At 32.3% G+C, this 52,360-nt stretch overlaps 4 protein-coding genes and 1 long non-coding RNA gene across 18 annotated transcripts; 4 read left to right on the top strand and 1 right to left on the bottom strand.

Moving 5' to 3' along the window:
- The first annotated feature begins 4,387 nt into the window (after positions 1-4,387).
- On the top strand, positions 4,388-8,870 carry LOC117929681 (protein MAK16 homolog A-like). The gene is made up of 9 exons (XM_034850055.1): positions 4,388-4,849; positions 4,944-5,053; positions 5,285-5,403; positions 5,507-5,604; positions 6,448-6,535; positions 6,667-6,801; positions 6,896-7,004; positions 7,636-7,778; positions 8,463-8,870. The coding sequence occupies exons 1-9, from the start codon at positions 4,788-4,790 to the stop codon at positions 8,505-8,507; spliced, it is 909 nt and encodes a 302-aa protein (XP_034705946.1). The 5' UTR covers positions 4,388-4,787; the 3' UTR covers positions 8,508-8,870.
- A 530-nt stretch (positions 8,871-9,400) lies between these two features.
- Positions 9,401-52,094, top strand: LOC117929678 (cysteine synthase-like). 4 transcript variants are annotated; one of them, XM_034850044.1, is made up of 11 exons: positions 46,104-46,315; positions 47,078-47,133; positions 47,220-47,329; positions 47,468-47,525; positions 48,062-48,325; positions 48,405-48,542; positions 48,644-48,695; positions 50,209-50,288; positions 51,356-51,415; positions 51,547-51,627; positions 51,817-52,094. In XM_034850044.1, exons 2-11 carry the CDS (start codon positions 47,095-47,097, stop codon positions 51,904-51,906), a joined length of 972 nt encoding a protein of 323 aa, XP_034705935.1. In that variant the 5' UTR covers positions 46,104-46,315; positions 47,078-47,094; the 3' UTR covers positions 51,907-52,094. The 4 variants fall into 4 exon arrangements, with proteins under 4 accessions (XP_034705938.1, XP_034705935.1, XP_034705936.1 ...); XM_034850045.1 differs by having other exon boundaries at positions 46,104-46,341; XM_034850046.1 differs by lacking the exon at positions 46,104-46,315 and adding an exon at positions 46,328-46,415.
- Positions 11,531-24,616, top strand: LOC117929683 (serine/threonine-protein kinase EDR1-like). 7 transcript variants are annotated; one of them, XR_004653796.1, is made up of 6 exons: positions 11,531-11,616; positions 12,624-12,698; positions 15,943-16,011; positions 16,784-16,884; positions 23,496-23,762; positions 24,024-24,616. XR_004653796.1 is itself a non-coding variant. In XM_034850059.1 (5 exons), the coding sequence occupies exons 2-5, from the start codon at positions 12,654-12,656 to the stop codon at positions 24,136-24,138; spliced, it is 330 nt and encodes a 109-aa protein (XP_034705950.1). In that variant the 5' UTR covers positions 11,531-11,616; positions 12,624-12,653; the 3' UTR covers positions 24,139-24,616. The 7 variants fall into 7 exon arrangements, 3 of the variants coding, with proteins under 3 accessions (XP_034705950.1, XP_034705951.1, XP_034705948.1); XR_004653795.1 differs by having other exon boundaries at positions 23,960-24,616; XM_034850059.1 differs by lacking the exon at positions 23,496-23,762.
- LOC117929684 lies at positions 17,736-23,333 on the top strand. Its single transcript, XR_004653799.1, has 2 exons — positions 17,736-19,710; positions 19,894-23,333. It is a non-coding gene; the product is annotated as an uncharacterized LOC117929684 (long non-coding RNA).
- Positions 29,587-40,356, bottom strand: LOC117929682. 5 transcript variants are annotated; one of them, XR_004653793.1, is made up of 8 exons: positions 40,312-40,356; positions 38,972-39,218; positions 38,400-38,488; positions 36,405-36,515; positions 33,108-33,327; positions 31,362-31,477; positions 29,828-29,993; positions 29,587-29,747 (listed from the first exon to the last, which is right to left on the bottom strand). XR_004653793.1 is itself a non-coding variant. In XM_034850056.1 (5 exons), exons 2-5 carry the CDS (start codon positions 39,162-39,164, stop codon positions 33,094-33,096), a joined length of 627 nt encoding a protein of 208 aa, XP_034705947.1. In that variant the 5' UTR covers positions 39,165-39,218; positions 40,312-40,356; the 3' UTR covers positions 32,822-33,093. The 5 variants fall into 5 exon arrangements, 1 of the variants encoding a protein (XP_034705947.1); XR_004653794.1 differs by having other exon boundaries at positions 29,587-29,993; positions 33,063-33,327; XR_004653791.1 differs by having other exon boundaries at positions 29,587-29,993.
- Positions 52,095-52,360: the final 266 nt, after the last annotated feature.

Raw genomic sequence — 52,360 nt, 5'->3', positions numbered from 1 at the left:
TATATATGAGTTGTATTTTGGATATTATTATTATTTTCTATGTTGTTATTTTGGACAAATAGTCATTATATATATATATATATCTATTACTTGTTATATTTTGAATTTAGTAATTGTTGGTTAACATAAGTTCCATAGTATTGCTACTATTTTGGATTTATTTTGGAAGGTGTGGATTCAATTGACATTTAATTGACTCATCATTTAATTGACTCATTTTGATTAATATTGGTTTACAAAGCCAAAATATTAATTATGATGTATGCATGTAATAAAATTTAAAATTCTCTCTTAAAATCTTATAAAAAAGAAAATAAAAATTATTTTAAAATTATAAAATTTTTTATAAATAAATTATAAAAGAGCAAATAAAGATTATTTTAAAATTATTATTATTTTTTAAATAAAGTTGTTTTATGAATAAACAATTTTTATGTATAAGGATATCGTTTCTTAAAGTAACTTTTTACATGATACAAATTATTCGTAAAAAAATAATAGAATGATTAACTTTAATAAACAAATAAAATCAACGTTTAAGGAAGTTGTATTTCAAGTAGCACCCATTTAATGCAAAATTTTAAATAGCGACAAATTTCCAAAATTTTAAATTAAAGACCTATAGTTTTGATTTTTTGAGGACTTGAGAAATAATGAGTAAATAAATATAATACTTAGTGGATGTTTGGTAAACCAACTTAATAACTTAAAGTGACACAATAATTTAATTTTAGTCATTAAGTAAATTAAGTATATTTGATAAAATAACTTTATGATATGATTTAAAGTAAAAAAACAACTTTAAATAATAAGTGAAAACAACTAATTTATTCCTAAGTCTACATCTTTGGGGGTGTTTAATAAAACTTAATACTTATTAATTAATAATTTAAGTTGATTTTAAGTTAAATTATATTTAAGTTGTATGCTTAAACTGATTTAAAATAAGAATTAAGTAATAAATTTGTTTGATAAAATTATCATAAAGTTTATTTTTAATTATTAAATTGACATATTTATTCTCATAAATTATAATTAGGGTGAAGGAGATCGAATACTAATAGAGGTTGTAGAGTAACAAAAGAGATCGTTGAAGTAATTAGAAAAAATGAGAATAAAAATGTAGACTTAAGAATAAGTTAATTGTTTTTACTTATTACTTAAAATTGTTTTTAACTTTAAGTTATAAAGCTATTTTACTAAACTTAGGGGGTGTTTGGTAAAACTTAATACTTATTAGTTAGTAACTCAAGTTGAATTTAAGTTGAATTATACTTAAGTTATTGACTTAAAACGTGTTATTGGATTCTTATTTTAAGTATTATGGTTGTGTAATAAAAATAACTTAAAATTTATTTAAATAATCAAATTGACATATTTATTCTCATAAATTATAATTAAGACAAAGGATGTTGAGTAACAATGAAGGTTGTAGGGTAGCAAAATAAATCATAGATGTAATTAAAACAAACGATGATAAAAATGTAAAATAAAAATGTGAACTTAAGAATAAGTTAATTGTTTTTACTTATTACTTAAAGTTGTTTTTGACTTTAAGTCATACCATTAAATTATTTTATCAGACATACTTAATTTACTTAATGACTTAAATTAAATTATCAAGTCACTTTAAGTTATTAAGTTAATTTTGCAAATACTTACTACTTAATTTACTTAAAGACTTAAATTAAGTTACTTTAAATTGGTTTACTAAACACCCACTTCATTTTATATTTTTACTTACCCTAAATACTTTCATGATCTCCTTTATTATTTCACAACCTTCATCGTTACTCAACCTCATTTTCCCTAATTATAATTTATGAGAATAAATTTATTATTTTGATGGTTTAGAATAAGTTTTAAGTTTATTTTATCAAACAATCTTAATACTTGAATCAAGAATCAACGTGCGTATTTTTATTTTTGGTGTCGGTGTCTTTATACAGTGGGGAGTCTTGTAACGTTATTTGTGTCTTTATGATTAACATTTATTACCGCTTCAATGTGTATTAACGTGTAAAGTAAAGTCAATCAATTGGTTAACAGGAACAACCAATCACTGACGCCATGCAATGATTATTTGCCTTGAATGACGTATACATACAAAAATATGGATTGAAATCTAATAGCAAGGATATACAAAAAAATTTGGTGTGAAATATAGATTGAAATCCACAAGTATACTTGAGTTCTGTTTACAAATCAATTCACCAATGTTATGTTTGGTTTCTATCAAATACTAAGAAAAAAAATATACAAAGAAAAATGATTTTCTCATATTTTATTGTCCCTATAAAAGATATCAAAGAAAATTAAAATTAGTTAAAGATTTATGTATTTTAAAATTATTTAATCTTTATATCAATGAGTTAAAATAAGTAAAATAAATTTAAATTAACAAATAAAAATAATTTATTAATTTTTAATCTATTTTTTTTATTTTTCTTCACTTTTTATTTCCTTCTATTTTTTCTTTATATTTTATTTTCCTTACATTTTCTTTCAAATTTTTCGAAAACCAAACATAACCTAAGGATTGAGTTATCAACTATAGTTTTCTTCTAAATTTAACTATGATTGAGTTTTACTTGCAAATCATAATGTTTACTATAATTAATTTTCATCTATAAAGAACTTAACAGAAGTTGAATCATGAATAAAAATATTTATCGAAATCAAAAGATTTTACTGAACGATATTTTACATCCAAAAAATTTAAACATATCAATAATATCAAAACCATCATAATTTTCCATACATGAGGTATGTTACTTACCACTATTCCTAGCCATATAGATAATTTTCATATAGACAAAATTCATAACTAACGATGAAAAACAAAATTTGTTTATCTCTTGACTTGGTCATCAATGTGAAGTGAGCTTTTAAATACATATATATATATATATATATATATATATATATATATATATATATATATATGGTAAAGATGGTTGTAAAGAGAAAATGAAGAAGAAGATCCTAGGGTGAATTTGAGAGAGAAAATCGTTAATGTATCTTATTTTTTTTGGAATTATTGTGGGCTTCATGAGTATCATGGCCACAGGAAGTTAATCTCCACTATTCTAAAGGCTCATGATCAAAGGCATGGACCTAATGTATTTACATTTCTCATTTTACACATTTAATGTATGAGAAAAATTAAATATATATGGTACATGGTATTTGGAAAATACAAGGTAACCAAGGATTGAAATATCGGTTTTTACGGATATATCGGTACTTCGATTTTATGGATATATGGGAAATATCGATGGATATTTTTTCACAAATATCGGTGAAGTGAAAATTATTTAAAATTAATAGGAATGCTTGAAAAAAACTTCAAAAAATGATAAAATAAGTAAGAATACACATTTTAAAGTTATCTTGTAAGTGTAATTAATATATATATATAATTAAGATATTCGATATTTGAATTTTAAAAATAATATATATGAATTTTGAAAGTGTATAAAGTTAGAATTGAGTTGAAAAATATTTGATTTTATTAAATAAAAATAATTTATACATAAATATAATACATATGATATTGTAATAATCCTTATACTAAGAAAGAGATCGATGTGATTTCATTATATTGTTAGATGAAGGGAGTTCATCTTGTTGAAAACAGTATTTATTTTAAAAATTTTAAAATACTTTTATTAAAATATATTTTATTATATTTTAAATAAAAAATTAAATTAATTTATATAAAATATATTATTTAAGATTTAATTTTTAAAATTTTATTAAAAATACGTGATAATAACTTTTTCTATTAATATTAATTTATTTAATAATCAAAATAAATGTTGATAATTAATAATTATTTATATAGAGAGTGGAAAATTGTTCTCGTGACTTTTTTTAATTTTTTTTATTTTTTTTATTTTTTTTATCTCCACTAAATCTAAAAATAAAAAAGGCACTCTCTCTCGGGCATCAAGAACCCTTTTCCGAAGTTGTCCTCCAACGAGAGAATCCTAAAAAAAGCCCTATTTTCCTCTGCTACTCTCAAATCTCAATCCTCGCAGGTACTAATCTAATCATGTTATTATTATTTTTTTTTGCAACCCCCGTTTTCCCAAGAAAATCCATTCCCCATTCGATTTCCGGGAAAATTCATCCTCGTTTGATTTCTGAGAAAATCCATTCAAAACCCCCAAAGAAAACCAAAAAAATTGCTTTTCTTTTGCTCCCTGTGTTTTCTGGATCTGTTTTAGGGGTCTCTTTGCTGTTGTGCCATTGGATTTAAATTTCTCGAACCCTAAATCCACGATTTTTGAGCCAGGCTGAAAAACACAACTGCGCGGGCTGGACTGGTAGGAAATATCGGGAAATTTTCCGAAAAATCGGTAAAAATACATCCGGTTGCTCCGCGCGTAAGATCCACTCGCGATTTTTCTCCGATTTATCGGTGCATCACCGATATTTCACTGATATATCGGCGATTTTGCCGATTTTTTTGGCGATATTTCCGTGGATCGATAATCGGTGGCGATTATCGTTTCGGTGACGACCGATATCCGATATTTCTTCGAAATATCGGCGATATTTCCCGATTTTTCAATCCCTGAAGGTAACTGATAATAAAACATTATTCTGGTTTGGCATAATCCTATCCTTGGATTGGATTAGGACAAGAGTAGTCCAAGCAGTAGGACTCTTTCACAAAACCCTAAAAATCCAAAAACCCTTCCGGTTTTGGATCGAGGGCATTTTTTTCCCTTCCCTTCCTCCTATACAAACCAGAGTTTCTTCTGGAATAGAGGTGAAAGATGCAACACGACGAAGTGATATGGCAGGTCATCAGGCACAACCACTGCAGTTTCATGACCAAGTAAACTTGATCTTCCTTCGTACCCTTTGTTTCTGATTATATTTTCTTTGAGTCAGTTGATTCAATGTGGTATTTTTTCGGTGTTGTGTTGCAGAATCACAACTGGGAACTTTTGCCGCAATCCCTATAACGTAACTGGGATTTGCAATCGCAGTTCCTGCCCTCTGGCCAATAGTCGCTACGCCACAATTCGAGACCATGATGGTACGTGTTTTCCCCCTTTTTTGTAAATATAATTCATAATTTATTTGGTTAAAAACTGAAGGTTTTGGATTAGGGCGGACTGTACATTGTAGATCGAGTTTAGCAGACTGCTTGAATAGTTTTATCAGTCATGTGATTTATGGATTGTTTCCTCTTTATTAAATTTAGTTCTTTAGATCAAAGCTGTATGTGGCTGACTATGTTAATGATTGGTCTCTGGTTCTTGTGCAGGAGTGTTTTATCTATACATGAAAACCATTGAAAGAGCCCATATGCCAAACAAATTATGGGAACGGGTTAAATTGGCACGAAACTATGGAAAGGCTCTTGAGCTTATTGACAAGCATCTAGTATTCTACTTCTCCTTGCAATTTCATAGGGTTTTTGTTTCCTCTTTATCGAAGTTTTTGGAGGACACCGGTTGCTTAATCTATATTTATTTGGTTTTAACAGATGTTTTGGCCGAAGTTGCTTGTTCACAAAACAAAGCAGCGTCTCACTAAAATGACTCAGATGCGAATTCGCATGAGGAAGCTTGCATTGAAAACAAGGTCCATGTCTTCTCTTTTCAGTAACTCCTTTTCAGAGAAAATTGATTCTGTTGATAGCTAATATGGAACAGTTTATTAATTTTGAGTTGGTTCGCTTATTTATCTTTCTTTTTTTTTCTTTTTTCCCTATGGCTAAATTTTGAAAATTGATTCATGATAAGTGAAGTACCCTAACAGTTTTTATGGAAATTTAAGTCATGAAGGGTGCTCCATAGAGGATTAGATATTAGGGAGAGTAAGCCCGTGTGTTAATAACCTATTTCATTCAACATTACACTAGTGGTTAAAGAACAAGCATTCTAAGGTTCAGGCCGGAAGGGTGGAAAATGGATGTTATGGACAAAGAGATGCTATGATTAAGATATTTAATTAGAAAAGGTATCCAGTAGAAGTGAATCATTGGTAAATATTTGCTCAAATGTGGGTAATTCAAAACTATGTTATTCAAAATTGTTATAATAAAATCATACACCGGCATGGTGTTACTGCATTACTAAATGGCAGCCATAACTGAGATGGAGTTTAAAAAACATCACGGTTAGAAAAATCATAAATAAGATGGAGTTTGAAAAACATTATGCTTAAGAAAAAAATGAAGTAATATGGTTATAAGGGAGAGGTTGGGTCATCGGTTTCTTCTTTAGGTTTATTTTACTTGAAAGCAGAGTTGCTGGTGACTTGCTGGAGTTTTAAGGTTATGTTATCGAGTGGTGCATGATTTTGCTTTCATTTTCATTTTTTTTCTTGATTGGTTTAACTGTTTATACATGCCGCTGTTCCACATTGTGAGGATGAGTAAGTTTATTTCTGCACTTTGATTTGGCGTTGAATGTCATTGAACAGGGAGAAGATAATGACCACACCTAGGAAAGAGAAGAAGAGAGAGGCTAGAAGAGAGGAAAAGGCCGAAAAAGCTGCGGTTTTGGACAAGGTTATCATTCTTTGCTTGAGATATATATGTATATATATGTGTGTGTGTGTGTGTGTGTGTGTGTATGGATAGATAGATAGATATTCAACTATGTAGTATTGACTAAAGAATACTCACTAATACTTTTGCAGAGCATTGAGAAAGAATTGCTGGAACGTCTTAAGCGTGGAGTTTATGGTGACATATACAACTATCCTGTTAAAGAATATAATAAAGTTCTTGATATGGAAGGACTACAAGCTGCTAGTGAAGATGAAGAAGAGGAGGTAAAGTGGTTTAGGCTTATATATATATGTATATATATATATCAAAACAATTTTTTTTCTTTCTTCTATACTGAAGATCTACTATTGAAAGCAGGAGCCTGAAATTGAATATGTTGAAGGCTATGAAGAACTTGAAGAAGAAGATGATATTGAAGATTTTGGTGGCCTTGAGATTGATGAGTCTCTCAAGGATGAAGATCTCGGTAAATCCAATTTTATGTTTTCCGGTGCATTTGATGTTATAATGAAAATGCATAATCATCCTATATCTCCCCATAAATGCATGCAAATGATCACAGATACCTACATTTCATGACCAACCAGTGCAAATGATTTGTGTTGCATATATGTACGGGTTTCTTCCACTTTCTTGTTTATGAGCTCTAAAATCCTCAATTTGATTGCAAAGAAGTATTTGGTAAAGAACAAGAACTTGGAATTGTGTGATGGCTCCTCCTGCCCAACATGTTAAAATTTATTTTTTTTCCGCTGTTTTTCCTATGCTTTCTAGGCCATTAAATGGATCAAGTAGGAAAAGCTTCTAGTTCCAAAGTCAATAATGAAGTGGTGAAGAAAAAGAAGTTGGAATAAAAAAGGAAAGAGTTGCAAAAAGTAGACATTTACATCCTCTTTATGCTGTCCTTGTCAATAACTAAACTGTTGATTCAATATAGCATGTCCTATGATAGGTGAATATCTGAAATTTAATCCACTTCTACCCATGACCACCCTTGGTACGTGACAACGCATCACTTTGATGCCAATGTGTAAGTTTGCATATAATAGGACAATATATGCTAGCCTGGCTCAAATACTTAAAAAGTAATATTGCAGATGATGATATGGGTGAAGATGATGAGGAGATGGATTTAATTGACCTAAAGAGAGTGAGAAGAGGATCTGGGTCAGCTCATGGAAAGCTTGACAAAGATGAACGAGGCGCAAATTTGAAAAAGAGACCAAGGGTACTTGTTGAGGTAAATATCTGTTTCGAATTATGCAAGTATGGTAACTTAAGATATGTAACCATTCAACCCTGATGATGTTTCTTCCTTTCTTGAGTATGATTCTGATAATTTGTTGTTTTTTTTTTTTTTGAAAATATTCTTAAGCAAGAGACCCGTACGCAATGTTTGGTTCTCAGAAAATTGGAGGAAAAGAAAATAAAGAGGAAAAGTAGAAGCAAAATAAAAAATAAATTTAAAGTCAATAAATTATTTTTATATATTATTTCAAATTCATTTATCCTATTTTAACATTTCTATATAAAGATTAAGTAATTTGAAAATGCATAAGTTTCTAACTAATTTTCGTTATCTTTGACTTTCTTTACGATTTTCTATGGTAAAATCAAACATAAGAAAGGTATTTTCTTAGTATTTTTTTCTCTTAATACTTTTCTGAAACCAAACAAGCAAGAGTGGTGTGAAGTTGGACCATGTGAAGTTGTAGTATTATTGCCAAACATTACTCTAATTCAGATTGCTAGAGATCTCTGAGTCACTGAGCATCCAAATTCCCAGTGGTGTGAAATGATGATGGTCCTTGAATTTTACTACTTCATTGTGTGATTAGTTTGATCACTTGAGTGTTGTCCAGCTAATTGAAGTCGAATAGTAAAAATAATGGGTTTTATTTTATTTTTTGAATATTTTCATCAGGTTGAACATGAAGGCACTGATGAAAGACAGAAGGCAATCCAATGAAGGAGCTTGTGATTTGGATCTTCAATCCACTTACAGCATGACAACAATTATCCTCCTCACTCATGACAGATCGATTAACCTTACCAAGGAGGGGGAAACAGCCAGAGAAAGAAAGAGTTTTGGATGCCTGGGACTAATATTTGTCCCAAGCTCGATTTTGTTAGGGGGTAATCATGAAAATGGTGATTGTATAACAATATGGAGTTGAAAATTATTTTCTTAGTTTTGTGGTGATTGCCTTCGAGAAATGCAGTGGAGTGTTTCATAACTCAAGCACAAGAAATTTATTTGTTTCCAAATAATTATGGTGTTTGATTCTTAGCTTTGCTGCTGATTCTGCAAGGGGTTTTTTTATTTTTTTTATTCTGTCATATGGAAATTTGGTTTTGTTTGTAATATTTTTTGAAATCCATTTGTCTGATAGCTATTGTTGGTAATTCAATTCTTTCGTATCAATCTTTTGATTGTTTTGAAGATTTGATTTCTTGAATTGTTTGTGAAGTTGGGTGTTTGAAGTTTTAGCTGTGCTTTCTTCAAAATCAGACTTTCCATACAGATTAATCATCATACCAAGAAAATTTCAGCTCTTGGAGGAAGTATGAAATTGTTTTCAAAGTATGAACCTGGTTTCGTCTGACTGCATTTGTTTATTCACCACATTTGTAATGAATATATTCCCTAATATATCAAGGACCATGTATAAAATAAGTCAGCCTCATTCAATTTTAATTCATCATCTTTTTTCTTATGGTGTTATTGAGAATGGTGGATTACAGAAAACAAAATGAAATGGTCTCATTTCCAGGGGTTTGGGGATGTCCAGATTTCATGAGAAAGTCAATTTTTTCTTTTGCCTTTTTTTCCCTGATGTGTGTCCACTTCTTGATCATTTTGTAGTAATTTGAAAAGGCAAGATGGAAGAGAAGTGTGCAATTGCAAAAGATGTTACTGAAGTAAGTTGTCGTTATTCAAAAGTTGCTATCATTTTCATGTTTCCTTTATATTCTCAAGTGTAACTTCCTTGCTTTTGCAATGCACAGCTAATAGGGAATACCCCAATGGTATATCTAAACAATGTAGTGGACGGTTGTGTAGCCCATATTGCTGCTAAGCTAGAGATGATGGAACCCTGCTCAAGTGTTAAAGACAGGTCTTCATTTTCGTTCCCTGGACTTCATTTTCTTGGATTAGTATTTCTTACTTGATGTGTTGCAATCATGAAAATACTGTGTTTGTTTATCGTTGTTTGTGTAGATTCATTATGAGACCACAGGACCAGAGATTTGGAAAGGCACAGGGGGAAAAGTTGATATCCTGGTTGCAGGGATAGGGACTGGGGGTACAGTTACCGGTGCAGGGCACTTCCTCAAGGAGAAAAACCCTGAGATTAAGGTTAGCATGTCTGCGTGTGTGAGAGTGGAGACTGGGAGGAGCAAATGTTTTTTGGTTTTAACATTTTTGGATGGTTTTCTTTTGTTCACATTTAGGTTTATGGTATAGAACCAGCTGAAAGTGCAGTTCTAAATGGAGGAAACCCTGGTCAGTTACAACGTCTGAATTCTGATACATCTTATTCACTTTGTCCTGTCTTGGCACCCTTGCATTCTTGCATGTTTCTGGATATTTTTTTTTTTTAATTTTAATTTAATTTTATCTAAAATTTTTGGATGGATGTTGAATTCAATATAAAGTTTCCAAGTCTCCAGCTTCTGGATAAGGTCATCCCTTAGTGGCACCAAGTACAATCTAATTATTTATTAATAACCAATTAAGAATAAGTTAGCATGAAAAATAACTTTTTAAGACACTTGTTCCAAAGAAAAAAGAAAACCTAAACTGAATTTACTTGAGTGAATATGTTGTTATCATGATGTTTTACTTGAAGGTGTCAAATGATTTCACAAAGCTGATGTCACTAGTAAATTACAAGGAGAGTTTGAAAAAGTTCCAAGTTTTGCTTCATGTTTAAATGTTGTCATGGCTAGAATGCTTATTGTTGAGGCCCATTGATGATATCAACAACAAACAGGAACTTGATTTTTACACGTTCTTGTGTATGAATAGTTGGGGCTGGAAAATGAACAATGAAGTCCGCTTGAGCTTTATCTCTTTAATTAGTTTGTTTACTAAGTTAAATGAGCCAAGCTTGCAATTAGGTGAAGTAACATGGTGCTTGGTTTAATTAGCTACCCCCATCCCACCAAAAGAAAAAAAAAAGCGTTCAAGACTATATTAATATAAATGTGGTTCAAAATGACTAGAATTGAGTAATTTTATGGTATATTTTGATAGGTATTGAACAGTTCATTTTTTATTTATTTACCTCCGAAAAGACATGAATTTAGTTTTTTTCTTTTCTTTTTTCCTCTTTATGAGGGTGGGGGGCAGTAAGGGAAGGGTGGTGTTGGGGGTTGGGAAGAACCTGAGTCTAGGATCTTCAATTTGAATGCATTAGTGGTACTAAGGATGCTCACTTGGCTCACAAATAGCCTTGAGGTTGGGTCCAACTCAAGCTCAATCCGGACATTGAACAATGAGCAATCCTTTCTTGGATTTGGCTCATTATAAATCCCCATCCCAACCTCTCCACTAAAAGAAGGAAAAAGAAAAAGAAGAAAGAAAGAAAAGAAAAGAAAAGAACCACCACCCTAATAGATGATGCATCTGCTGAGACATGCTTTTGAGTGATCCTTCTTTGAGGTTCTCTATTTTGATGATTTTTTTTCTACCCTTTTGTCCTACCTGATTAGCAAAATTACCCTCATAAAACTTCCTTTGGATTGATTTCTTAATTTGCTTGATCTTTCTTTCCCTTTGTATAATATAACATTTTTATTAGAGAGACTGAGAGAAAAAAAGAAAATTTTAAATTTCCTTCTTTGAATGCTACCGTTACTTTTTTACTGCAGCTCAGCAGTGAAAATCATGATTCTGAATTTAGTTTCATGTTAGCCTTCTAGAAGATCGCTATTTTCAATTACTGACAATTTTGATATGGATGTATGTGTTGCATGTGATTCATGTCAAAGGCTCACATAAGATCCAAGGAATTGGTGCCGGTATCATCCCCAAAGTTTTGGATACTGAACTACTTGATGAAGTTATTCAAGTAAGCCATATTATCTTTTTTTCTCACACATTTTCTTTTAACTGACATGTGGCATCGTCTGCTTGTTCTATACTTACACAAAGTAGGTTATGAAAACAACATTCTAATTGCAAATGTAAACCAAGGAAAAAAGCTCTTGGATGCTAGTTGTTCATTATCATCGAATCCTACTATCAATATATGTTAGGGCATATGCTGGTTTTTTTTTCCTACTTGCATTTTCTTTTCATGGTTGCTTGACATTTGTGGTTTGAAATGCATATGCATACCACTTCTATAAAGGAACAAAGTACCTCATTCCAGTGAACAATGGGCTTTTGAACGGTTTAAAGAAAGGTTGAACCTCCATTGTGCTAGGAAGCTTGTGGTTATGTCATAAATAGCATCTGGGAAAGAGTGTGGGGGGGGGGGGGGGGGGGGCTGGGAAATGGAACCTAAAATGTGAAACAAAACTGAACATGGAAAAAGTTGTATGTTGAATAGTAGGCTTAAAGAGAAACCTAATGGGACTACGAGAGAGAGTGTGTAAAGGTAGCTATGAAACATTAAGAGGGCATATGGAGAACGTGAAATATAGAAGGGTTTTATCCATTGTAAAGGTAACTTTTACTTATATGCTACATGGTGGATGAGCTTGTGATCATCATGGAGAGTAACCTGAAATGGAGTAAAGGAACTTCACCCTTTCCTTATGTTTTCCTCTGTGGTAAACACATAAACAGAAGTGCATCCTCTAGTTATGGCTTCCTGTAAACTAGGTCCAAAAAATTGGGCTTGGCTATATGGGTACACAGGAGATATTATAATACTAAACAATGTTAAGCAGGATTCTTCCACTTGCAGGGCATCTTACACACAGAAGTTCAAATTTGAGTTACGATACCATACCAAAAGTATACAATGAATTTTTTTGTGCTTGTTTAAGGACATGCAGAGGAGACAGTTATTTCAGTATGCTGATTTGCATCCCCGCTTAGGTAGTTTACATGATTGAACTGGCCAAACAGGTGTGCATGGATGTCTGCTATTAACTGCTGATGTTTGAAACTGCTAGGCTTCTTGCATTAAAAGAAGGTTTGCTGGTATGTCTTTACATTTTTATTTTTTATGCTAGTGTCTTCTATGTCTTGAAACCAGTTTTTTGTGATTTAGTTTATTTACCTCATCTGCTGCTTTTTTCCCCTCAACTGTTGTATGCTCTTTGTAATGCACTATGTATGCAGAATTTGGTTTTTTTGAACGGAACCATAAAAATTGTTTGCATGCTCACTCTGACTTTTCTTTATTGAACAAACAAACTATCATTTTTACTCACCTGTCTTGTTTCTTTCTCCATTGCACCCTCCTCTTAAGGCATACAGCCTAGGATACCGTTGTTATCTTTGTAAACATCTTAATCAGATCCAAAAATGATCGACCCAAATTTTCCCCTAGTGCTATCTTTTTTTAATTAACTGAGAAATGATGATTCGAAGAACTCTTTAATTTTGTCCACAAAAGATTGCACATTCCTGCTTGTTTTATGCCGCATTTCCTGATCTTCATAGTTGACATTTCTTATTACAGTTTTTGTTTCTTTTTTTTGAATACTTTGTGTATACTTGATTTGCTAACAGTCCCTTACCACTCACAGGAGAAAAAAGACACTTTTGCAATAGAGTGGTAAAGAGAGGATGAAACAAGTATGCACATGAGAAAGGTTTTAAAGTTTTTTTTTTTTACTTATCAAAAAAGAAAAAAGGATGATGAAACAAAATGAAACTTAAAATCTTTCTCATGTGCATACTTAAGTTCAATAATGATGTTACTACACACTATTTGTGATGGATATTCTTAATATTGCCCTAGTAATGATTTTGTGGAACATTAAGTGAATGGTGTAAACTGAAATTGCAGTCAGGTTATGTGAAGTGAATCTTAAAATGTATTGGAGTGTGATATTACAGGAAGTTGGAAAATAGGCACTCTATTATTATTATTAATTTGAAACAAATTGATATGATTTTTTTATGGGTAAAAGCAATTATATCAAAAGCACCTACCAAAGGGGCATGCAAAAGTATACACAATGTATACAAGTTCTCTAAGGCCAAAAAGGCAGAGGGAAACACAATTTTTTTTTTCAATAGACAATGATGTAATTTTATACACAAGCACAATATAAACATCGTAGCAAGGTCACAGGATGTATACAATGAGGGCCAAAGAAAAAACAAAAAGGGGCACCGAGGAACCACCAAAATGAGAACAAAAAACAACTTTCTGCCTTCTTGTTAATCCAACCAATCAACAAAGTCAATTAAATATATTTTACCTTCACGTATGTACAACTTTACCTTACCCACAAAAAGAGAAAATCTTCCAAAAATACAAAAGATGGTCAGAAAAAGAAGGGGGAAACGCGTAATTAGAGTTGCATAATAGCTATATAGATCAAAGATAAAACAAGAATATGTACAAAATATAGAAACAAAATACAATTCAAGTGGGGTAAATAATCCTCTACAAAAGAACTCATCTACTTGGCATAACCTTTTGCTAATTGATTTGCAACATCATTAATTAAGTGCGAGGACTAAGAAAAGGAACGACCCTAGTTGCTTGCTAGATCTAAATTTTGATGAAACCACATTTCTTACTTCCAAGGACCTCTCTCCTCTCTCCAACCTAGACATCTATGAGATGATGACAGCATAATCACCTTTCACCCATAATTGGATATATCCAAAGCCTTAACCTGCAATAAGCCTTCCAAAAGACTAAAATCTCTACCCCAACAGCCAATACTTCTACTAGTTTAGAGAAGGATCTCAATATTTTTCCATGGTGATCCCTAATTACACCTCTGATTCCCAATTAACTTGGGTTACCTAGAGCACTCCCGTTAAAGTTTAGTTTAATCACACCCATTGGAGGTATAGTCCATATTAGAAGCAACTCCCTAGCTACCCTCTTTGACCTGGAAACCATATTCTAATCAAGCTATAGAATTCTCGAAGGAGGACCTTCTAAAGTTGTAAAGGTTGAAGCTTGGACAAAGGAATAAAACTGTAGCAAATACCAAATAGATTCTAAGGTCCTTTTATCCTAAAAAAACCCTCATGTTCCTTCCTCTCTAGACTATCCATAACAAAGTAAGGCAAGCCAACATAGCAAAGCTTCCTCTAGGAGAACTCCATGCCCCCCAAAAGGGATAATCATATTTGTCACACTCATGGGAGGACTCCAATCCATCCCAACAAGGCTAAATAGCTTATGTCAAAGGCTTGAAGTCACTGGGCAATATAAAATAATATTATCAGTCAATTTCCAGCTCCTTAGGCATATAACAAAATGATTCAGGCTGAGAGCTTTGAGAAGCCTCCTCACCTATAGCAAATCAGTGTTTTCTTATTGGTCATTGGCCATGCAAAAGTCTTAACCGTAGATTGGGATTTTAGATTCACAAATGAAGTTGACAAGAAAAACATGGCCTAGAATTAGGGGTTAGAAAGAGTTGTAAAGGAAAACTTTACGAAAAATAAGCCTATAAAAGTTAATACTTATAAAAAAAAAAAGAAAGTTAATGACAAAATTCTTATGTCCAGTAAGAAAGATGACAAATAAAGAAGGATAAAAGATGACACAATTACTCAACATATTTGAAAATTTTTCTGCTCGGGTGTATTGAAGTTCCATAGAATTGTTGGAGGTGGTGGTTGATAGTAGTGTTGATGATGGTGTAGAATGGTACTGGATTGTTCATTGTTGGTGATAAGGAGGCTGTGGTGGTGAGGATGCTGGTTTGTACAGAAGTAGCTGGTATTTGTTGGTGATAAGATTGGACTCCATATGATGTTGGAGGAGATGGTTTTGGATGAGTTAGGTGCGGATATGGAGTGGTAAAAGTTTGTGGTGGTGCTTGTCTATACCTTATGTCTTGTACAGAAAGTGGATGCAATGGTTGTGTGGTAGGGTGACAAAAGAGGCATGTGGTTATGGTGTTGATTATAAAAATTTATGCTGGCTCTATGGGTGTCTCCTGAGAGGGTTGTGGTCCAATTCATTATTGTTGGAGGTCCATTCATTTGAAAATGATCTAATTGTCCTCTAAATGGATTTCATTATTCCATTTGTAACAGTGCTTTCTTTTTATTGTCTTTTTAAAAAGTCAGTCATATTTATTATTTTATTTATTACGATTTTTTTGGGACATTGGGCGGAGGCATTAGTGGGTTACAGTGCCTTTTTTGATTGACTTTACTTCCATAAGATTATTATTGTTATTATTATTATTATTATTATTATTATTATTGTTATAATGTTAGATTTTTTGTTGGACACCAGGAGGTTGCTGTGAAGAAGTTCTTGGACCAGGATTTCTCAGGTGCTGCTTTGGCCGAGTTCAAAAGAGAAGTAAGCACCGAGTCAGACTTTGATTTATGCATCTGAAGTGTTCTGTTTTGTTGCTAAAATTTAAGAGGAAAAGAAAATGAAATTGAGAAGGCCAGAGAAATAGGAAATAGTTTAAAGTTGCATTCCTTTCTAAAAAAAAAAAAAAGAACAAAAAAAAACCTTTCTTATTTATCCATTCAGAAGAATACAAACTTAACTCAACTCAACAATGCCTTGTACAGTTTATTTGAAGTAGTTAGGAATCATGTTTTACTATTCTCTTCTTTCTAGACCTGTGTCACAAAGATGCTAGAAAAGGGGGGAAAAAAGGAGAAAATTCCTAAGCATTAATGTTGGTGTTGGTGGTTTGTGGTGCAGTGCCAGTGATGATGATTTGAAAGGCCACATAAATTGGTGGTGGTGCACCATTGTCAGCCTGTCTCTGCTGTAACTTGGAAAAAAAGTGGAAACCATAAAAACAGAAAAATGAATATTTTGCTCAAAATTATTTCTATTTTACGTTATAGTTACCTGAAGACAATAGAATGAGTGAATAAGATCCCAAGGCCCAAAACCCAACTGTTCAAGTTTTTTAAATTAGGATTTCTGTTCTATTAGCTCCGAAATTGTTGACCATAAGAGGATTCAAATTATGTTTTGTTTCCTTTTGTGCCTGACAATGAAAAAGAACTTAAAATAATATATTATTTCTATGTTGGAGACTTGGCTGGTAATTTTGTTATAAAGCAAAAATGTTAACTTGATGTCTGTCTTTTTTGTTCTTTAATGTAAGGTGCGAATAATGTGTAGATTGCGTCATCCAAATGTTGTTCTTTTTATGGGTGCTGTTACTCGCCCTCCAAACCTCTCTATCATCACTGAGTTTCTTCCAAGGTACATTTATATGATATTTTCCCCCTCCTTTTAAATGAAGTGAATTTCTTTGCCAAAGTATTGGAATACTTAATCCGAATCTTTTTGTTCTTGGCATGCATGTTCAACCTGAGCATGGTAATCCTTAGAATTGATTGTGTTGATTTACACTATGTTATTATTTATTCCTTAATGATATTGGTTTCCAGAAGACGCTAGTCTGGAATTTTTATTATCATAAGGGATGGGGATTCAACTCACCAATCTCTATGGCTCATCTGCTATCAATTTATGATATTATTATATTATTTTATTTTTTGTTGTTTACTCAATGGTTTTGTTACTTGATGGGGACAGTAACAGAGATCTGCATCAGAACTTTTAGGTGTGTAGGCCTGGCTTTAGCAAGTTGGTCATGGATTGTCAAGCAGTACAAAGATAGTACTATTGATTTTATTATTTGAATGTCCAACCCAACTAATTCTTTGAAGACAGTTTAGGGTTGGCTGATGCTGAAAGCTTTGGGTTCAGTAGAAAGCATATTTCAAATGACACACGCATCAATATCCCCCCACTTCTGTTGTACACAAAATATGCTTGTAGGTGTATATCATGAAGTACTTGACGAGGCTTGACATGTTTCTTGAGATGTCATAAACTAAGAGGGTATTTGGTAAATGAATTTAATGATTTAAAGTGACTTGATGTCTTAATTTATATCAATCTTAAATCTTTTTTATAAACATAGTTTTAGATTTTTAAGTAAGAAGAAATTAAATATTTTGACTTAATACTTGATATCACAATTTAAAGTTAAAAATTACTATAAGTTTTTTTTTAACAAACATGCTTAATCTATTTAATAACTTAAATTAAGTTATTAAGTCACTTTAAATTATTAAGTTGATTTACCAAACACCCTTTAACAGTATGACTTCTTCCTTTGTTACCATTGACATCTTCTGTTATTGTCAAAATTGTTGGGAACTACAAATTTCTCTGTTCCTTGACCTTGAATCGTATAAGGTGAATGCTTTCTACCCTAGGCATCTTCAAATCTATCGCAGTGGAATAACAAGGCTATAAAAACCAAAAACAACAGATTTAGAGAGTATAAAGATTATACCTTTGATCTGGATGTTCCCAAATTATTTCCAATCTGATGAAGATGTCAAAAACCATTGTAGAAGTCATTTACCCGATGCTCTTCCACCCGATCTCTCCTTCAAGGGTCTAGGCATGGGAAAAGTGTGGACTTTTCTCTCTAAAAGATAACTAGGGTTTTTCTCTTTGGAGGCTCTTTGGAAGATGACAGGAAAAACTCTTAAACCCTAACCCCTTGAGGGGCTTATGGGCTCTCTATGGCCTTGAGGGTCTTTAAGCCCAAGTTGGGCTTAGGTCACCTAAACCAGCCTACTTGGGTACTAATTAATTAATTAGCTCTATTGAGCTTCAATTAATCAATTAGTCTTGTCTAGAAAGACAATTCATAAGGTTTAATACAACCTTATGTTTTTATCAAACGCCCTTATTTACACTTATGAACCTGAAACCAAAACTTCTCAAAACGAACGTGCCACCAAGATTTAGGAGCTTGAGCAGAGGCCATTGGGGCTCATAGGGAAATACTAGCTTTCTCGTAATCTAATTCTAAAGTTGATTAAACATTCTACTAAAGAGAATCAACTGTACTTTAGTATACTATGTAATTAAAACTAGGCGAAGATTAAGGTCATGCATACTATTTATTACATACAGACTTCCGGTGAACTGATGTCTGTAATCTAATAAGATACTGCTCTCAACCTATCAAGGTTACCTATCAAATCCTTGAGGTGCAGATTCACCTATTATATGATCAATTGGCATACTCGAGTTCCAAGGAGTATATTCAAATTCCATTGAAGGAATTGCCATGACCATAGTTTTCTAAATCAACTGTCCTTTGGATCACCCAAGGGGACACATTGTATCAATCCTTTGAGATATCATGGTGTTTCATTGAGAATATCTATTGCCATCAGCCTCCATTAACAATAACCCAAATCATAGGGATATATGACTGTGTTAGGGTTTCATTTATAGGTCAAAACCTTCTATTGATTTTGATACAGACTTGATACCTTTTCAAGGTTGAGAGCCCATGCAGTAAAGTTGCTTGGTGAATCATGATAATCGATAACCTTAGGTCATGATTCACCGTAAGTCTTATCCAATATTTAACCATACACACAAGTGCACTAACCATGGGAAACCTATCCGGATGGACAAGACAAGTCATCCCTCCAATTAGGAGATAATGCACTATAGTCTCTATTGAATTGTCCAAATCCATGAACTGACTGTGACCATGTTATCATCTTGCAAGGGGCTCATGGCTTATATCCTCTATGCTACTCTAAATGCATCCAAGTTATGTACAATACAAGCGATATGAGCATGTATGCTCGGATAACCAATTAATGCACAAGGGGTAACAAAGGGAAACCAAGAAACATAAATAAATAAATTTATTAATGAATTAACCATTTGTTACATCATGTTATGCTTTTCAGGGCTTTGGCCCAACAAAAATAACCATTTTGTTGTCCTCTAACCTCCATTACCACAAAACTGCCTTCATTGCCATGTAGATGTATATTCTGAAGTACTTGATGAGGCTCGACATGTGACTTGAGATCGCATAAACCAACAGTATGGCTTCATCCTTTGTCAACATTGGCATCTTCTGTCACTGTCAAAATCACCATTCTGTTGGCCTTCAACCTCTATTACCACAAAACTGTCTCCATTGTCATGTAGATGTATATTCTGAAGTACTTGATGAGGCTCGACATGTGACTTGAGGTGTCATAAACCAACAGTATGGCTTCTTCCTTTGTCACCAGTGGCATCTTCTGTCACTGTCAAAATCACCATTCTGTTGGCCTCCAACCTCTATTACCACAAAACGGTCTCCATTGCCATGTAGATGTATATTCTGAAGTACTTGATGAGGCTCGACATGTGACTTGAGACATGTGACTTGAGATGTCATAAACCAACAGTATGGCTTCTTCCTTTGTCACCACCGGCATCTTCTGTCACTGTCAAAATCACCATTCTGTTGGCCTCCAACCTCCATTACCACAAAACTGCCTCCGTTGCAACATAACACTACATTTTCCACTGCCAAGGAGAGCCTCTCTCTCTCTCACTCCCCACACAACCAACACCCTATCTTGGTTATGTTATAATCCTCTTTCACAGTTCTGTTCTATCTTGTTCTGTCCCCACCCATTCCCCTCTCCCACACAAAACCACTCTTTTCCTCCTCTTCCTTCCTTTGAACTCTGACATTCTGTGCTGGAAATCATGGTTGTGTTGTAGTCCTCTTTGCAGTTCTGTTATCTTGTGGATTGTGCTTGGTGTGATGCTCCCCTGTGCTAAGATCCGGAACTTTAAGCTCCAAAGTCTTATTTCTAACCGTTCTTACTTTCTACAACAACTACAAGTATGTACAAGAAATTACAACAATTGGACCAAGAGTGATTGACTAGAAACTATGGAGGACATCGGACTTGTGGGGAGAATGAGATACAGAGGAAGATAATGGCATTGTTTTCTCTTTAGTCTCCCTCTCCTTGTATATATATGGGAGGGGGCAACAACTACAAGTATGTACAAGAAATTACAACAATTGGACCAAGAGTGATTCACCAGAAACTATGGAGGACATTGGACTTGTGGGGAGAGTGAGATATAGAGGAAGTTAATAGCATTGTTTTCTCTTTAATCTCCCTCTCTTTGAATATATATGGGTGGGTGTGTTTGTGTGTGTACAGATTTATATTTTCAAGTTATCAATTTACTAAATGTTATCACGTCTAGTTAGAACTATGGGGTTATTTTTGGTTTAAGGTGAGGACATTGCTAGCTACGTTAATGGTGATGTGGGTTAAAATCCCTACCTACATGTGTAGGATCAAATTACAACTATTATAAAAGCTTGTAATGCTACACCCAATATTTTGTCTCGACCTAATTTGTTTTTTTTTTTATTTTTTATTTTATTTTTACCAATTATATTGTTGGATCCATAGTTGTTAAAAATGCACTTAAAGTGTGTGTAGGCCTAAGGCATAATGACTCCCTCACTATAGTAGCTCACTTGCAAAGCACATACCTTGTTGGAGTGGGGTGCTTTGTCTATTTTCTTTTTTCTTTTTAATAATTCCATTCTTGAAAATTTAGTTTGATTTCTGGGTGACATATCAAAAGGAAAGAGGCCAAAGATGTGCTTAGGGGCAAGAGATTGATTTAAACACTCTATTTGTAGACCCTAAACGACCTTAGCTACTTGAAAGGCTCTCTCTTTTTGGATGCTTCTTCTAAATGGTTGGACTTTTGAATTTTTTGTTGCTTGGATTGAATTTTTGATAAAATTGATAGGCACCCTAAATTAGGCCTCATTATGCATCAGGTGTCACTAATGTTGTGCTTTGAGCTTAAGCATAGGAGATTTTTAAGCCTAAGGTGTGCCTTATGCTTTTCAAAACTATGATTCAATTAGATACTATTACAATGTCAATTATGCATGTCAAACATCATATTGCTTAGTTATCAATAGGTGTCGGATCCAAAAAATGACATTTTATTTTATAATTTTTTATTGGCAATACATTTGTAGATATGGCAAAAAGTACACCAAAGTTCACCAAACACATATTACGGGCACCAAATGGTAGTGCCAACAGAGAATACAAAAAGCTACCCTTTCTCTCTCAGCACAAACTCAACTAATCTACAATATCAACGGGGGGTATTGAACCTTCTTTTATGTACAACCTAAATCCGTGCTAAAAGGTTACTTAGAAATGAATATTCTAGCTTTTTATCATATTACTCCTCTTTTTCAAACACTTTTTGATTTCTTTTCTTCTAACTTGTCAAAAAATGCAAAGAAGTATCTCTTCATACATTTTTCTCTTTCCTTCTCACAAAGGAACCATACCAGCTTAAAAGAATCTCTTTGACCAAGCAAGGGATCACCTAAACTATGCCAAATAAGGAGAATAACAACTATTATATAATCCTTGATTTTGCATAGTGACGGAGAATGTGACCTATTGATTCTTCTTCATCTTTACAGAGAAATACATCTATTTCTTAGTAGCCATACTCAACATCAATGCCTTTCCCCTACTAGCTTTCCAAGTAAAAACATCGCTTTAGATGGGGCTCATGAATTCCAAATTATAGTTCCGTTGGAAAGGGAATTGATCTCCCCATCTCCAAAACAGATTAGAGGGATTTGAGAGAAAAAACTTAATTATTGCAATTCCTTCCAAGCCAACCTATTGTTTTCTTTCCTCTTCACCGACTTACCTTGCAATTTTGAGAAAAAAATTTCAACAATATCCAACTCCTAAGTGTCTAGAGAAACATGGATTCTAATGACACCCCACACTTGTCTCATTCCATAAATCCATCATCCAAGCCTCTTTTGAGGTGACTAAAACATATGAAGAGGGAAAGGACACATACATGGGCTCCTCCCCACAATATTTATCCTTTCGAGACGCCACCCTCCTTTCATTACCCACTTCAAAGGATGCCTTATTATTGAAGAGGTCCACCCTTTCCTAGTACCTTTCCATACCTAACCCTATTCCCATCTCTCACATTACAAGAATACTAATTCCCTTCTTCCTTGTCATATTTTCTCTCTATGACTTGTTTCTAGAGAATTTCTCTTTCAAAAGCAAATCTTTAGCCATAGTTTCTAAGGAGAGCCTAATTAAATGATGAAAGGCTTGTACTATTCAGTTTTCCCTTGCTCTTATTCATGCAAATGGTTGTCCATTTCACTAAATGTGATTTTTTCTCTATGCCTCACCTTCCTATAGAAGATGTCTTTGAATCTTCTCAAGTCTCAAACTGTCTTTGAGCCTCTCACCTTTTGAAATATAGTCTTTTCCATATCAACAATCTTTTATAAACCCTCTCTTCCACCCAATTCCATACCAATACAGATTTGAAAGGAGCACCCAACAGTAGAACTAAGTAGATGAAAGCTCTCCCATTGCATAGCCTAACTCCAACGCCGACTTCTCCATATTAGCGACCCCCCCCAAATTGGGATTAATTCTCATTTTGTGTGTTTATTTTTAGCCTTGAAATTACTTCAAACCACATGAGTAGCGAACTTAAATGAATCATTTGATCTCAAAAATCATTGCCAAAAAACCAAAGTATCATCTGCAAACATCAGGGGGGACATCTTCACTCTCTCACTACCCCTCCCCCTCACCCTGAAGCTTGGCAAAAATAACTGCCCTCCTTGGCCCCTCTCTAAAACACAACTCAACACCTCCGTCACCAACACATACATGAATGAGACAACTTTTAATGTATGATCAACTTGATATTTGGCATGCATGATAAGAATGGCAGTTCGACTATACTCCAATGGTGGATTTGGGAAGACATGGACTCATGAAAAAATTTGGAGACTGCGCAACAAAAGAAATTCTACAATATACACATATATTCAAGCACATTACATATAGCAAGGGCAATCACCCTCTATGTCCTTATTGTAAGAAAACCTCTTATTTGAAGAAAAAATGTTGGTTTAAACCTAAATTCAGTGCAGGGCATGCAAACAATTGGGGCATATGGAGAGGGTGTGTAAAAACAAACAACAAGAAGAACACCAAGCTCAAGCAGTGGATCAACACTAGGAGGAGCAACTTTTTGTTGCATCTTGTTTTTCTAGTAGCAGTTCAAGTGATGATTGGCTTATAAACAGTGGATGCACAAACCACATGTCTTTTGATGAATCCTTTTCAACGAAGTAAACAAGTCAGGGGTGTCAACAGTTAGAATTGACAATGGGCAGTATATTGAGGTGAAAGGTAAAGAGACTATTGCAATAAAAGGCTCAACAGGGTATAAAGCTAATTTCTTATGTATTTACTTATTCCTAAAATTGATCAAAAGCTGCTGAGTGTGGGACAATTGCTTGAGAAAGATTATTCTATTGTGTTTAAGAATAAAATGTGTGTGATTGCTGACTCAAATGGTGTGTTCTGTTTTCTATGAAAATGAATAGCAAAAGTTTCGGTCTAAATTGGAACAAGGATGAGTCTAGTGCATGTCCATGTACTTTGAACCAGGTTGAGTAATGGCACAAGAGGATGGGGCATTTTTGGGATGCAGACTTCTTTGATGAAGGTCAAGGCTTCCTCCTTAGAGGTGACGGTCTTCCACCGGATGTTTCGAGTGACTTGATCTATCGCCTGCCCATAGTATGAAGTCATCCACATCGCTGACCCTGAATGGTCTAAGAGTGACCCTCCCGCAATCCATCTATGGCAGAAATATTGATGATTGTTTCTGTACCAGCGCTAAGCCCTTGAGCTTGGGGATTACATAGAACTAATAGATTGACGGATACCCATATATGTTGAATTTTTGTTTGGTTAGTATTATATTGGTAGTGACAATGTGAGGATGGAGGTTGATGATGGGTTTTTGTTATCATATGATTCTATGTGTATGTAATTCTTGGTCCTCCAATTCAGTAATAATAGAAGTCGATTGGATATTGAGAGCCAATGGTATTGGCATTCAACTCATGGGCCTTAAACAGTACTGGTCATCATCTACAATTGGCTGCTACAAATTGACTCTGACTGTGGACAATGGGCCAAGGTCATTTTCATGTATATATATATATATATATATGAATTTCATATGTTGAATTTTCTTTGTTTGGTTAGTATTATATTGGTAGTGACAATGTGAGGATGGAGGTTGATGATGGGTTTTTGTTATCATATGATTCTATGTATGTGTAATTCTTGGTCCTCCAATTCCATAATAATAGAAGTCGATTGGATATTGAGAGCCAATGGTATTGGCATCCAACTCATGGTCCTTAAACAGTGGTCATCATCTACAATCGGCTGCTACAAATTGACTCTGAGTGTGGGCATACTAACCGTAATAGCTGACGAGAGAAATAGTATATTAAATATGTGGATAAAACCATGTCATTGGATGCTTTCGAATTCAGTTTTTCAAAAAGTAATTTTTATAAGAACAATTGATTTATATTTTCTTATATAAAAATATGTTTGATAACTTCAAAAACTTCTTTTCTACATTCGAACATTTCTTCAAACTAATTTTTTTATTTATAGTATTGTATTTTTAATCATTCTCTGTACAATTATTTTTTATAATATATTAGAAAAAATAAATAAAAATAAGTGGCAAGTATCTTCCCAAAAAACACTCTATTTTCATAACAATTCTCATAAAAACTTACTTTGGGAATAATTGACAATCAAACATATTTTTGTATTTTTTTTGTCCTAAAAATAAAAAATTATTCTTAAGAATATGTAATCAAACATAACCTTAATAATCTTGCAGGGAGAGCAACATGTGACATGTAAAAAAGAAAAAAATAATTATAATAATCGAATATGTGTGGCAGAGTGACAAGTTAAGATATAATTTTACTTATTTGATAAAATCAATTACTGGTTTGAAAAAATAATTTTTAAAACTATTTATTTGTTGATAGTTGATCATAATTATTTCTTTATTTTAAATTTTATAGTATTTGCTTTGTTAAAAATAAAAAATTTAATGAATCGCAATGCATAGATGGCAAGTAGATCATGTCTTATAACATTTCTACCTAGCCAATAAGTCAAATATATTGGTTGTGTACAAGACGGTATTAATAAAAAAAATCAACAGACATTTCTAGATATATTATTGAAAAAAATCAATACAATACATTCAAGTAATTGGAATTACGAAAATTTTATATATATGTATATATGTATGTATGTATGTATATTTGTATGTATGTATAATATATAAAAATAAACCAATTCCTATTTATACTATTTATAAATTCTAATTCATTTTTTGTCCAAATGAAATAGGATTTTTGGGATAAGGAATAAACAAACCATGGATAAATTCAAATGACCTTCTTGATGTTATGATGTTGCCTTTACCTTTTACATAATTTGAGTCATCATATCCTAGAACATATCCATCCTCAACATCATAAGCTTGGGAAAGTGTCCGCAATTCTATTTTTAAGTTAATTGAAAAGTTATTAATAGTTTTTTAATAAAATATATATTTGTAAGGGGTTTTGTATTATCATAGAGGAAATATCTTATTGTAAGATCTTCTTTTATAAATAGTTATCTTTGACAATTATACAATTAGTTTCTAATATAAAATCTTTCAATGTAATTAGGAAAATATATATAGAAACAAATTTTGACTTAAATAGGAAGTCTCTTTTTAAACTGTAATATGTTGATATTACAACACAAACTCAATATCCTCTCAAGTTGAGCGTTTACGTAGTACAATAACTTAGTAAATCATGATTACCTAATAAAATGTCATGATTTGTCGTAAGTCTTATCCAATATGTAACCATACATACTAGTGCACTTATCATAGAAAACTCATCCAAATAACCAAAACCAATCATCCCTCCAATTAGGAAGTAATGTACTACAAATTTAGATAGATTGCTTGAATTCATAAACCAAAATAACTCATCAATCTTACAAAGAACCATGAATTGAATATTTCATACAACTTCTAATGCACTCAAGTCATGTACATTAGAAGTGATGTAGGTCTAAATGCTAAAATCAATATCAATGAAAATGAGGATAGTAAAGTGAAAAGTCAAGTTTAATCTTTTAAGAACTCCATCCCATTAGGTACATTATACATGGAAGAGTTATGTAACTTGAATTCAAACTTTTTACATAGTTTATTCATCAAAGTGTTGTAGAAACATTTTTCATTATCAGTTATGAGGTGCTAATTAAGGGATATTATGCCAATAAATGATGTTCGCTTGAATGAAGTTGACAACAATCCCTTTTTTTTTCCTCTTTAAGTGGCACAACTTCTGCCCATTTGGAGATGTAGTCTACAACTACCAATATATATGCATGACCTCTGGAAGACTTCAGTGTGATTAGTCCTACCACATCAAGTCCCTCTGCATTCAAAGGCGCACTATAAAGCAATGGTAGGATGCAAGGGCTTCAGAGGTTGATAAATAAAGTTTTAAACGAGGTTGATAAAATACATCCTCAACCTTTTAAACGAGGTTGGAATGTTAGGATGCAAACCTGAAACTACACCCATCAATCCTATTCATAAGTTAGGCGTTGACCCCTCAAGAACACCTGTAAGCAAAGAACAGTGTCAACGATTAGTGGGAAAACTGATTTATTTGTCTGATACTCGACGTGACATAGCTTATATCATTGGCCTTGTTAGTCAATTCATGTACACTCCAATGAACTGTCATATAGAAGCATTGACTCACATTCTCAAGTACTTAAAACACAGTCTAAGCAAAGGTCTTCTATTTGAGAAACAAGACCAATGTTGATTGGGGTGGTTCATTCACACACAAGCATTCTACATCAGGCTACTACACTTTAGTTGCTAGAAATTTGGATGTGGAGGAGTAAAAAACAATAGGTGGTCTCTCACTCCAATGTTAAAGCAAAATTTAGGGCTATGACTCTTAGGATTTGTGAGCTAATGTGGCTCAATACTCTTCTAAAAGAACTATATGTAAACATGGATGAACCTATGAGATTATACCATGATAACAAAGCAATAATAAATATTGTATATAATCTAATACAACATAACAAAACAAAGCACGTTAAGATCGACCAAACTTCATCAACAAGAAGATCAACAAAAGGGTGATCTACACACTTTTTCTAAGCAATAAAAAGTACTTTTCTCTGCAATTTTTTTCGAGTATTATATTATTGGTTTTCATAGGTGACGATATTGGAGGTTGATGATGGGTTTTTGTTATCATGTGATTCTATGTATATGTAATTTTTGGTCCTCCAATTTAATAATAATAATAGTAGTAATAGAAGTGGAAAGAATATTGAGCACACCATCTGCCATTAATTTAATGGCAATCCATTTGAAGTTTGAACCAATGGTATTGGTATCCAACTCATGGTCCTTAAACAGTGGCCATCTTCTATAATTGGCTGCTACAAATTGAGTCCTAGTGTGGACAACTAAAGAAATAATATGTTAGATATTTGGGTAAAATCATATCATCAAATGCTTCGAATACAGTTTAATTTTCTCATATAAAAATAACATATTTGAGAATATCATTACAACTTCTTTTCTACGTCCAAAACATTTCTTAATTATAACTTCTATTAATAGGAAGGTTTGAAGTTTCGAGAAATATCGTGGATATTTCAGATATCAAAGGCTTTAAAAACCTTGATGAAAGGAAAAAGAAAAAAAAAATTGACAAAGATTAGCAAAATATCATATATTTGTGATGCAAATAAAATCGATAATTAATCATTATAAAATCGCTAGGTTGCATAAAATAAGTGATTTTGTCGATTACTTCTCCCTTCTCCAATGAATGGTCAAATGTAACCAAGCTGATTTAACATCAAAGATTGTTGTCATGTTTTTTAAAAGGTTTTTTATGTTTTTGTTTTTTAAAATTTATTTTTTATTTTAAATTTATATTACTTTTGTTTGGTTCTCGTGGGTCCAATTACCATTTTATTTTATATTGTCTTTTTTATTTTTAATTATTTTTCATATTTATATCATTAATCCAATTTTAAAAAATGACTATCATTTAATTTTTAAATTTTTTTTATATTCATCCTTTTAATTTATTTCATTTTGAATGTTTCTATTTTAAATGTTTAAAAATATAAATTTATTCAAAAATTGTTAATATATATATATATAAAAGTAATGAAGTTGTAATATTTCATAAATTAAAATTAATTTAATAAAATGAATTATTAATATAATTTCAATTATTTAAATAAACTAATGTTAATAGCAAAAAGTTATCACCACAAATTTATAATAAAACTTTTAAAATTAAATTTCAAATAAAATATTTTATATAAATATTAGAAATGATTTAATTTTTATTTAAAATTTAGAAAAAGATGTTTTAATAAAACTATTTTTTTAATTTATAAAATAAATGAATATAAATATATTAAATGAATTTAAGATAAAAAATTTAAAATTTGATAACATTATAAATTGTTATTCACGACCATTATTCAATATCTTCCAACAAAATTATTGTTGAAAACAAATGTCAAAATGTGAAGTGAATGTTTTAACACCCAAAATATAAGCAGGCTTTCCTAAACCTTTCTTGTGTGACATCACCACCAACTTAGAACAAAGCAACAAGAAGCTTTCAGTACTATACCACCAACTTATAATAAAACAATAAACATATTCTTTTCATCACCATACACAAACATCATAGTATAAAGATCATGGTCAATAAAAATCACACAGCATCCTGAAACTAGGCACGGGGAGCTTGTTTCAGTTCATAGAGAGCTTTCTACTACTTACAAACATCAGAGTGATCATGATGATGAACACCAAGTCTAGCACATGTACACTTGTTCTTGTAGAAAACCATGCAAAAATAGAACTTCCATAACAAGTTGTTCCAAATCTTCTAAGGCCTATGAAAGGATTATTTAGATTGTTGTTAGTTTAATAAGACAGAATCCCCCAGCATCAACTCCTCTTGATTTAAGCTTTAGGCTACTAGGTGAGCTCAGAGTCAGAAATGCACCATCAATTTTTGTATTAAAAAGAAAGACATTCAACATTCAGAAAAACTAAATATCAACCACTTAAAAGGGTGAAGAGAGACTTCATGCATTTTATTAGTAAAATTTGTTCTGCCTGAATTTCATGACCAGAACAATGTATAAATACAAGCCACTCAATTGCTTAGCTGGCCTATAGACCATATACTCCATGGAAGCAAAAACAACAGCCTGCATAAATACAAGCACTTAATCAGGTTAATTAACCAGCATGTAGACAGTCTAGTCCATGAACGCAAAATTTAAAACACCTTTGCAGCCAGTGTCCATGTAGCAAATTAACCAAAAGGCTCTAACAAGATGCCATTTGAAACAGCAAATGAATTTGTACAATCTCAGAAAATCTCTCCCATATCAAGGTCAGAGTAAGGTTTTCATGTATCTCTTCTTTAAAATCTTCAATCCTTTCCGCAGCACCTATACAAGAAAAAAAAAAAAAAAGACAAATAAGCGAATCAATTTAAATAATGAAAAAACATATGCAAATTAAATAAATAAAATCTGTGCAATCAACATATAGTTAGACGAGTTTTGTGCAATCATCAATTTAGAATAACTACACATGTATGTATATGTGCTTGGGTAGACAAGTTTTTAAGATACGTAGTCTACTCTCCTAGATGTACATGTTAGAAGGTAGCACATAATTACAAAGGAAAGGCTTTTCCTGATTGCTTTCCATACATGGTAAAAATATCTTCAATCCAACCTTTTATGACAAATTTAGCTCAAGATTTAAAAAAAAAAAAAAAATTGATATATTTTTGTTAAATATTTCCATGAAACTATTTCAGCTTACATTACATAAACTCTGAACATCTAAAGAGTCAGCCATCCAAAACATGAGTCCTAACTGAGTTCCACTAAAACTAGAGCTTATGGTAAGATGGATGGAAGTTTCCGTAGATGTTTTTAACTGCAAGCCAAGATGCTTTAGAAACCCAAGGTGACCTGGGCAAATCAACTAACTAGCATGAAAACTACCAACTGATACATACGGTTAAAGAAGACCATGATTCTTCAAATATTTCACTTCATTCTTACATTTATGTAATCCTCCTCAATTGTCCAGCCCATATGGCTTCTCTTTAAGGAGGTTCTTCACTTGTTTCGATTATAGTTGCATATTGTAGAAGGATGTCTTGTCTATCTTGAATTTTTTAATTAATAGAAAATCCTTGTGTTTCAGATATTAAAAAAAAATGAATCTCAAAAGTATGAAACATTTTCTTACTCTCCATTGATTACAAAGGGGGGGAAAGGATGAACAATTTGAATTTACCACTATCACGATATAGTTAAAAGTATATAGAAAGATATTAAAAATCAAGCAATTTTAATAGACAGTCGATATCATGAGAGAATCAAGTAAGATGCAAAGAAGGAAATCTAGATCATCCATGCAGAATTGATACCACATCAAGACATACATTAAGCACAAGTTTTTTTTATTTGTAAATAGTTCTCATACATCTTTCAATTTTGCAGCTACTTTTGCCTTCATTTGGAAAAGTTCACTTTTATTTTCTTCTTTCTTTTATCAGTTCTTTTGTGTTTTGGAAGGATTTCTCATCCTTCATTATTTTACTAATCCATATCAACAAATCTATGTTTCTATATATTTGTACACCGTGTTAGACACACAAATATAACTGTATGGAATATCCAGATTACAAGTCAAGCAAAATGATTGAAACAAAGCTACCCTAACTTTTAGCTCTCACAAATTCTGTAAACAAGTCAAGAAATTAGAGTTAAACTGTTCTGAAAAACAATGTAAAGTACCGCTTGTATCTCTTTTTGGAACCACATGGGCAGAGTGCATTTCTACTTATTTGACCACTTTTAGCCAATTTAGACCTGGCAAGATCTACCGGTGTTGAACCCATCAGCTTTTGCAACTACAGAACAAAAAATACCAAGTATAATTAGTATATTCGTGCAAATATTTTTATTTTCTGCTGAGTAATATAGGGCTCTACTTTCTAATCAGAAATCATGCATCTTGAAAGGATTGTTCATCCTTCTCTGTATTACCCTTTAGTACAATGAATATGTTTGTTTCACATTAGAAAAGAAAAGAATAAAATAAGTACATTTGAAACATTCCATGTTTAAAGGAAAATTTTAGGAGAAAAATAACCAACATGGAACATTTTCAATAAAGCAGTTCTAACAAGTTTCTGAAAACACAGAGTGACTAAATATGTTGAGACCATTGATCATAAAGAGTGGCTAAATATGATTAGAGTGGTAGCCAAACATCAATAGTTAGCAAACAAGACCAATGAATATTTTTCTGATTTTGTATCTAGTTTTTGGGTGAAAAACAAGAAACTGAAAAATACCCCATTTCAGCCAGTAGTCTGCATTTTAAACCACTGGTTCCTATCTAATAGAGGTTTACTTACATGAGAATAAACATGTTCCCAGAATATCTAAAAAGACAACATATCAATTTCAGATATCCAAATCAACTCAAGACTCATTGTGTGCAGTTGATTCCAAAAAAGGCTTAATAATCAGGTTTATTACTAACCATAAAGAATAAAACTCGTTGCAAAAAAATAACATGAACATGACAACCAGGTCACCATGTTTTCTATATTCTGTACACAACTGAGAAGTATAACAAACAAACTGATGTGTACTATATATATATATTTTTTTTTTTGATAGGAAACGACAATGGAATATATTGATAAAAAGGTGTACTATATATATACATATGTGGTGTACATATATTTTTTTGTTAGCTATTCATACATAAACATATAGTATTCTCAAAGTTAAGAAAGAATTAGACCCATTGATCTGTAACTTCTAATCCTCCAATATAAGTCCTCTGACATTCCATTTACCCAAAGCACCATATATGAAAGATTAAGAAAACAACCATGCTTAAGGCAAAGTTTTGCTCCAATTCTATACAAACCCAAAACCCAACTTTCCCTTGAATATATTCAGTATTCTGGGTCAAATGCTGTTTTGGATTGTAAATTTAGCTACTAGTTTGATTTCTTAGATGGTCCAGGTGGTGGCTGAGATGTTCATTTTTGCTGCCTTTGGTGCATTCTGTATTTTTGATAGGTGGATTGTGAGGCAATTTAGTTTTGCCTTAAAAAAATATAAAAATAAAATAAGTGAAACAGTAGTAATTTTTAGAGCATGAAGACGTAGATGGGTGACTAATGCTGGACCTGATTTGTAATTTATGCTTATATGCATAAATGATATCCAAGAAATTCTCAAGTGCGTTTTAATATGTTCATCAGAAAGATCAGAGGCAGTGAAAGTCATATCTCCTGATTTTGGATCCCTATTTGACGAACAGGGTAAAAAAGAAAACTACAAAAAAAAAAAAGGGTTTGTTTCAAAACTGGCTTGTATAAAGCCTAACAAAAATAGCACACCGCAGGGCATAGAATTTAGATAATACACAATGGGAAAATAAAAAGGGTAAAAAAAACATGGGAAAAAATATACTAAATATAAAAGGCCACAGGGCATGGGAAACTCAGTTCCTTTTACCCCTATTCCGCTTGGAGGCAACTACCACCCATCCATCATCTGCTTCAGCAACCTTTGGGTTTGAGGCCCTTGGCTCCTCTACCGGCATCTCTGCTGGATTTAAATTTGGTGGGGGGGCTTCTGGTGCATCCACAATCATGTTTGATGAATTATCATTCCCCATGTTCTCATCATTGTCGTCGTCGTCATCATCATCATCATCATTGTCCTCATTAACAGCCTGGCACATGATAGAAGAGATGCAATCAGAAATAAGCCTACATTAGTAAAATTTGAACTTTCCTCTTACCCATGACTTTAGACCAGTCAAAGGGAAATTGAGGTTTTTCACCACAAATGTTTTCCCAACATTCTTGATACATCTAGAAAGAACCACCCCTTACCAACCCCCCCACACACACTCCCCACTCCTCCTAAAGAACAAGAAGGAAAACCCAGAGAAATGGTTATAGAAAACTGCCACTAGAATTGTCCTGGAGCAGCAGTGAGTCTAGCTCCTCATGAATATATATTTGGTAAAAAAAAAACCACTACGGGATAGGTCACACACAAAGGCTTAATTCCACATATAATAGAAATATTTTGATAATATTGCATAATATGATTGCAATAATAAATAACTAGCCTATCATATCAAAACATTCATTTCCTGATTTTATTTCCTCTAAAAAGTAAGTAGCTCAGTGTTTCTGCTAACTTTCCAAGGCCTTCACTAGTAACAACTGATCCATTGCTCCATTCCCAATAAGCTACCCTCATTCAGATGGTCTCAATGTTCTCTTTAACCAAGTATACCCTCCCAAACCCTGAAATGCTACCAGAATCCTACCATTAAATTTTTGTCTCTAATCATTTAGCCTGAAGGTTTCATCTCATCTAGATGCCTCTACAATTCACTGATCACCACAGTAGCTGTAGTACAGATAAAATTACAAAACCCCATTCTGGCATCCACTCTATTCTTATTACCTATAACTCTAAGGGTGCAATTGACACATGAAAAGGAATGGAAATACAATCAAAATGGAGGTGAATCAAATTAGCTTATAGAAGAAGGAATCAAAATTCTAGTGAGAGTGAGATTTGGTTTCCATGTTAATAATTTTTTATTTATTTCTATTCTCATCCTAAAAAATAATCCAAACACATTAATGAATGGGAATGTAATTGATTTCTTTCCATTATTATTGTTTATTCCAGCATTCCAAACATGGCCTAACAGTAAAAAGAGAAATGGAGTCACAACCAACTCCTTTCACCCTTCTAAACAATGTTTAGTCAGGTTTGGTATCATTGCTGGAATTGCACTGATATTCTAATGGCTTCCCAATGGAAACAGAAGTATTGACTACAGGGGCAAGGAGGATTGAGGCAGTGAGAATTTCAGTTAAACGAACAAAGTGATTTAATTTTGTTGTTGTTTCATATCTGTTCTATCACTGATTTTTAATTGTGTCAAAAACCATTTCACCTTCTGCTTCCCAACCAAACAGCAAAACAGAACTCTAGAAGATAATTAATATTTACATAATTTCCTAATTGAACAAAACTCTTATTCTAGAGAAAATTCTTATTTTTGAGAATGCATGATGACCTATCTCTCATTTGTTGCATGTGGATGCAGTGGATTATTCGATTGTTTTCTAGGATGTGGAGCTGAGCCATGTATAATAATGTTTCAGCGCATGATATTTTGAGAATCAAGTTAGAGAAGAGCAACAGAGGTGCCTTCAGCTTTAGTTAACTTGTCAGGTGGAGAGACAGGTGTTGGGGGTCTGCAGATGTTGAGGCAGGCTTAGGCTGTAGAGTTGGCTCTCTTCCAAATATTTATTATCCTGTCACCTTTGGGCTCTCCTTTCCAGGCAAGGCAGTCCAGGATTGTTTGGTCACTTGTTGCCACCTTCTAGCCACATTTTCCCTACCATTCTCCTTCACAAGCTTTCTCTCTTTGGCAAATTTCCATCTCTAATGCCTTATTGAACAATTCCAATTTCCTAATATCCAAACACCCATCACTCAAAGGTAACACACCTCTTCCACCCCACCAAGGGAAATGTGGCAAGAAGGTGGGTGAATGGTGTCCAAGAGAATGTCAGATCCAATGTGGGGCATGGGAAAGAATCAAAATGAATATGAAATTTTGTCAAGTACATGCATTTGTAGTGTGTAACGCAGAAGGAATTCTTTTATGGCCAGATAGGTGGTGTGGGAGCAAGCTCTAGGGCATATACCTTGGTTGCAGAGTATTCGGTGGGGATGGAGAAGGAAGGAGTTTTCTTGACCTGCATGGTTTTGCTGAGAGCAAGAAGTCATTGGTTGCATAGCACTTGGTGGGAATGGAGAAGGAAGGAGTGGAACTCCAAGTCTTACTAGGGAGTGTCAGAATTGGAAAGTTGATTACCCTGACCAGAAAATGATGTGTGATAAGTAGGCTCATTCAACTTTTCTGAAATTTCTCCAAGTAGTGTCATTTGATTAGTCTCAAAGTATTCAACATGTGCTCGCAATTCAATGTTTCATCTCATCTATTATGCCCCTGCAATCTCAAATCATCATATACAGTAACTGTCAGACTGAACCCATTCCCGTTATTCAGAGATTACTTATCCCTCTTATCAGTGAGAAGGAAAAATGGATTCAAACCATAGCTCCTCCCACTCTCATAGATGCCTTAAGTCAGGTTTGGCGCTTTTTGATGGAATTGCACCAGGCATTCTTCTGATGGCTTTTCCAAAGGAACAGAGGGATTCTGAAAACAGCTGAGAGAGATAGAGAACGCAAAAATATCAATGAAAAGAAGACACAGTGAGATTTAATCTTTAGTGATTTCATGTCTGTCCTCTGAAATGCTTGTAAAATTCTTGAATTAGTAATTGAGTCAAAATTCATTTCTCCTGCTTCTCAACCAGGCAGCAAAAACAGAACTCTGAAAATATAAGTGTATCTACAGGATTTTTTTAACTTAAAAAAATTCTACTCTAGAGAATGCATGGCAACTCTCACTTGTTATATGCAGATGATTTGAGTTTTTTTCTCAAACTATTAAATTTGAGATCGATCTTAGAGAGGATGATGCAAATGATTCCCTTCTAAAACATCTTCTTTTTACTTTGCTTCTTGACAGATTTCCCATCATGCAATGAACTCAATCCCATAAAACAGAAAATAAACAAGAATAACAAAATCATGAGACACAGGAACAACAAAGATATAGGGCATTATCCTCAGTAGAGAAGAATATCATTCTCATGGACGGAGCAAGAAGTTGTTTAGGCTAGTACTTATAACTAAAATTACCTGTCTAATATGATGAACAGCTGGCCGGGAACCGGCTTCCCTTAGTTTTTCAATTGACTGATAATTACCTTCCAAACATTCTTCATGCATAGTCATTAATTTTTCAGCTACCTGCTTCAAGTTATATAAAATGCACACATTGGTAAGAAATGCATCCCTGATTTCTGAACTAAATACAAGCCAAAGAAAAGCATAAGAATTAGATATGGCACGAAGAGTAGACACAACAAGATAAAAGCACTCAAGACATCTTTTTCAAATCGTTCACAATCTAAATATAGTGAAGGGTAAGAATCAAAGTTCCTCTTATAGAAGGTAGTATAAGTAGCCATACTTGTTCCCAACTTGTAAAATAATGCAAAAAATTGCAGAACACTAGAGCTTTGGTCCTTTGAGGCATGTGGATGACAGGCAGTTTAAGCAGTCCAAAATTTGTTTCATCTTTAGCATGACATGCAAATCACAAAGAATTACAGTCCCACAAAATTTTAGGGTGGATAAACTGAGATAACAAATTAGAAATGCAAACACTAAAGTTTGCAAAATTTGGATAAGATACAGGGGAACTAACCAAGAATGTTAAAGAGATATTATCAAGTACCCATCCATCCAGTTTTGTCATCTTGATTCATTTAATGTTAGATGCAAAACAATAGCAAGACGATGTGAACAGAAAAGTTAGTACATGCTGGATGAAGTAGGGGTCTGAATTGTTGCATAATGAATATGCTGATATATATCAATCAATTGAATAAAAAATTTATACTACAGCTATAAAATAAGCCATATTTCTACAGTAAAATGCTGGGTAATCAATAACAAAGCTGTTGAAAGAGAACCTAGGCCCAAGGCACAACACTCCATCTATAGTACTTTGTTTGCCAAGGTGCACGCCTTACTGAAGAGGGAAGATGATATGACAGATGAAAAGAACTGGGTTCAAACTAGGGACAATCCAAACACTCAATAAGGCTCAAAGAAGATCATTGTGCTTCCAAATATCCATCAATACCACAATGACAAACAAATAAGCCTTTGGAGCAGTTATGTTATGGCAGCTCGTTATGGCTCTGTTTTGAATTAAATGGGTCATGCCCTCCACAGTAAGAGAGGCCCTTTTTGGGCTGGCATGGATCTTTCTGCAAGAAGAAGAAGAAAAAAACTTGGAAAGCTACTCTTTTGTATTTATTTTGGATCAAGTTATCAAGTAATCCTTCATGTATATTTTTTGGGGGTTGGTTAGAGTTACAGAGTTAATAGCTCTTTGTCCATGTTAGACTTCATCGACTCCCTGAGCTGTAGGTACAGGCAGGGGAATCATTTTTTGTTCATCCCTCAACTTTGGTTGGCCTTTTCACGCCTTTGTATACAACATGTATACTTTTGAGCGCCCTTTTGTTAGATAGTTTTAATATATTTTATCTTTGCCTATAAAAAAAGGTTTGTTTATGATTTTCTCTTTCTTTTCCCTTTTTGTAATTTTACAAAAATAAAGAAAAAATGCTACTGAAGAAGAAATTTTTTTCATTAGAGTAACATGTTAGCATCTGAGAACTAAATGCTCTACTAGCGAATTGTGAAATGCCTACTGCAAGAATGACAACGAATTAAAGCTGCAATGGTGAGTTTACAAAATAAATGTGTTATGAAGATGTTGCTTTTGCAAATACCAGAAATGCAAATGAGAAAAATCATAAAATAATTGCTAAACTTATACTATAAGTTATTTCAACTGGCTAATAGTTGGGTTTCTGAAACCCAAGATATCCTTCCATGTATTACAATCTTCCTTTTGATGAAATTAAATATCACCATTTCCACTTAATAAAAGATGATTCCTAGGGTTTAAAAGATCACTCATCAAGAATATGATTGGCTTGCTCGCCCCATTGTGTAATTAACACATTTCTTTCTGATAATAAATTAAATAAATAAATAAAAATATGCATGGACTGTGTCCATTGAAGGCTACAGAGTAATGCAAAGCACTCATACCTCCTCAATGCTGCCGTCCTCAGTCATGGTGTTGAGCGAAAGCATAGCTTCATCAAGTATATTTTCCAAATCATCAATGTAAAGCGGCTCTGATGAAAATAGGAATTACCAAAAAAAGATCAAAAAAAAGTATATCAGAATCAGAGACCAAAACATCACTTAGGTTCTTAGGTTCTGTTTTATTCAAAATTGTAACCCAAAATCACAATTCAATACGGAATTCACAAATTTGACATTATCTGTTCCAATTAAAACCAATTAAAAACATGGCTAAATTCGAAACCCACGATAGCAAGGTATTACTGATCTATATCACATGTTCCAATCAAGTATCAGTTCATATTTCACAAAAACCACATCAATTTCCAAATTGATGTACAAATTTGAAATATTTAATCATAAAATCAAGTTAAATGGCCATTAGAAATTTATAGTTCGATCAAGCGTCAATTCGGAGCATATATCTATATATATCAAAGCATTAATTCGACTAATCAGAAGCAGAATACTTCAAAAAATCAAATAGAATGAAGTGCAAGAATTCGGAAATGAAATGAATGTTGAAAAGTTACCCCTGGAGTGTGTGAACCAGGAGAAGATGTCGAGGGCGAGTTGGTCGGCAAGCTGGCTAGACTGACGACCACCCCACTCGTTATGGACGGCCATCTGGAGAGCAGACCACTGCGACAGAAGCATTACTATGCCTTGTTGCAGATGATGAGTTGCCTCCTCTGACAGCTGTGGCGCTACGCCTCCACTATCCATGGCAAAACCCTAACCTAGTTCTCCCTCTGCAAAATCCTTACTTCCTCTCTTTCCCTGTGATAATATTTTTATTTTGGAGGTCAAAATAGTAATTATAAGTATTTTTTTATTTTTAGAATTTTTTCACTATTAAAGTATTAATATTAATATTTTTAAAAATAAAATTTTTCTTACATTATATAAATATGAATATCCCTTTAATTATAAACACATTTTAAAATTTTAAGAAATACCATACAAATATACTACAAAGACGAAAGATATACCAGTAACATAGAATCTAGATTCTTGCACCAAATCTTTAAAAAGAAGAAAGATCAGTAGCTTTCCAAAGGTTCTATCTCATAATTGATCCACAAAGAAGAAAACAGATGGTCCTTTTTCAGTAATGGACAAGAAAAAACTCAAAAAGAGAAAAAATCAATCAAGAAATAGAAAATGTTCAGAAAAGAACAGTGTAAATTACCTGTTTGGATGATTCCCAGTGGAGAAGAATAGGAATTGAACAGATGATCCAAAAATCCAAGATTTCAGAGGAATCAACGAAGATAGCAATCAAAATAGACAAATCTATATAATTGGGTACAAGGATGAAAGTTTCCATTTTTTTCGCCGAAATTTCGGGTTTCGGTGGTCGGCGATACGAAAGAGGGGGGCGAAATGTCGATGGGAGAAATTTCGCCAAATTTCGGTTAAAATCGGCGAAAAAATCGCCGAAAAATGGATGCAGACGAAAAATCGGCGAAATCTTCAAAAAATAGCCGGACACTGCAATTTATCGGCGAATTTTCGGTTTGTATAGCCGATTTTTTTTCCGATTTTTCTGAAAATTTAAATCTGATCACAGGTGACAAAATCTGATCATGATTTGCAGGCAAAGGTTGTGTTTTTTAGCCTGGCTCAAAAATCGTGGATTTAGGGTTCGTGAAATTTAAATCCAATGGCACACCTAGAACAGATCCAGAAAACACAGGAAGCAAAAAAATAAAAAAGCAATCTTTCTGGTTTTCCTTGGGGGTTTTGCATGGATTTTCTCGGAAATCAAACGAGGATGAATTTTCCCAGAAATCGAATGGGGGATGGATTTTCTTGGGAATCAAACGGGGTTGCAGAAAAATAAAAATAAATAACAAGATTAGATTAGTACCTGGGAGGATTGAGAGTGGCAGAGGAAAATAGGGCCTTTTTAGGGATTCTCTCGTCTGGAGGGCAACTTCAGAAAAGGGCTTCAGGCTTCTTGATGCCCGAGTGAGAGAAGTGGGTGGCCTTTTTATTTTTAGATTTAGTAGAGATTAAAAAAATCTCCTCCAATCCTACTTCCGGTGGCTGTGTTTTATCTTATGCATATGTTTGGATGCCACTGTTTGATGATTTTCCTTTTGAATATTATCGTTTTCAGTTGAGTTTCACCAATTCTTCAATTTATTGTTTACCCACTTACGACTATTTTAGGTTGCAAGAATATTTTGGGTTGTGAAACAGATTTTTCTTGTATAAAATACTGAAAGAATAATATCAAAAATTATTTTTAAAAATTGTTTTTGAAATATTTTTTTTTAGTCTTTGCGCTGGTAACTATTTTAGAAAATAATTTCAAAAAATAGTTTTTTTAGTTTTTTATAATAAAAACCTGTTTAGAAACCCAAAACTTAAAATGTTTATAACCTATTTTTAAATATATTTTAAAAATAATTTTATATGTATAATTATTTTTTAAAACAATTAAAAAAAATTCTCCGAAAACATAAAAATAGTTTTGGGCTATTAAATGTGTTTTTTTATATTTTGTCAAACGGGTTCTTATTTTTTTTAAATAATTTTTAAAATCATTATTTTTCTACATAAGTGATTTTCAAAGGTTTTTATTTTATGTATAAATTATTATTATTTCATGATTTAAAAAAAACATTAATATAGGTTTTTAGAGGTTTTTATCTTATATATAAAATTTAAGTTATGACTATTATATGATTTTAAAAAAATTTTAAAATAAAAACAACACTAAATGTTTCAACATTTTTTTTTAAATAAGAAAGTTATTTTATAAATATAATATCTTCTAAAAATTGATTTATTTTAATTTGAAAGTATTATCAAATTTTTTTAAAATTATTATTTTTAAGATAAATTTTAAAAATTGTTTTATTTTATATAAAAGTTATTATTATTATTATTATTATTATTATTATTATTGCTGATGTTACTATCATATAGCTGAATATTAATACATTTATTAATTATATAATTACAAATAAAAAAATAAAAATAATAGCGATGAACAATAAAATAAGTACCATCGTCATTGATTTTGACCACTCCAACCCACTTAAATGCATCCCAACAAGAAGTTTGAGAGTATGTCCATGATATCACCATCCTTTAAACAACATAATCGCCCAAGACACTTGCAATCACATGCGAGAGAGGTTGTCCACAATACCACCATCCACGACAGTGACGAGACCATCATCCTTTTATTTTAGAATTTTTAATAAAAGTACAACTATTTTAAAAATATTATTTTAAAATTCAACACATTGAAAAATATTTTTCAATTTTACGAGAATTTACATCACGTTGGATTCTTACGTGAAGATATCGACTTTTGATAAATAAAAATAAAAATTCAACCCAAACGAAAAATAAAATAAAATCCTGACCTATTTCTCTCTTTCTCCCTCATCCATTTCCTTCGATTAGTTGTTTACAATGAGTTCAATGAGTGGAGTTCCAAACTCAAGGCATCGATATCAACTTGCAAGGAGGTGAAAGCGCAGATCTAGGACATTATCGACACCTTCACCAACTATTGTAACATTTTTAGTGTTCTACTAGTTTATGATTCCAATCGCTACTCAACCTTTGAGAGCATCATGTGGTGGCTTGATGGGCGCAAAAGTGAGTGTTTTTTGTTTTATTTATTTATTTGTTTGTTTTAAGTGTTTTGTTTATTGTTGTGGTTTTATTTTTTCATTGACGAAGTGTAGGAAAGTTGAAGAAATTGAACTTTCCCTTATAATTTTTTTAATAGTATTGACAGAAGGTCTAAAGGTTTGAATTGCTTCGATTTATTTGTTCAACTTTTGAAAAAAAGTGGGAAAAATACTTTAGTGAGTTTATAATCCTTGGTAATTAACTTTCTTGCTAGAATGGTTTAATTTTGATTATCAAAACCATTTCTTTTTATGGAAACTAATAACCTGATCTATCTATTAGTCATTTATGGCTAGCATATCAGCCCATAGTTTGAGGTCCCGTGCCACACTCTGGCTAGAAGTTGCACTAATAGGGTATTCATGAATCCTTGTCATAAAATGTTTGTAAAATTTTGAAGGCATTTACCCTAGATTTGCGAAATTTATTTTGTGCAAATATTGAACTAAGTTCAGGATTCAATGGAAATTAAAGGTCTATTTGATAATTGTTTTCAAAAATAATTCTAAAAAATAGTTTTTGAATTTTTTTAATTTAATTTTTATAAAATAAAAGTCTATTTAGAAGCATAATTTTTTTAATATATTTAAATATATTTTATTTATATATATATATATATAGTATTTTATTTCTAATCATTTTATATGTTTATACAATAATTTCTTAAAACAACTCTCATAAAACAAGTGAAAATAAGAGAAAAAAACTAAAAATGTTTTCTAAAAACACCATTTGTTCTTAAGAACAGAAAACAAAAAATGGATTTTTCTTGTCAAACATGTTTTTTTGTATTTTTTGTTCTGAAAAATAAAAAAAAATGTTCTAAAAAATAGTTCCAAATAGACCATAACTATTTCCTATTTTGAATGGCATGAATCCCTTCACTAAGAAATGAAAGATTTTAAAAACTACTGCTTTTAAAGTATAATAATTTTCTTCATGCAGTATAATAATTTACATCTTATTTAGGATGGAATGAATTTTAGGAACTTTCTTTTACATAGAATAACAAATTGGGTTGGAATTCCCGTATGGGTTTTTGCTACCATCCCTTACCATGATGAAGGAAACATTCAAGGGACATCTATTTGTGACACTCACACAACAATCAAGTTATTCATACATATCATCGTGGGTGAGTACATGTCAGTCCCAGAAAAGCCAAAAATGGAACATACATATCATCGATGTCTATAATGGAAGAGGAAGACTCCTTCGTACGGTATACATTAAGGATGTTATTATATATGGGTTGTATTTTGGATATTATTATTATTTTCTATGTTGTTATTTTAGACAAATAGTCATTATATATATCTATTACTTGTTATATTTTGAATTTAGTAATTATTGGTTAACATAAGTTCCATAGTATTGCTACTATTTTGGATTTATTTTGGAAGGTGTCGATTCAATTGACATTTAATTGACTCATCATTTAATTGACTCATTTTGATTAATATTGGTTTACAAAGCCAAAATATTAATTATGATGTATGCATGTAATAAAATTTAAAATTCTCTCTTAAAATCTTATAAAAAAGAAAATAAAAATTATTTTAAAATTATAAAATTTTTTATAAATAAATTATAAAAGAGCAAATAAAGATTATTTTAAAATTATTATTATTATTTAAATAAAGTTGTTTTATGAATAAACAATTTCTATGTATAAGGATATCGTTTCTTAAAGTAACTTTTTACATGATACAAATTATTCGTAAAAAAATAATAGAATGATTAACTTTAATAAACAAATAAAATCAACGTTTAAGGAAGTTGTATTTCAAGTAGCACCCATTTAATGCAAAATTTTAAATAGCGACGAATTTCCAAAATTTTAAATTAAAGACCTATAGTTTTGATTTTTTGAGGACTTGAGAAATAATGAGTAAATAAATATAATACTTAGTGGATGTTTGGTAAACCAACTTAATAACTTAAAGTGACATAATAATTTAATTTTAGTCATTACGTAAATTAAGTATATTTGATAAAATAACTTTATGATATGATTTAAAGTAAAAAAACAACTTTAAATAATAAGTGAAAACAACTAATTTATTCCTAAATCTACATCTTTGGGGGTGTTTAATAAAACTTAATACTATTAATTAATAATTTAAGTTGACTTTAAGTTAAATTATATTTAAGTTGTATGCTTAAACTGATTTAAAATAAGAATTAAGTAATAAATTTGTTTGATAAAATTATCATAAAGTTTATTTTTAATTATTAGATTGACATATTTATTCTCATAAATTATAATTAGAGTGAAGGAGATCGAATACTAATAGAAGTTGTAGAGTAACAAAAGAGATCATTGAAGTAATTAGAAAAAATGAGAATAAAAATGTAGACTTAAGAATAAGTTAATTGTTTTTACTTATTACTTAAAATTGTTTTTAACTTTAAATTATAAAGCTATTTTACTAAACTTAGGGGGTGTTTGGTAAAACTTAATACTTATTAGTTAGTAATTTAAGTTGAATTTAAGTTGAATTATACTTAAGTTATTGACTTAAAACGTGTTATCAGATTCTTATTTTAAGTATTATGGTTGTGTAATAAAAATAACTTAAAATTTATTTAAATAATCAAATTGACATATTTATTCTCATAAATTATAATTAAGACAAAGGATGTTGAGTAACAATGAAGGTTGTAGGGTAGCAAAATAAATCATAGATGTAATTAAAACAAATGATGATAAAAATGTAAAATAAAAATGTGAACTTAAGAATAAGTTAATTGTTTTTACTTATTACTTAAAGTTGTTTTTGACTTTAAGTCATACCATTAAATTGTTTTATCAGACATACTTAATTTACTTAATGAGTTAAATTAAATTATTAAGTCACTTTAAGTTATTAAGTTAGTTTTCCAAATACTTACTACTTAATTTACTTAAAGACTTAAATTAAGTTACTTTAAATTGGTTTACTAAACACCCACTTCATTTTATATTTTTACTTACCCTAAATACTTTCATGATCTCCTTTATTATTTCACAACCTTCATCGTTGTCGTTACTCAACCTCATTTTCCCTAATTATAATTTATGAGGATAAATTTATTATTTTGATGGTTTAGAATAAGTTTTAAGTTTATTTTATCAAACAATTTTAATACTTAGAGTAAAAATTAAGTAATATATTTTAATTCAACAACTTAAGTATAATTTAATTTAAATTAATTTAACTCATTAAGTAATTATGGTAAAGCCCTTTCAATTATTGTTTTGATAAAGTGAAACCTTTTTCTTTATTAAAATAATGTGAATTAGACCTTGAAGAAGAACATATTTTCTTGAATCCGCTGAACAAGAAAAAACAATAATAAAATAATCATAGTTGTTGATATAATAATATGGACTTCAATATCAACAAGAATTTTATAGGTAAAAATTATGGTCTGTTTGGCCAATTTTTTTGTAGAATAGTTTTTTTGTTTTCTAAAACAAGAAAAACAACAAAAACACGTTTAATAATTAAAAATTATTTTATATTTTTTAATTATTTTATATTATTTTTTAAGATTATTTAAAAAAATAATTATATAAGTACGTATAATTAAAAATAAAATACCCAATATAAAAATTATTTTAAAATAAATTAAAAACATTTCAATGATTTTTATTTCATAAAATATAAAAAAATATTTTTTAAAAATTATTTTTTAGGACTATTTTTTAAAACAATTATCAAATAAACTGTTATTAATACGTGTAGCACGTCTTGGTAAAAAAAATTAATATTTTTAAAAAATCATTATAGAATTCAAATTCCCATTTTTCGTAAATTTCACAATATCCCGAAAGTAGAATATCAATAAATTTATTTTTTATTTTTTATTTTTTTAAAATTCTTTCTTCATGCAAGTTGCAACCCATCATTTTCAGAGTATGCTACTGAATCAACAGTATTGCTTTGATTGGCTGATTCCCTCCCACACAGAAAAACACATATAAAAAATAATTTGAGTGGGAGAGAATGAAAATTGTTAATCCGATTCAACAAAAATCCATTATGAAATGCCACGATGTTGACAATTATGAAACTGACTGGCGAGAAATACCTCCATAAACGCCAAGGAACAACTGCACAGGAAGAACAACATTGGGGACCGTTCCATAATCATTTTTCTGAAAAACAATTCTCAGTCTTGTACTGCTTTCTGCTTGAGAAGTCTGCATAGTTTTTTCTTTGCAAGAATGGGTACTGGAAATCTCTCAATATTTGGTGTTAGTTCTACAATCTTGCATCCTGTTTGGTTCTTGATTTATAGTATTATCTCAAATAATAGCGATTTGCTAAGGTGGGTGCTTGAGATTTTCCATTTTTTGCTGTTAGTACCTGAAATTTATTTATTTCCAAATAATTATGGTGTTTGATTCTTAGCCTTTCCTGCTGATTCTGCTGGGGTTTTTATTTTTAATATTTTTATTTTTATTTTTTTATTCTTTGTCATATGATAGCTATTGTTAGTAATTCAATTATTTTATTTTAATCTTTTAATTGTTTTGAAAATTTGGATTTTTGAATTGTTTGTGAAGTTGGGTGTTTGAAATTTTAGCTGTACTTTCTTCAAAATCAGATTTTCATACAGATTAGTCACGATACCTAGAAAATTTCAGTTCCTCCAGGGAGAATCTTTCTTCTCAATCGGATATTTAGTGTTCTTGTCTGTCATCCAATATACAAGCGGCATTTGTCCCTCTAGATTTACATGTACATCATGAAATTGTTTTCGAAGTATGAATCTGTTTTCTTCAGACTGTATTTGTTTATTCACCATATTTGTGATGAATATATTCCATAGCATATGAAGAGCAATGTTTAAAAGAAGCCAGCCTCATTCAATTTTAATTATCTTTATTCATTTCCAAGGGATTGGGGATGTCCAAATTTCAAGAGAAAATCAATTTTTTCTTTTGCCTTTTTTCCCTGATGTGTGTCCACTTCTTTATCATCTTGTAGTGATTTGAAAAGGTAACATGGAAGAGAAGTGTGCAATTGCAAAAGATGTTACTGAAGTAAGTTGTCATTATTTAAAAGTTGCTATGGTTTTCATGTTTCCTTTTATTCTCAAATGTATCTTCCTTGCTTTTGCAATGTGCAGCTAATAGGGAATACCCCAATGGTATATCTGAACAATGTAGTGGATGGTTGTGTAGCCCGTATTGCTGCTAAGCTAGAGGTGATGGAACCCTACTCAAGTGTTAAAGACAGGTCTTCGTTTTGGGTCCCTGGACTTAATTTTCTTGTATTAGTATTTCATAGATGACGTGTTGCGATGATGAAAATACTGTGTTTATTTGAGTATTTTATCTTTAAGTTCTCTGCACATTTCAAATCTTTGACATGCAGGATTGGATATAGCATGATCAGTGATGCAGAAGAGAAGGGCCTGATTACCCCAGGGAAGGTTAGTAATTGAATTAATCCTTGTATCTGGAAATGTTTTGGTAAGTTTTTTTGGTACACTGTTATATGCCTTTTATGACTCCGTCAACTTCAAAAGTAACATTTTCTCAATGACTGGACCAAGCCAGTCAGTTGTGCGAATATTTCTTCACCATCTGACTTGATCTAGTACCATTCGAACCATCAAATCACAGGCCATCATTTTTGGGGTTCCTTATAACATCTGCCACTAAAAAGGAATGACTCCTTGCTTTTGGTGCATTCCTCGGTATTCTTTGCACATGAGTTAGCTTAGATGACTTCCCCATCCTCAGTTGGCAATAAATTCGTAGGTGATAATTATATACTTCTAGGTTCAAACAGGGCTATAGCATTCATGGATCTAGTGCACAGCTTCAATGATCAAATCAGGGTATTGTCTCCCAAGAGAAACCACTTTTCATTTTTCTCTCTTGGGCAGTTTTCATTCCTATAGTTCAAATTATGGAGATTGATATTGCTCTTGGTTCTGAAATGTTTAAATGTTGGTGGATGTAGACTGTTCTTATTGAGGTTACCAGTGGAAATACTGGCATTGGGTTGGCATTCATTGCAGCAGCTAAGGGTTACAAACTTATCTTTGTCATGCCGAGTGCAGCGACTCTTGAGAAAAAAATGGTCCTCCTGGCTTTTGGAGCAGAGCTGCATCTCATAGATATGGCCAAAGGCGTTCAGGCGCTTTTTGATAAAGCTGACGAGATACTGCAAAACACACCCAATGGTTATTTTCTTAACCAATTTGAAAATCCTGCCAATCCAAAGGTATGTTCTGGACCAGTATCAGTTAATGCAGATGAATGGTCAGAAAGACTTTCTGACAAATTTATTGCTGTTTGTGTAGATTCATTATGAGACCACAGGACCAGAGATTTGGAAAGGAACAGGAGGAAAAGTTGATATCCTAGTTGCAGGAATAGGGACTGGGGGTACAATTACTGGTGCAGGGCAGTTCCTCAAGGAGAAAACCCCCGAGATTAAGGTTATCATGTCTCTGTGTGTGTGAGAGAGGGTGGAGACTGAGAGGAGCAAATGTTTTTCAGTTTTGATATTTTTGGTTGGTTTTCTTTTGTTTGCATTTAGGTTTATGGTGTAGAACCAGCTGAAAGTGCAGTTCTTAATGGAGGAAAGCCTGGTTAGTACAATGTCTCATACACCTTATTCACTTGGTTCTTGCCTTGGCACCATCACATTCTTTCATGTTTCTGGATATCTATCTTAATTTCAATTTTAATTTAATTTTATCTAAATTTTTTTGGATGGATGTTGAATTCAATACAAAGTTGCCAAGTCTCCTGCTTTTGAATAATATCAGCCCTTAGTGGCACCAAGTACAATCTTATTATTTATTAGTAATCGGACATAATAATTAATTAAAAATAAGCTATCATAAGAAATAACTTTTTAAGACACTTGTTTCAAAGAAATATAAAACCTAAAATGATTTTAATTAAGTGAATATGTTGTTATCATGATGTTTTACTTGGAGGTGTCAAGTGATTTCACAAAGCTGATGTTACTAGTAAATTACAAGGAGAGTTTGAGAAAGTTCCAAGTTTTGCTGCATGTTTAAATGTTGTCATGGCTAGAATGCTTATTGTTGAGGCCCAACGATGCTATCAACAACAAACAAGAACTCAATTTTTACACATTCTTGTGTATGAATAGTAGGGGCTGGAAAATGAACAATGTACTTATCCGCTTGAGCATATCTCTTTAAGTAGTTTGTTAACTAAGTTAAATGGGCCAAGCTTACAATTAGGTGAAGTAGCATGGTGCTTGGTTTAATTAGCTACCCCCATCCCACCAAAAGAAAAAAGAAAAAAGCATCCAAGACTATATTAGTATAAATGTGGTTCAAAATGACTAGAATTGAGTAATTTTATGGTATATTTAGATCGTTATTGAACAGTTCATTTGCTATTTACCCTAGAAAAAACATGAATTTAATTTTTTTCTTTTATTTTCATTTTTTAGGGTGGGGGGCAGTGGGGGGAGGTGGTATGGGTGGTGGGAAGATTCTGAGTCTAGGATCTTCAATTAAAATGCATTAGTGATACTAAGGATCCTCACTCAGCTCACAAATAACCTTGAGCTTGGTCCAACTCAAGCTCAATCCCAACATTGAACAATGAGCAATACTTAACTGGATTTGGGTCATTATAAATCCCCATCCCAACCTCTCCACCAAAAGACAGAAAAAGAAAAAAATAAAAATAAAAAAAAAAAAAAAAAGAAAGAAAGAAAAGAAAAGAAAAGAAAAGAACTACCAACCCAATAGTCTATGCATCTGCTGGGACATGCTTTTGAGTGATCGTTCTTTGAGGTTCTCTATTTTGATGATTTTTTTGGTCAACTGTTTTGTCCTACCTGATTAGCAAAATTACCGTCATAAAATTTCCTTTTGATTGATTTCTCAAGTTTCTTGATCTTCCTGTCTCTTTGTATAATATAACATTTTATTAAAGAGAAAAAAAGAAAATTTCAAATTTCCTTCTTTCAATGCTACCTTTACTTTTTTACTGCAACTCAGCAGTGAAAATCATGATTCTGAATTTAGTTTCATGTTAGCCTTCTAGAAGATCGCTATTTTCAATTACTGACAATTTTGATATGGATGTATGTGTTGCATGTGATTGGTTTCAAAGGTTCACATCAGATCCAAGGAATTGGTGCGGGTATCATCCCTAAAATTTTGGATACTGAACTTCTTGATGAAGTTATTCAAGTAAGTCATATTATCTTTTTTCTCACACATTTTCTTTTAATCAAGGACTGGCATTGTCTGCTTGTGCTATAGTTCTACAAACTAAGTTATAAAAACAACATTGTAATTGAAAATGTAAACCAAGGAAAACAGCTCTTGTATGCTAGTTGTTCATTATCACCGAATCCTACTATCAATATATGTTAGGGCATCTGCTGATTTCTTTTTCTTTTTTTTTTTACTTTCATTTCCTTTTCATGGTTGCTTGACATTTGTGGTTTGAAATGTATACACATACCAGTCGTATAAAGGAACAAAGTGCCCACATGTTCATTCAAGCAAACAATGCCTTTTGAACAGGTTGAAGAAAGGTTGAACCTGCATTGTGCTAGAAAGCTTGTGGGTATGTGATAAATAGCATATGGGAAACAGTGAGGGGGATGAGAATGGAACCTGTACTGTGAACAAAATTGAACATGGGAAAAATTGATATGGGGAAAAAGTCGTATGTTGAATAGTAGGCTTAAAGAGAAACCTAATGGGACTACGAGAGTGTGTAAAGGTAGCTATGAAACATTAAGAGGGCATATGGAGAACTTGAAATATGGAAGGGTTTTATCCATTGTAAAGATAACTTGTACTTATATGCTAAAGGTGGATGAGCTTGTGATCATCATGGAGAGTAACCTGAAATGGACAAAAGGAACTTTACCCTTTTTTCATGTCTTCCTGTGTAGTATGCACAAAAACAGAACTGTAACCTCTAGTTATGGCTTCCTGTAAACCAGGTCCAAAATATCGGGCTTGGCCATATGGATACACAGGAGAGATTAATATTACTAAACAATGTGAAGCAGGATTCTTCTACTTGCAGGGCATCTTATAAAGAGAAGTTCAAATTTGAGTGACAATAGCATACCAAAAGTATACACTGAATTTATTTGTGCTTGTTTAAGGACATGCAGATGAGACCATTATTTCAGTACGCTTGTTTGCATCTCTGCTTTGGCAGTATGCATGATTGAACTGCCAAAACAGGTGTGCATGGATGTCTGCTATTAACTGCTGATGTTTGTTGAACTTTTCAGATTTCAAGTGATGAGGCCATTGAAACTGCTAGGCTTCTTGCATTAAAAGAAGGTTTGCTGGTATGTCAACAATAGGGTCTCTTTCAATGAACTGTTGGCATCTTAAATACTCCATTTGATGGTACAGCATGTTGCTTTAAACCCGTGAGAAGTTTGCCTCTATTACATAATTTTCGGATTCTTTTTTGCAGGTAGGGATATCATCTGGTGCTGCTGCTGCTGCTGCAATAAAGCTAGCAAAGAGACCAGAAAATGCAGGCAAACTCATCACGGTGTGTAGTGGGCTTTACTATTTAGAGTACTATCAATATAGGATTTGATTTATTTTACCCTAATCTCCAGATTGGTATTTCTTCTGTTTTTGTCATTGCTCCACCCTAACTCAATTCATCCAAATATTTATGATTTTCTTTCCAATCTGACTCCATTAGCCTTTGTCATCTACTTTCGTTACTGTGCAGGTGATTTTCCCCAGCTTTGGAGAGCGTTATCTATCTTCAGTACTCTTTGATTCCATAAGGGTTGAGGCTGAAAACATGAAGTTTGATTGAGTTTTTACCTGGTCTGGGAGGAGCCTTGTTTCATTAGCCTTTTCCTTCATTTATCATTTGGTTTTAATTACACCAGAAATCTAATGATCTTTGTATTCCACTGTGGACTAGTCAAACGTTGAATTAATTTACTTGTAGTGATGAAGTTTCAGAATAATGAAATTCATAGCCCTTATCTTTCCAGAGCCTTTGCTATGGAGCATGCTTCAATACACCAGAGAACTAAATAATTCCGATCAGTAAGTTCTTTCTTATATAAAATGAGTGTAGTATTGTAGTTGAAAAAACAACCGTGTTTGGAGTTGAAATTTGATTTAGGATATGTGAGAAGACATCTTAAAGGGTGTTATGCTAGGGCTCAGTGTATCCTTCCAGACCTTAATTTTAGCATACCTCACTTTCCTTATAAATGAAATTTATTATGTAAAGGGTTCGTCATATTTCTTGTATTTCG

The sequence above is a fragment of the Vitis riparia genome, chromosome 14 (genome assembly GCF_004353265.1).
Source record: "Vitis riparia cultivar Riparia Gloire de Montpellier isolate 1030 chromosome 14, EGFV_Vit.rip_1.0, whole genome shotgun sequence".
NCBI lineage: Eukaryota > Viridiplantae > Streptophyta > Magnoliopsida > Vitales > Vitaceae > Vitis > Vitis riparia.
This window is presented reverse-complemented; position numbering and strand designations above follow the sequence as displayed.

What these genes read in the sequence shown, in the direction of transcription:
- LOC117929683 (XM_034850057.1), top strand. Translation starts at nt 12,654, where the DNA reads ATGTTTGAAACTGCTAGGCTTCTTGCATTAAAAGAAGGTTTGCTG. An exon ending in CATTAAAAGAAGGTTTGCTG is followed by an intron (nt 12,699 to 15,942) that starts GTATGTCTTTAC and finishes GTTGGACACCAG; the next exon opens with GAGGTTGCTGTGAAGAAGTT. An exon ending in TGGCCGAGTTCAAAAGAGAA is followed by an intron (nt 16,012 to 16,783) that starts GTAAGCACCGAG and finishes CTTTAATGTAAG; the next exon opens with GTGCGAATAATGTGTAGATT.
- LOC117929678 (XM_034850047.1), top strand. Translation starts at nt 9,422, where the DNA reads ATGGAAGAGAAGTGTGCAATTGCAAAAGATGTTACTGAA. An exon ending in GCCTGATTACCCCAGGGAAG is followed by an intron (nt 47,526 to 48,061) that starts GTTAGTAATTGA and finishes TGGTGGATGTAG; the next exon opens with ACTGTTCTTATTGAGGTTAC. An exon ending in TCTTAATGGAGGAAAGCCTG is followed by an intron (nt 48,696 to 50,208) that starts GTTAGTACAATG and finishes TTGGTTTCAAAG; the next exon opens with GTTCACATCAGATCCAAGGA.
- LOC117929681 (XM_034850055.1), top strand. Translation starts at nt 4,788, where the DNA reads ATGCAACACGACGAAGTGATATGGCAGGTCATCAGGCACAACCACTGC. An exon ending in AAGCTTGCATTGAAAACAAG is followed by an intron (nt 5,605 to 6,447) that starts GTCCATGTCTTC and finishes GTCATTGAACAG; the next exon opens with GGAGAAGATAATGACCACAC. An exon ending in AAGCTGCGGTTTTGGACAAG is followed by an intron (nt 6,536 to 6,666) that starts GTTATCATTCTT and finishes ATACTTTTGCAG; the next exon opens with AGCATTGAGAAAGAATTGCT.
- LOC117929682 (XM_034850056.1), bottom strand. Translation starts at nt 39,164, where the DNA reads ATGGATAGTGGAGGCGTAGCGCCACAGCTGTCAGAGGAGGCAACTCAT. An exon ending in AGGACGGCAGCATTGAGGAG is followed by an intron (nt 36,516 to 38,399) that starts GTATGAGTGCTT and finishes AACTTGAAGCAG; the next exon opens with GTAGCTGAAAAATTAATGAC. An exon ending in CTGTTCATCATATTAGACAG is followed by an intron (nt 33,328 to 36,404) that starts GTAATTTTAGTT and finishes ATCATGTGCCAG; the next exon opens with GCTGTTAATGAGGACAATGA.